Below are 72089 nucleotides of genomic sequence, written 5' to 3'. Positions count from 1 at the left end.
GTCCACTAGTCAAGTCAAGTCATCTTCATTTATATAGCGCTTTTAACAATGTAGATTGTTCCAAAGCAGCTTTACATTGATAATAGGAAATTTAAAGTAAAGTGTTTTGGCTTCACAGTGCGCAGGCATGTAGTCCTTCCCTACAAATCAACCCTCAACATACTACTTGTCTGGCCTTAAAATTAATAATACAGAATTTGTATCGCTTCCATGTAGCCATGCGAACCGGAATCATCCCGACAACGCTTTATCTGTAGAGAGGTAAAGGGAGGGGAAGGAGGCCTTCACAGGGGAGAGCCTAGTTGACATTTCAGGACTGTCAGATACGGCCTGGATCCGGCGGACTGCGGTAAACCTCGGGATAAAAAGAGAGACTAATATTAGCGTAGATACCATTCTTCTTATGATGTAACGATTACATCAGGATTTATGGGAAGTGTTCCCGGTTCCGGATGACCTAATCTATGCAGCCTAACATTGAATTATAGAAGTCTATAATGTGTTATGTGTATGCTAGGTCATAGAGATGTGTTTTTAATCTAGATTTAAACTGACAGCGTGTGTCTGCTTCCCGGACAATGGTAGGAAGACTGTTCCAGAGTTTTGGTGCTAAATAGGAAAAGGATCTACACTATCCAGTGAGACAACCTTTGCTTGGAGAGAGCCTTTCCCTTCAGCTTCCCACTATAACAGACAAAGAGCTGGTCCGAGGTCCTGAAACACTGCGTTCTGTCTATGTAAGCACGGAGGGCGCGTACTGGACAGAGCAGCAGCCACATCACCCTGAAGCCCAAGACTGGTTGCCCACTGAAGCTAAGCAGGGCTGAGCCTGGTTAGTACCTGCATGGGAGACTCCTGGGAAATCCAGGTTGCTGCTGGAAGAGATGTTAGTAAGTCCAGCAGGGGGCGCTCATCCTGTGGTCTGTGTGGGTCCTAATGCCCCAGTGTAGTGACGGGGACACTATACTGTCAAAGAGATGAGACGTAAACCCGAGGTCCTGACTCTCTGTGGTCATTACTTCTCGTAAAGAGTAGGGGTGTAACCCCGGTGTCCTGGCCACATTCCACCCATTGGCCCTTGCCAATCATGGCCTCCTAATAATCCCCATCCACTGAATTGGCTCTATCACTCTCTCTCCTCTCTCCACTATAGCTGGTGTGTGAGCGCACTGGTGCTGTTGTACTGTGGCTGCCGTCTCATCATCCTCACACTGGTAGTGGATGAGGAGACATCCCCTGATATGATTGTAAAGCGCTTTGGGTGTACAGTAGTACATATGAAAGTGCAATATATATGCCACATTCTATTCTTCTAAGAGCAGTGCCAAGGCTGGTCTCGAAAGGGAGTGGTGGGAACCTTGGGCACGTATCCATGCCGGGGTCTCAGGATCACGTGAGTATTAGCCGGCCCGAATTATAGGCACGCTTTGTCATCTGGAAATGCCTGCAGGTCCCCTACCCTCTTGATGGAGGCCAATGCAAACCAGGAGCACTGTCTTCATAGACAGGAACTTAAGCTCAACTGATTGCCAGGGCTCAAAGGGAGCTCTCTGCAGAGCAGATAAGACCAATCAGAAACCAAAGAACCATTTGCATATCTGAATTTCAGCTCTTCCTCAGCACTTGATACACAGTGATACAGTAACGATGGTGTCGGTTTTACCGTATCAATTCCAACACAAACCAAATAATTACATTTGGTCTTTGAAACTCTGCATTCACAAAAACTTACACAATACATGAAAGGTAATATTCAAAAAAAAGCATCATGGTCACTTTAAGAAACACCTGAGGATGGTGAGGAAGACGATGATGATGTCAGTGACACTGGTGTCAACAATTACACTACGAGATGACAGTGAGGATGATCTAATGATCGGTCATATTCCATTTCAGCTCAGTAATTATTCACAGCCTCAGTTGGTCTTAAGTGTCTGTTTATGGAAGAACCACCTCCTTACTTCCCTGCTTATCCTGATTGTTATCACACCAGCAGGAATTTACCCAGAGGATTGGAGAAAGTCCCTCTACACACACACACACACACACACACACACACACACACACACACATTGTGGAAAGAGAATATTGATTAAACACCCTGAGGTACAGAACACACTACCACAAATGCCCTCTTAAAACGGATAGTTCACCTAAAAGTGACAATTCTGCAATCCTTTATTCATCCTCATGTTATTTCGGTCAAAAATGACAGAAATTAATTTTTTTATTTTGATGAAATTAATGTAATATATTTTAGTTCGAAAATGTTTTTTTTTTTATTATTTTATATTTTTAGGGGATTTTATGGTACTAAATTATTTTTACGCTTTATTTATAATCCGTTTATTCACTTTTTGAGCATAGAACTGAAAATTTAATTTCCAACTTAAACTGTTGTAAATCTTGAATGCTTTAGAGCACAGACTTAAGTTTGATCTCTTTTCAAAGACGACACTTGGCAGATTATTGCTGAAGTGACAAAAGTTTTAAAAACTGAACTTAAAAAAAGTTACAGAATTGTACTTTATTGCTATGAAAATTGTGCAAAAATAAAATGAAATATAAGTTTTTGAAAATATATATTTTATATAAAAATTGTGAGAAAATAAAAGCCATACATCTGAAATCTGGAAGTTGTGTCCAAAATTTGAGCCTGCATGATATCTCAAAATTTTTTATTTCAGTAAGATTTTGTTTGGCCGCAGTACCAAAAGTTTTCACTAGATGAAATTCGTCTCCCATTCATTTCTAATGCGTTTGTTTTTGACCGCGAGGAGCACAAGTGTGACAATTATTTTCAGGACCATTTGACCTGTTCGAATCATGGCCATGATTTATTTATTTTTTTTCACATAGCAAGTGCCAAAACCTTTACCAAGTTTCGTATCATTCCAATGAAAATAATAATAATAATAATAAATTGTACAAATTTTTGAAGAGCACCAGAGGGTTATGTTTAATAACCTGTAAAAAGTGTGACAGCTTGCCCCAGTTCTAAAGATTTCTAAAGGGTGAATGATTTGAAAAGAACTAAAAGTGAGGGGAAAAGAGAGAGAGAGAGAGAGAGAGAGAGAGAGAGAGAGAGAGAGAGAGAGAGAGAGAGAGAGAGATAACCGGTCCCCCTCAGTATCTGCTCAGTCATCAGTTTGTCTGCTGCGTCTATAGTCTGGCTCCAAAAGTCTTATCAGTATTCCTCTGTGACTTATACAATAACCACACACACACACACACACACACACAAACACACACACACACACACACACACACACACACACACACACACACAGATTTTGTCTGTTGGTCCAAATGCATTCGACAAGTTTGTTAAATGTGTTGTGTATCTGATTAATGTAGAACTGCAAAGCAATGTACATCAAATGTTAGACCTGAAAAATACTTAATATGCAATGCCTATAGAAGTGCTTGACTAGCTGCAAACTGTACATACTTTGTGCTTGTGTGTGTGTGTGTGTGTGTGTGTGTGTGTGTGTGTGTGTGTGTGTGTGCGTTACTGTGGCTGTAACAAACCTCAGGGAGGTTTAATATCTGTACCAAATTAGATGTGTAATTATTCAGGTAATTAATTCAATGGACTTTAACAGCTTTAAAGGTTACTCCACCATGACAGTATTCACAGAGAAGAAGACAAGGTGGTTTATAATAACTGGGGAAAACTACATTAGCATTCCCAGTCATCGCAATGGCAATTGCTTAGCTAGCGCTTGAACCCTATGCATTTTGAAATCTGCTGCATTTACTCGTGGAAAAATAAGTTTTTAATCCAATCCCTGAGCCAAAAATGCCATGTTACTCTGGAGCTGCAGGAAAATTACATAATGCTAATTGTCTGATACCTTTACAGGAACTCATGAGAAAATGTAAATACATTTTGTGAATTTAAGAACTTTTTTTAATTTTAATGCTTTTGCATTCTCTTGCAAAAAGTTTTGCATTTGCCCCCCAAAACTCCTAAGAAACTTTGCGTTTGCACCAGAAGAAAAGTTGCATTGCCCCGCAAAAGCTTTGTGTTTCCCCCGAGAAACTTTCAGATTCATTTGCAAAGATCTCAAAAGTTTTGTTTCCCTGAGAAATATTGCGTTCACATGAGAAGCTTTACATTCCCTCAAAAAGAAGTCAAATGTTTTGCATTCGCCCGAGAAACTTTGCATTGCCTCACAAAACCTTTTGAGTTCACTTTCAAAATGTTTTGCGTTCTCCTGAGAAACTTTGTGTTCACTTGAGATTTTGTTCACTTTTGCGCCAAAGAAACTTTGCATTCCCTCGCAAAGAATTGTTCACTCGCAAAACCTTTGTGTTCACTCGCAAAACCTTCGTGTTCACTCGTAAAACTTTAGTGTTCACTTGTTCACTCTCAAAACCTTCCCATTCACTCTCAAAACCTTCTTGTTCACTCTCAAAAACTTTGTGTTCACTTGCAAAACCTTCGTGTTCACTCGCAAAACCTTCGTGTTCATTTGCAAAACCTTCGTGTTCACTCGCAAAACCTTCGTGTTCACTCTCAAAACCTCCGTGTTCACTCTCAAAACCTTCGTATTCACTCTCAAAACCTTCGTGTTCACTCTCAAAACCTTCCCATTCACTCTCAAAACCTTCTTGTTCACTCTCAAAAACTTTGTGTTCACTTGCAAAACCTTCGTGTTCACTCGCAAAACCTTCGTGTTCATTTGCAAAACCTTCGTGTTCACTCTCAAAACCTCCGTGTTCACTCTCAAAACCTCCGTGTTCACTCTCAAAACCTTCGTATTCACTCTCAAAACCTTCGTGTTCACTCTCAAAACCTTCCCATTCACTCTCAAAACCTTCTTGTTCACTTTCAAAAACTTCGTGTTCACTCGCAAAACCTTGTTCACTCTCAAAGACTTCGTGTTCACTCGCAAAACCTTCGTGTTCACTTGTTCACTCGCAATACCTTCGTGTTCATTCTCAAAACCTTCATGTTCACTCTCAAAACCTTTGTGTTCACTTGCAAAACCTTCGTGTTCATTCTCATAACCTTCGTGTTCACTCTCAAAACCTTCCCGTTCACTCTCAAAACCTTCCCGTTCACTCTCAAAACCTTCATGTTCACTCTCAAAACCTTTCCATTCACTCTCAAAACCTTCTTGTTCACTCACAAAACCTTCGTGTTCACTCTCAAAACCTTCGTATTCACTCTCAAAACCTTCGTGTTCACTCTCAAAACCTTCCCATTCACTCTCAAAACCTTCTTGTTCACTTTCAAAAACTTCGTGTTCACTCGCAAAACCTTCGTGTTCACTCGCAAAACCTTGTTCACTCTCAAAGACTTCGTGTTCACTCGCAAAACCTTCGTGTTCACTTGTTCACTCGCAATACCTTCGTGTTCATTCTCAAAACCTTCATGTTCACTCACAAAACCTTCGTGTTCACTCGCAAAACCTTTGTGTTCACTTGCAAAACCTTCGTGTTCATTCTCAAAACCTTCGTGTTCACTCTCAAAACCTTCGTGTTCACTCTCAAAACCTTCCCGTTCACTCTCAAAACCTTCCCGTTCACTCTCAAAACCTTCATGTTCACTCTCAAAACCTTCATGTTCACTCTCAAAACCTTTCCATTCACTCTCAAAACCTTTCCATTCACTCTCAAAACCTTCCCATTCACTCTCAAAACCTTCTTGTTCACTCTCAAAAACTTTGTGTTCATTTGCAAAACCTTCGTGTTCACTCGCAAAACCTTCGTGTTAACTCTCAAAACCTTTCCATTCACTCTCAAAACCTTTCCATTCACTCTCAAAACCTTCCCATTCACTCTCAAAACCTTCTTGTTCACTCTCAAAAACTTTGTGTTCATTTGCAAAACCTTCCCGTTCACTCTCAAAACCTTCGTGTTCACTCGCAAAACCTTTCCATTCACTCTCAAAACCTTCCCATTCACTCTCAAAAACTTTGTGTTCACTCTCAAAACCATCGTATTCACTCTCAAAACCTTCCCGTTCACTCTCAAAACCTTCATGTTCACTCTCAAAACCTTTCCATTCACTCTCAAAACCTTCCCATTCACTCTCAAAACCTTCTTGTTCACTCTCAAAAACTTTGTGTTCATTTGCAAAACCTTCGTGTTCACTCGCAAAACCTTCGTGTTCACTCTCAAAACCTTCCCGTTCACTCTCAAAACCTTCATGTTCACTCTCAAAACCTTTCCATTCACTCTCAAAACCTTCCCGTTCACTCTCAAAACCTCCGTGTTCACTCTCAAAACCTTCCCGTTCACTCTCAAAACCTCCGTGTTCACTCTCAAAACCTTTGTGTTCACTCTCAAAACCTTTGTGTTCACTCTCAAAACCTTCGTGTTCACTAGCAAAACCTTTCCATTCACTCTCAAAATCTTCCCACTCACTCTCAAAACCTTCTTGTTCACTCTCAAAACCTTCGTGTTCACTCACAAAACCTTGGTGTTCACTCTCAAAACCTTCCCACTCACTCTCAAAACCTTCCCATTCACTCTCAAAACCTTCTTGTTCACTTTTAAAAACTTTGTGTTCACTCGCAAAACCTTCTTGTTCACTCTCAAAAACTTTGTGTTCACTCGCAAAACCTCTGTGTTCACTTGTTCACTCTCAAAACCTTCGTGTTCACTCTCAAAAACTTTGTGTTCACTCTCAAAACCTTCGTGTTCACTCTCAAAACCTTCGTGTTCACTCTCAAAAACTTTGTGTACACTCACAAAACCTTTGTGTTCACTCTCAAAACCTTCGTGTTCACTCTCAAAACCTTCGTGTTCACTCTCAAAACCTTCGTGTTCACTCTCAAAACCTTCGTGTTCACTCTCAAAACCTTCGTGTTCACTCGCAAAACCTTTCCATTCACTCTCAAAACCTTCCCATTCACTCTCAAAAACTTTGTGTACACTCACAAAACCTTTGTGTTCACTCTCAAAACCTTCGTGTTCACTCTCAAAACCTTCGTGTTCACTCTCAAAACCTTCCCGTTCACTCTCAAAACCTTCGTGTTCACTCGCAAAACCTTTCCATTCACTCTCAAAACCTTCCCATTCACTCTCAAAAACTTTGTGTTCACTCTCAAAACCTTCATGTTCACTCACAAAACCTTGGTGTTCACTCTCAAAACCTTCTTGTTCACTTCTTGTTAAAAACTTTGTGTTCACTCGCAAAACCTTCTTGTTCACTCTCAAAAACTTTGTGTTCACTTGTTCACTCTCAAAACCTTCGTGTTCACTCTTAAAACCTTCTTGTTCACTCTCAAAAACTTTGTGTACACTCACAAAACCTTTGTGTTCACTCTCAAAACCTTCATGTTCACTCTCAAAACCTTCGTGTTCACTCTCAAAACCTTCGTGTTCACTCTCAAAAACTTTGTGTTCACTTGCAAAACCTTCACGTTCACTCGCAAAACCTTCTTGTTCACTCTCAAAAGTTTGTGTTCACTCGCAAAACCTTCGTGTTCACTCTCAAAACCTTCGTGTTCACTCTCAAAAACTTTGTGTTCACTTGCAAAACCTTTGCGCTCACTCTCAAAACTTCTTGTTCACTCTCAAAACCTTCACGTTCACTCGCAAAACCTTCTTGTTCACTCTCAAAAGTTTGTGTTCACTCGCAAAACCTTCTTGTTCACTCTCAAAAGTTTGTGTTCACTCGCAAAACCTTCTTGTTCACTCTCAAAAGTTTGTGTTCACTCTCAAAACCCAACATTTTTCCGCGCGAACACAAAGTTTCTTGAAAGATTGCAAACATTTTGCAAGTAAACGAAAAGTTCCATGGAAAATGCGAAACATTTGCGAGAGAATGCAAAACTATTGAAATATAATTTCCCATGTCCCTTTAGGGGCTTTGTAACATTCACATATTTACACTGTGTGTTTTAGGTTTACAACAGCACTTTTTGAAATAAACGATACAGGCCACACAAACACATTCACAAGCATAATCGCTGAGGTAAGATGCACTACTGAAAGTTGAAAACCAAAAAGATCTCACACAGAGATACTGAAGTGACTGTTTATCAAGATACTCACAGATGTACACACACTCACTGAAGCAACAAACAAACCACGGTTTGACTGTTTAGAAAAGATGAAAGAGCAGACGAGGTCAACGCCTTTATGATGGAGATTCTCCTGACCTTGCTAGGTCTGTTCTTGTTTCCTCTATAAACACACACACACACACACACACACACACACACACACACACACACACACACACACACACACACACACACACACACACACACACACACACACACACACACACACACACACTTACTGCCCCTATTGTCTGTGTGAGCAGGTGTGTGAACGATGATAACGAGAGAGATGAGCTGTGGTTCAGAGAGGTGGGGCTCCCTCAGAGGAGCTGTACTGGCATTTACATATATTACACACACACACACACACACACACACACACACACACACACACACACACACACACACACACACACACACACAACACACCTCACCCCAGCCCTGCCATTTCCAGGTTATAGAGAACATTATTCTGCAGTATCTCTGGTTTATCTAATCTGAGTCTGTCCTCTTTCTCACAGACTCCCGGCTCTCGGGCCACGGGACCCTTCGCTCTCGGCCTTTTACTCCTGTCTGTTTCAGATACACCCCCGTCTGTGTCACACGCACCTGTGAACGCCTCAGCAAGAGTGTGAGTGTGTGAGTGTGTGTGTGTGTGTGACAGAGAGTTCGGAGGCCCCAGGAAGGGCTCGCTCCACTTTTCAACTTTTTGTGAAAGATATCGCTCTCTAAAATGCCAAACCAACTGACATTTAACTACGAGAAACGTCGACAGCAAAACACCTGACAAAATGTGTGTGTGAAAGTGGGAACTACAAAACTACTGAAGCTTTTAAAGGGTTAGTTCACCAAGAAATGTCATCATTTACTCACCCTCATGTCATTCAAAACCTTTCTATCTTTCTTTCTTTCTTCTGTGAAACAAAAGGAGATCATTTAAAGAATGTTCGCACTCCTTTTTTCCATATAATAAAAGCAAGACTCTAAATCACTAAGCACTAAATTGCAAGTAAAAAAATCGTTAAAAAAAATCGAAATAAAATCGTTATTCACTAAAAATCTAATTTCTGCATACTCACTCATTGCGTTCTCCATCAATAGCCGCTTTTCCATTACCCTTCAAACTGCACAAATTGAAATTGAAACGTCAATTTCGCAAAAACTCCCATTTATCGCAAAAAAAGTTTTTACGCTCGCATGAGGTGGTTTTTCAGGCTATTCAAAAAAGGAATATTTCACAAAACTGCAATGGAAGCATTTACAGGTCACCTGACGTATGTAAAAGTTTATCATTCTTTAAAGATGACGCTGTATGTTTATTCAGAAGACGAGGCCGAGTTCTTTATTAAACTCATAAAAGACAAAAGTATTACAGGAATACTGGATTCTAAACAACAAAGAAATGCCACAATTTCTCAAGATCTTCAAGCAGAAGGAGGGAGAAACACTCATATGAGCCGCTCAGTCTTTCCTTGCCATTAATGCTTGTATCACATACGCCTCCTTCCATTAATAATAATGGCTAGTGCGGCGGCTGAGATATATACGTAAACCTACTAACATCTGTTGCCATGATTTTTTATGAATGACTTATATAGAGGAAAAAATTACATTTTAGTCGCATAACATCGGTTCATGTAAACGCTGTCATTTCGCAATAGTTTTTTATCGACATTTAGAAAATATCGCAAATGATATGCGCAAATCTGTAATTGAAACGCGCGCATCTTCACATATTGTATTTTAATGAGATTTGACAGATGTTGACTTTTGAAATGAAATTGCAATTCACGTGTCTTCAGAAGACTTGCATTATAGTGAAAAATTCATATTACCTATTTATATTATATATTATGGTGCTTTTTGTCTCCATTCGCTTTGGTTGTTTGGAAAAGAGCAGCGTGAACATCCTGCATAATATCTCCTTTTGTGTTTCATGGATGAAAGTATATCCTACAGCATGACATTTTGCGTGAACTTCACCTTATAATAATCACAGAACTCAGACAAAGAGTGAGAGAAATACACTAAAATAAAGTCTCTAATTGTGAACTGAATCCTGGTGATATTCAGCGTCTTGAAACTGTAATTGTGTGCTCAGTTACTGATGTCAGCCTGCGTGTGTTTGTGTGAAGGTGTTTCTATCTGCATCTGTTCCTCTTCACAGGGTGCTAATGAACAGTCAAACCCACCTGGGCTGGGGGGGATATAGATAGATGAATAAAGAGAGGGAGAACGAGAGAGAAAAAGTGCATGCAAGAGGACAGAAACTGGAGTCCTTTACAATTATAGTATATGCGCTTTCACATGTCTCAGTTAGATGATGACCTCGCTAATGTCTGATCCATCTTTCATGAATCAAGACAAAGAACTGGAATCTGATTGGATGAGCCGTGTTTGAAGCAAATAAAAATAAAATAATATAGAAATAATATACCTTACTATTTTATTTTAAATAATTTAATTTAGTTATAATAATATAATATTAGAAATATAAAAATATGATATTTATTGAACATATTTGTCTTTTATCAGTGGGGTCTTGCTAGTATCTTTTTATAAAAGCAACTCAGTGGCAAAGCAAAACAGAAATGTTTACCACAGTTAAAGGGTAAAATCACTGTAAAGCATGACTGCTTTAATATACTATATGTGGGAAGTTTGGTGGATTATTTTGTCCCCAATACCGCATATTTTACATGTTAATCAACTTTCATGCCACATGGCTTTTCATGCGTAGATGTACCACAATTAACACACATTTATAATGAGAATAATTAATTTCAAAAAGCACTTGACAGTTAAATTCCCATGTCCCCAATTATGTTTTCTCAACCTTACTCTGAAGAAAAGGCTACATACTAATATTTCTAAATTAGCAATTTCGAGTATTAGGATTTACTTATTCTGGTTGACGTAAAGTAAAAAAATAAATTAAAAAAATGTGTAAAACCATTAAATTAGTTTATGTCCCTCAAACTCCAGTCCACCCTGTTACTTTGGTACTACTTAAAATTTAAAAAGCTTAAGCGTATAAATACCCTAAATCATATGACTTGTTAGAAGTGGCATCATTTCCTTGGAGGGAAAGAACATAGTAAGAATCATGTCTCTCTCTCTCATATGTTCTCTTTTTTCCTCATGTTTAGCACACTTTTCTAACAGAGTAAAACACAATATGTCCATGAAAAAGATTTTTTTGAAATAGATTTTATATATCTATTAACATTTTTTTCAAGAATAAAACATAATCCTTAGTTCAGACTATTGTCCATGATCACATTCACCTGTGTCTCATTACCTTGTTTAACTCACCCTATAATAGCCTGGTTTCCACATTCATGCCCTGTGAAGTCTTGTTTAGTGTTTACTGCAATTCTGAGCGTGAGTGATGGGAAGTTCGGATCATTTTACTGACTCTCTTGTTCGATCTCGTTCATCAGAATGAACGAATCTTTTTTCGAGTCATTTCGTTCATTTAAGGGGCTTTAAATGTTATACTTTTAACAGGCAAATTCCCCGAACACATCCACCTACGCAATCTTGATCATATTCTGAATTAAGAAATCATTATAATGCAGTCCAAAATAATTTACAGGGAACATAAATAATTACTTTACCTTCCGAGTCTTTCGTTCATTTTTCATGTGACAGACGCAAGGAACTAACACAGTCTCACCCCAAAACGTCACATACTGACGGGTCTTGACCATACGGCAACATACGACGAAAAGGGTACCCCTAAAACGTCCATATGTGACGATTCGGGTTATGGGTAGGTTTAGGTATGCGTTAGGGTACCGCTAGGAGGCGCTGCTGGTGCGCTTATGTCTTCGTCTCATATGGACGTTTTAGGGGTACCCTTTTCGTCGTATGTTGCCGTATGGTCAAGACCCGTCAGTACATGACGTTTTGGGGTGAGACCGGGCTGAATGAACGGACGCACTATTACTCCTGTGTTTGTGGTTTTGATCTCTGCCTGTCCTTGGATTTTCCTTTTTGCCTGTGCCCCTGTACCCCCGTGCCCCTGTACCACTGTGCCCCTGTGCCCCCGTTCCCCTTTACCCCCGTGCCCCTGTACCACTGTGCCCCCGTTCCCCTGTATCCCCATGCCCCTGTGCCCCTGTGCCCCCGTGCCCCTGTGCCCCCGTGCCCCTGTGCCCCCGTTCCCCTGTGCCCCCGTGCCCCTGTGCCCCCGTTCCCCTGTACCCCCGTTCCCCTATACCCCTGTACCACTGTGCCCCTGTGCCCCCGTTCCCCTGTACCCCCATGCCCCTGTGCCCCCATTCCCCTGTATATCCCTATGCGCCCCTGTGCCCCCGTTCCCCTGTACCCCCGTGCCCCTGTACCCCTGTGCCCCCATTCCCCTGTCTCCCCATGCCCATGTGCCCCTGTGCCCCCGTTCCCCTGTACCCCTGTTCCCCTGTTCCCCTGTATCCCCATGCCCCCGTTCCCCTGTACCCCTGTTCCCCTGTATCCCCATGCCCCTGTACCCCTGTGCTTCCGTTCCCCTGTACCCCCGTGCCCCTGTACCCCTGTATCCCCATGCCCCTGTACCCCTGTGCCCCCGTTCCCCTGTACCCCCGTGCCCCTGTACCCCTGTGCCCCCGTTCCCCTGTATCCCCATGCCCATGTGCCCCTGTGCCCCCGTTCCCCTGTACCCCTGTTCCCCTGTATCCTCAGCCCCTGTGCCCCTGTGCCCCCGTTCCCCTGTACCCCTGTACCCCCGTTCCCCTGTACCCCCGTGCCCCTGTATCCTCAGCCCCTGTGCCCCCGTTCCCCTGTGCCCCTGTGCCCCCGTTCCCCTGTGCCCCTGTGCCCCCGTTCCCCTGTACCCCCGTTCCCCTGTACCCCCGTGCCCCTGTATCCTCAGCCCCTGTGCCCCTGTGCCCCCGTTCCCCTGTGCCCCCGTTCCCCTGTATCCCCATGCCCATGTGCCCCTGTGCCCCCGTTCCCCTGTACCCGTTCCCCTGTATCCTCAGCCCCTGTGCCCCTGTTCCCCTGTACCCCTGTGCCCCCGTTCCCCTGTATCCCCATGCCCATGTGCCCCCGTTCCCCTGTACCCCTGTTCCCCTGTATCCTCAGCCCCTGTGCCCCTGTGCCCCCGTTCCCCTGTACCCCTGTGCCCCCGTTCCCCTGTACCCCCGTGCCCCTGTGCCCCCGTTCCCCTGTACCCCTGTATCCCCATGCGCCCCTGTGCCCCCGTTCCCCTGTACCCCTGTTCCCCTGTATCCTCAGCCCCTGTGCCCCTGTGCCCCCGTTCCCCTGTACCCCCGTTCCCCTGTACCCCCGTGCCCCTGTGCCCCCGTTCCCCTGTACCCCTGTTCCCCTGTATCCTCAGCCCCTGTGCCCCTGTGCCCCCGTTCCCCTGTACCCCTGTGCCCCCGTTCCCCTGTACCCCTGTTCCCCTGTATCCTCAGCCCCTGTGCCCCTGTGCCCCCGTTCCCCTGTACCCCTGTGCCCCCGTTCCCCTGTACCCCCGTGCCCCTGTGCCCCCGTTCCCCTGTACCCCTGTATCCCCATGCGCCCCTGTGCCCCCGTTCCCCTGTACCCCTGTTCCCCTGTATCCTCAGCCCCTGTGCCCCTGTGCCCCCGTTCCCCTGTACCCCCGTTCCCCTGTACCCCCGTGCCCCTGTGCCCCCGTTCCCCTGTACCCCTGTATCCCCATGCGCCCCTGTGCCCCCGTTCCCCTGTACCCCGTGCCCATTTATCCCTGTGCCCCTGTACCCCCGTTCCCATGTACCCCCGTTCCCCTGTACTCCCGTGCCCATGTGCCCCCGTTCCCCTGTACCCCGTGCCCATTTATCCCTGTGCCCCTGTACCCCCGTTCCCCTGTACCCCGTGCCCATTTATCCCTGTGCCCCTGTACCTCCGTTCCCCTGTACCCCCGTTCCCCTGTACCCCCGTTCCCCTGTACCCCCGTGCCCCTGTACCCCCGTGCCCATGTAACCCATATGCCCCCGTGCCCCCGTGCCCCCGTGCCCCTGTGCCCCTGTACCCCTGTGCCCAGAAGACTTCGCTACCAATGGATCCAGCAGTGCAACTTATTCGTTTGCGGCAAGGTAATCGGTCCCCCGAGGACCACATCCAGGACTTCTTAAACATTGCAAATTTCTCTGGCCTGAGCCCTCAGCCAAGATGGCCACCACCCAGTGCCTGAGTCCTTGGAGGTTGCAGTGTTGACCATATGGGCCACGGCTGTCTTGTGTGTTTGGGCAGCACACACGCCGGTTCCAGCCCCTGACCAACTTCTAGAGATGGCTCCAGCCCCAGAGCTCCGCCCAGTGTCGGTGTGGTGAAGTGTTGAGTCCCAGCGAAGTGATGAGTCCCAGCTTAGGACCCAAGCAATCCAATTGGTTCAAAGCACGCTTTATGGGTAATCGCTTTAGTCCCTGGTTACAAATCAGATATCACTTTATTATATAAGTCGTTTGAACTACGTTATAATGACCATTAATATCTTTTAACTTATATGTTTCATATACTACTATATAACCGAAGCTATAGATTGTGAAATTAAACATTTCTCGTTCTTAGTGTTTTTTTAGTTAGCTTAGATAATAGCATAGCATACAGAGATAATGTTTTTTTCACCATCTACGATATTTTTCGATAAAAAACTTCGAAAACAAATATGATACAAGCATAATTCTATTTAAGAATTAATTATGACATGACATGCTTGTAATAAAAAAAAAATAAATAAAAAAAAATATATATATATATGGCCGCCTCCATTTTTTTATATATATATTGTATATATATTATGCCTTATTGCTTAATAACAATTAACAATGTCGCAAAACATACCTAAAAATGCTATTTCTTTCACTTTAACTATATAAATAATCAGGATAAAATAAAAGATTATTACATGAATTAAAGTTTGATTGATTACAATAAGAATCGCGAGAACAGCTTTAGATCAGGCATAATACTGGGTTCCTAAGCTGGGACTTATCACTTCGCCGGGACTCATCTCTTCACCACACCGGCTCCAGCCCCAGAGCTCCGCCTGACCTCTTGCCTGTTTTCTGGATTACGTCTTTGGATTACCCTCTGTTCAATAAAACTGCATTTGGATCCTCAACCTTCGTGTCTCAGAGCAGTTCAAGACAAAAACGTTTAAATGTGTCATTCTGATGATCAAAGATGAGTTTCAAGGGATAAAATAATTGACTACAGGGGGACTTTAAAACATCCACCCTGTTAAAGGGACAGTTCACCCAAAAATTACAATTCTGTCATCAATTACTCACCCTCAAGTTGTTCTTTCTTCAGCTGAACACAAAATAAGATATTTGGAAGAAATTCTGTAACCAAACAGTTGATGGACCCCATTAACTTCCATAGTATTTATTCTTCCCAGTTCCCACTCTATGGAAGTCAATGGGGTCCAACAACTGTTTGGTTACAGAAATTCTTCAAAATATCATCTTTTGTATTCATTAAAGAAAGAAATTAATTCAGGTTTGGAACAATGTAAATAATTACAAATTTTTCATTTTTGGGGGAACTATTCCTTTAAGGTCCACCCTGTTGCACATTGCATGGAAATATTTAATAAAATGTGTACAAATATTTGGTCAGGATTATTGGTTAACCAATCAGCTTAACCAGTATGTTTTTATGACTGACAGACAGACATTTTCTCCCTCTGACAAGACTGATAAATAATTTAATTGAAATTTGAACAAACTGTAGGAATGACCCATGTACATTAATGTTCAATTAATACCAGTAGGTCTTTATTAATTAGTTGTCTTGTTTACGTCCCTCACAGGGGAGAACGTACAGGATGACGCCCTGTGTCAAACTCTCCTGACAGTCTAGAGACGAATCTGAATCAACAACATCCTAATCGTGACCCGATACTTGGGAGTGCTTAGAAGCAGCCAATCTTTGTTCACTGTAGTCGCTGTTAATGTTTTTTATTTAGCCAGGGTGCTCTGTTACATTGCCGTCTCTGGGGCTCATAGCAGCATCTGGTTCCCCGAGGGGAACGAGACGAGAACAGCGATTCTCCCGGGCCCTCGAACCGACACAACACTGACACTATCACTGTAAACCGTCCTAAATCAAAAGTGGGAAGTGGGAGAAAAAGATGGGCCAAAAATACTGGGATTGATAAGGTGTTGGGAAAATTTGCCATGCTAGGTGAAGAGAGAGATATTTTAATTAATGCATTAGCTAACATGAAGTAACAATGAGCAATATAACTTCACAGCATTGATTAATCTTTGTTAATGTTAGTTAATAAGAACACTCTTCATTGTTAATTCACAGTGCATTAACTGATGTTAATGGATGCAACTTTTAATTTGAAAATGTTTTTGTAAATGTTGAAGATTAACAAATGCTGCAGAAATATTTTTCAGTGTGCATTCATGTGTACTAGTGTTGTAACTCATGCTAACAAATAACACCGATAAACACTTCACAATAAGGTTCATTAGTTAACATTAGTTAATGTATTAACTAACATGACCTAACCATGAGCAATACATTTGTTACTATAATTGTTAATCTTTGTTAATGTTAGTTAATAAAAATAAGCTGTTCATTGTTTGTTCATTTTATAGTTCACAGTGCATTAATGTTTTACTAATGTTGTATTAGTAAATGTTGAAATTAACATGAACAGTGATTAATAAATGCTGTATAAGTGCAGTTCATTATTAGCTCATGCAACATACTGAACTAATGAACCTTATTGTAAAGTGTTACCATAAAACCTTATTGCTACTGAAATTTTCATTGCAATTTTCATTAAAATGTGCAGTTTTGAATTGTCTTCAGCTTTATATTTGGACCTCCTGAATGTTGAATAGGCTAATTGTTTACATCTGTGTGCAAATATATGTATTTTACCCCAAAACCCTAAAAGACATACCCCCTAAGCTCTATACTGAGTTGATATCACATCAGTTTATGCATTTAAATTCATAATTGAGGATGTGTGCACATAAAAGGTACATTCAAAAGTTGTTCCATGGCAGTCTGGGTACACAATTTTCTCTCACCCTCTTTGTAAGCGACTCCTCTGCCAGGCACCATGAAATGTAAGTAGCTGTTAATTTAATATGCAAATCACTTTGTTGTCAGTCTGAATGCATTTTCTAATTAAAAATGTGCCATCAATGTGAGTAAAAAGGATTGGGGGCTGGGGGCACGCAGAAGAAGAGAGGACGTGATCAAGGTCTGGTGTAATGAGATATTACAGGCAAATCAGCCCTTAAAGCGAGAGTTCAGTTCGACATGGTGATCGGACTCTGTTAACAGGGACGGAAACTGGCGAGCAGGGCATCATGGGTAATATAAAGGGCTTATATTGCGTCTGATGTTGTGCCTGTGGAAGCCAACGCCGGTCTCGGACTCGAACTCGAGTAAACAGATATAAAAGCATATAGTGTAGATGAGCAAAGGCATTGGAGATTTGTGTGCCATTTATATTTAGTGTGTTTTTTCTCCAAAATGTTTGGTTTTAGCGAAGAAAAAAAAAAAGATTCAAAATAATATCTGTGAATATCATTCACAAACGTCACTGGGCAAAACTAGTAGTGGGAACGCCCATTAGTGACATAACCGCCAGCCACTTTAAAGTCCTCATGAAATCAAAATGTACGTTTTTTGGCTTTTGGTATGAATATCTTAACATTAAAGTTAGCTATAAGCTAGTTTGCTCCAAAACAATGATAAAAATTAACATTTAGAAGATATAAGCATTCAAAACATACAGTCTCTCACGTCCGCCAATATGGATAAACGATTTTGATATCACTCTGCACTTCAGCTTCTCATCAGATTTTCTGTCCAATCAAATGCTCTCTAGAATCTGAAGCTCCGCCCCCTACATTATAAATAGACGCTGAAGCTGCGGCTGAAATCAGTAACTCATTTAAATTTTTCTACATGGTGAATATCACAAAGTGCACTATATAGGGGATAGGGAACGTAAATATGAAATTCATGCAGTCAAGAGAGGACGTGATCACGGTCTGGTGTAATGAGATATTACAGGCAAATCAGGCCTTAAAGCGAGAGTTCAGTTCGACATGGTGATCGGACTCTGTTAACAGGGACGGAAACTGGCGAGCAGGGCATCATGGGTAATATGGGTAATGTAAAGGGCTTATATTGCGTCTGATGTTGTGCCTGTGGAAGACAGCGCCGGTCTCGGACTCGAACTCGAGTAAACAGAGATAATAGCAGATAGTGTAGATGAGCAAAGGCATTGGAGATTTGTGTGTCATGAAGGTTTAAGCCCCGTTCACACTACCAGCGAAACGCAGCGACAAAACGACATTTCAATAGCCGCGTTTCCATTACCCTTCAAATTGTGTAAATTGAAATTGCTAGTTGAAAATACGACCAATGGAAATACGTCAATTTTGCAAAAAAAAATTTTTACGCTCACATGAGGTGGTTTTTCAGGCAATTCGAAAAAGGAATATTTCGCAAAACTGCAATGGAAACAGGTCACCGGCGTACGTAACAGACGTCGTTCTTTAAAGATGGCGGTGTGTTTGGACAGAAGACGAGACCGAGTTCTTTATTAAACTCATAAAAGACAAGAATTACAGGAATACTGGATTCTAAACAACAGAGAAAAGCCACAATTTCCCAAGATCTTGAAGCAGAACGACAGAGAAACACTCATATGTGCCGCTAACAGTATAAGGGTCTTTCCTTGACATTAATGCTGTGATAACACACATATGTCTCCTTCCATTAATAATAGGTGATTAGTCAGTGAAGCGCACATCCAGTAGTGGATGTTGCCATGCTATTAATGACCACAATTAATTGAAGTAATATATATTTTTTACTATGGTTTTACAGTAGTGACTGTGGTATTTTGACAGAAAGCATGGTTATGGTAACATTTTTAAGGATGTTTATTATATGCAAAATATGCATATAAAATAAAATATAAAATATGCTTCTGTCGGTGGCAAGATGCATAAATTATTTAGTGGTCAGCAACTCTCCTACAATTTTTGATATGTTTTTATATGTCTGGTTCTGGTTCTTTGTGCTGACTCCGAGCCTGAATGGTATCGTGAACCCAGATAGACGTGCTTGCGTAATCCATCGGTTCTACTCGCTCCGAATGTTTTCTGGCATCGGAGGCGGATGGGCTGATTCCATTTATATTTAGTCAGTTTTTCTCCAAAATGTTTGCTTTTAGCGGGGAAAAAAAAAACTGATCTGGAATAACATCTGTGAAGTTTCGGTCCAGCTTCGGTCCAGAGACACGATACACAGAGCGGATCATGTGATCGAGTCGCTCAGACCAGAAAACGTATCCGACCCTTTGAGTTCTGCACATAATGCTGTATTTCAAAGCGATATATAAGAGATTAGGAGGAAACTGCTGGTCAACGGCTCTGGCCGAGCTGTGATATAAACTAAACGCTATTGGCGATTTCTAAAAAAAGGGGAGGAGCTGTTCGATATGCCCCGCCCCATCTTCCTGTTTCAGTGGATATTACCCATAGACAATAAAAGAAATGGACACTGTGACCCCATAGACTTCAACGGAGAAAAGTGAAGCAAATTAGAAGCTCTCACTTCCTGATGGCTGAGATACTGCGCAGACTCAAACTGAGCTTGACGACGTAGATGTGACGTGAGCAACCCGTCTGTCTTCTAGTAGCTGTGCCAAGAGAAATCTAAATCATTCCCTTACGAATCTTGCAGAGACGGAGAGTGTGAGTAGGAGCAACTTTATGACTCTCTATGGGCTTCTCCCTTGACTTTATCGGACTTTATGCCTCCACGTCCCCCTGATTGACTGCGAGCTTCTCCTCCTGTCTATATGGTAATTTCCAGAGAGTCGCGTGGTTATGACGCAGTCGTTAGCCTATTTTTACAAAAACTGCTTCTACGGGGTCATAGTGTAAGATACAAGGTAATGGAGCCTTTTATACATTGTCGTGTTTCTTTAGAAATAAACAATGGACAAATAGAGTATTTAAACGCCTCAGATGTAAAGTTATTCGCTGTCAAAGTGACGCCAAAATGAATGGGAGTCAATGGAATGCTAACAGCAGGTGGGGGCTTGTTAGCCAATGGCGGCGCCCGGGGGTGGTACGCTTTTCGGGTGCTGGATTACCCCCCTGAAATTACCTCAACACACTGAATAATGCTGCACGTTTCAAGGCACTTCAGTGGGTCTTAAAGGCGCTGGTCATTTTAGTGAAAAAAAGTCCATTGTTTATTGTGTAGCAATGTCATTTTCAAAATGCAGTTTTCTGTAGGTCAATTGAACATGAGAAATGTGCATTGTGAACTTTCCCGCCCTCGTGAGAAACTCCTGATTTCACAGATTGACAAAATTTTGCAGAGCAAGATTAAACCTGCCCACACCTGAACACCAGAAAAGTGCATTAAGAAAGCAAACTGGGTCATTTTATTTCATGTTGACAAATGTCCAAAAAACAACAACTAAAAAACACTGAACAATAGTAAAGGTGCGTCACATTTACCGTTCACGGGCATAATCCAGACATTTCAAAAGTAATCCACACGATTGAGAATTGTGTGAGGAAAAATATTTACATTACAAATGTGACCGCACCATTTTTATTTATTTTAAAGACCTGTTTTTTGACACATTTCCTTGCAGAATACTATGTTGTGACATCAAAACCATAACCATACTTTAACCATTATAGTGCATGATTTGTAAACTATATACATTTTGACATTACAAAACCAGCTTTAAATGTACGGCTTTTCTGATGTAGTAAACTTGCACATTCGATGCTGAGCACTTGGATAGACACAAGCTAAAATGACATGGTTGCTTAAGCAAATGCATTTTTATCTCATGTTTGCTTTTGTTAACACTATCGGTTAAGTTTAGTGTCGGGTTTAGTGTAGGGGGTACGGTTTTTTCAAATGTGCTAGAGAATGAACCTTTTAACAGCACTCATCTGGTATTTCATTTCCAAACTGCAAAGATACGTACAACAACCAACCCAATGTTGCCAGATTCGCACTCATCAGTTTCAGATAAAACTGAACACACTTTTAGTGCCTTCCACTGGAAATTTCACTTTAAAGTGTCGCAAAACGTGCAAGAAGCAACATAATAATTAGCAGAAATGTCACCATAGGCACATTGTTCATATAAGGTTTAAATTAGGGGAAATAGAAACAAATATGCTTGAGAAAAGAAACCTTAAATGGTTATGAGGAAAAGGAAAAATACATATTTTGCATATAATAAACATCCTTAAAAATGTACCATAGTAACCATGCTTTCTGTCAAAATACCACAGTCACTACTGTAAAACCATAGTAAATGAATATGGGAAAAAAAAAATTACTTCAATTAATTGTGGTAATTAATAGCAATTTGCGACAGTTTTACTGCAGTAAATGGGTGAATCTAAAGGGGTGAAAACAACAATAGTGTTTTTTAAGTAAAATACACAATGAAAAAAGATTTCACAACCTTCGCAAGCAGTGATTATAGTTTATAGAGTTATAAATATGGATATATTTTTCTTAATGGATATCATATTATGGATATTAACCCCCTGGAGTCATATGGATTACTTTTTTGATGGATGTATGCACTTTTTTAGTATTTAAAATTCAAGTTGCGTCAGTTTTACTGCAGTAAATGGTATGTTGATGGTAAAAACAACAATAGGGGAGTTTTTGAAATAAAACACACAATGCACAAAGATTTCACTGCTTTCGCAAGCAGTGGTTATAGTTTATAGAGTTATAAATATGGATATTTTTCTTACAAAAACGCATCGCTTCCCTTCAAAAGGCCTTTATTAACCCCCTGGTGTCGTATGGATTGCTTTTTTTTTAACTTTTTTAGTATTTAGAATTCAAGTTGCGCCAGTTTTACTGCAGTAAATGGTATGTTGATGGTGAAAACAACAATAGGGGAGTTTTTGAAGTAAAACACACAATGCATAAAGATTTCACAACTTTCGCATGTGATATTTAGGTGGAAACAAATGTGAGGTAGACCTCCGCCCCACCCGCAAGCCATGCAACGGAGATAAAGATAGGAGAGGCGTGTGGGAGAGTGTTTGTGTTGGGGGGGGTGGGGTGTCAACTCAAGCAGGCTTCCATGTAGCTAATTTATTTACAGATTTAATTAGACCGATTGAGCCCTCACAGTTCTGAGAGAGTGACTGAAAAGCAAGAGAGAGAGAGAGAGAAATGTTGCCAGCGCTACACTACTTTAATTACTCTCTCCTGCACCAGATCCCCTCTCACTGACGTCTGGGGAAAAGCTTAATTAAAATCCTCATTATTTTACTTTTAATTAGTTCCCCCCTCTTTTGTTTCCTTTCACCATATGGCCATGTTCCGTGGTCAAATTAACGTAATTGAGCTAATTAAGCCGATTGCCTTAATTATTCAGAGCGCTCTGATTGGACGAGGAGCTGGGTTTTTTTCTCTCCTTCTCTGACATCTTCTGCTCTGGGAAGTTCACAGTTGTCAAGTCTGTCTCTCTGTCGCAGAGGCCCCACTGATTCACTGCACAAGTGGCTCATTACTGGCTAACGCTGAGGAGACATGTTCTAGAAAGCGATCTGATGGAGACCTGAGGGACAACCGACCGCACCCTCCTGTGATGTGACAGTCTAATGAGTTGATATTACATGTAGGATCACCAAGCACGAAGTGTTGTTTTGTCAAAACGTCGAGACTCGTCGAGATAGAGACTGTGAGGGTACGTTTACACGACAAGGAAATGCTTAAAACGGGGAGTTTTCCATTGAGTTTTCCATTGAGTTTTCCATTGAGTTTTCCATTGAGTTTTCCATTGAGTTTTCTGCGCACAGGCGACAACATTGTCAAAACGATCCTCATTCACATGGATCCGCGAAAACGACTAAAAACGCTGCATTCTGCTGCCAGGCCATTACATGACGATGAAACACTATAGACTGAACATGTGATACGCATGTGCTTGACACTCTCTGTAGAAGATGACGCGGTTTTGTTGTTTACACAGAGACCGTTTCGACCTTTGAAACCCGTCTTCAATAGTTCGCGTTTTCAGGCACTCAAAACGCCGTTCTCGTGTAAACGAACGACTGAAACCACTATCGAATGCTCCATCATAAAAATAACATGCGTCGGGTCGGGTCAGAGGTCACTCGTCACGCGTCGGGTCAGAGGTCACTGGTCATGCATCAGGTCAGAGGTCACTTGTTATGCATCGGGTCTGAGGTCACTCGTCACGCGTCGGGTCTGAGGTCACTCGTCACGCGTCGGGTCAGAGGTCACTCGTCATGCATCAGGTCAGAGGTCACTTGTTATGCATCGGGTCTGAGGTCACTCGTCATGCGTCGGGTCAGAGGTCACTCGTCATGCGTCGGGTCAGAGGTCACTTGTTATGCATCGGGTCAGAGGTCACTCGTCACGCGTCGGGTCAGAGGTCACTCGTCATGCGTCGGGTCAGAGGTCACTGGTCATGCATCAGGTCAGAGGTCACTTGTTATGCATCGGGTCTGAGGTCACTCGTCATGCGTCGGGTCAGAGGTCACTCGTCATGCGTCGGGTCAGAGGTCACTTGTTATGCATCGGGTCTGAGGTCACTCGTCACGCGTCGGGTCTGAGGTCACTCGTCATGCATCGGGTCTGAGGTCACTCGTCATGCGTCGGGTCAGAGGTCACTTGTTATGCATCGGGTCAGAGGTCACTCGTCACGCGTCGGGTCAGAGGTCACTCGTCATGCGTCGGGTCAGAGGTCACTCGTCATGCTTCGGGTCTGAGGTCACTTGTTATGCATCGGGTCTGAGGTCACTCGTCATGCGTCGGGTCAGAGGTCACTCGTCATGCGTCAGGTCAGAGATCACTCGTCATGCATCGGGTCAGAGATCACTCGTCATGCATCGGGTCAGAGGTCACTCGTCATGCATCGGGTCAGAGGTCACTCGTCATGCATCGGGTCAGAGGTCACTCGTCACGCGTCGGGTCAGAGGTCACTCGTCATGCGTCGGGTCAGAGGTCACTCGTCATGCGTCGGGTCAGAGGTCACTTGTTATGCATCGGGTCAGAGGTCACTCGTCACGCGTCGGGTCAGAGGTCACTCGTCATGCGTCGGGTCAGAGGTCACTCGTCATGCATCGGGTCTGAGGTCACTTGTTATGCATCGGGTCTGAGGTCACTCGTCATGCGTCAGGTCAGAGATCACTCGTCATGCATCGGGTCAGAGATCACTCGTCATGCATCGGGTCAGAGGTCACTCGTCATGCATCGGGTCAGAGGTCACTCGTCATGCATCGGGTCAGAGGTCACTCGTCACGCGTCGGGTCAGAGGTCACTCGTCATGCGTCGGGTCAGAGGTCACTCGTCATGCATCGGGTCTGAGGTCACTTGTTATGCATCGGGTCTGAGGTCACTCGTCATGCGTCGGGTCAGAGGTCACTCGTCATGCATCGGGTCAGAGGTCACTCGTCATGCATCGGGTCAGAGGTCACTCGTCACGCGTCGGGTCAGAGGTCACTCGTCATGCGTCGGGTCAGAGATCACTCGTCATGCATCGGGTCTGAGGTCACTTGTTATGCATCGGGTCTGAGGTCACTTGTTATGCGTCGGGTCAGAGATCACTCGTCATGCATCGGGTCTGAGGTCACTCGTCACGCGTCGGGTCAGAAGTCACTTGTTATGCATCGGGTCTGAGATCACTCGTCATGCATCGGGTCAGAGGTCACTCGTCATGCATCGGGTCAGAGGTCACTCGTCATGCGTCAGGTCAGAGGTCACTCGTCATGCGTCAGGTCAGAGATCACTCGTCATGCATCGGGTCAGAGGTCACTTGTTATGCATCGGGTCTGAGGTCACTCGTCACGCGTCGGGTCAGAGATCACTCGTCATGCATCGGGTCTGAGGTCACTTGTTATGCATCGGGTCTGAGGTCACTCGTCACGCGTCGGGTCAGAAGTCACTTGTTATGCATCGGGTCAGAGGTCACTTGTTATGCATCGGGTCAGAGGTCACTTGTTATGCATCGGGTCTGAGGTCACTTGTTATGCATCGGGTCTGAGGTCACTCGTCATGCATCGGGTCTGAGGTCACTCGTCACGCGTCGGGTCAGAAGTCACTTGTTATGCATCGGGTCAGAGGTCACACGTCACGCGTCGGGTCAGAGGTCACTTGTTATGCATCGGGTCTGAGGTCACTTGTTATGCATCGGGTCTGAGGTCACTCGTCATGCGTCGGGTCAGAGGTCACTCGTCATGCGTCGGGTCAGAGGTCACTTGTTATGCATCGGGTCAGAGGTCACTTGTTATGCATCGGGTCTGAGGTCACTTGTTATGCATCGGGTCTGAGGTCACTCGTCATGCATCGGGTCTGAGGTCACTCGTCACGCGTCGGGTCAGAAGTCACTTGTTATGCATCGGGTCAGAGGTCACACGTCACGCGTCGGGTCAGAGGTCACTTGTTATGCATCGGGTCTGAGGTCACTTGTTATGCATCGGGTCTGAGGTCACTCGTCATGCGTCGGGTCAGAGGTCACTCGTCATGCGTCGGGTCAGAGGTCACTTGTTATGCATCGGGTCAGAGGTCACTCGTCACGCGTCGGGTCAGAGGTCACTCGTCATGCGTCGGGTCAGAAGTCACTTGTTATGCGTCGGGTCAGAGATCACTCGTCATGCATCGGGTCTGAGGTCACTTGTTATGCATCGGGTCTGAGGTCACTCGTCACGCGTCGGGTCAGAAGTCACTTGTTATGCATCGGGTCAGAGGTCACTTGTTATGCATCGGGTCTGAGGTCACTTGTTATGCATCGGGTCAGAGGTCACTCGTCATGCGTCGGGTCTGAGGTCACTTGTTATGCATCGGGTCAGAGGTCACTCGTCACGCGTCGGGTCAGAAGTCACTTGTTATGCATCGGGTCAGAGGTCACTTGTTATGCATCGGGTCAGAGGTCACTTGTTATGCATCGGGTCTGAGGTCACTTGTTATGCATCGGGTCAGAGGTCACTCGTCATGCGTCGGGTCTGAGGTCACTCGTCATGCATCGGGTCTGAGGTCACTCGTCACGCATCGGGTCTGAGGTCACTCGTCACGCGTCGGGTCAGAAGTCACTTGTTATGCATCGGGTCAGAGGTCACACGTCACGCGTCGGGTCAGAGGTCACTTGTTATGCATCGGGTCTGAGGTCACTTGTTATGCATCGGGTCAGAAGTCACTCGTCATGCGTCGGGTCAGAGATCACTCGTCATGCATCGGGTCTGAGGTCACTTGTTATGCATCGGGTCAGAGGTCACTCGTCACGCGTCGGGTCAGAAGTCACTTGTTATGCATCGGGTCAGAGGTCACTTGTTATGCATCGGGTCAGAGGTCACTTGTTATGCATCGGGTCTGAGGTCACTCGTCATGCATCGGGTCTGAGGTCACTCGTCACGCATCGGGTCTGAGGTCACTCGTCACGCGTCGGGTCAGAGGTCACTCGTCATGCGTCGGGTCAGAGGTCACTTGTTATGCATCGGGTCAGAGGTCACTCGTCACGCGTCGGGTCAGAGGTCACTCGTCATGCGTCGGGTCAGAAGTCACTTGTTATGCGTCGGGTCAGGGATCACTCGTCATGCATCGGGTCTGAGGTCACTTGTTATGCATCGGGTCTGAGGTCACTCGTCACGCGTCGGGTCAGAAGTCACTTGTTATGCATCGGGTCAGAGGTCACTTGTTATGCATCGGGTCTGAGGTCACTTGTTATGCATCGGGTCAGAGGTCACTCGTCATGCGTCGGGTCTGAGGTCACTTGTTATGCATCGGGTCAGAGGTCACTCGTCACGCGTCGGGTCAGAAGTCACTTGTTATGCATCGGGTCAGAGGTCACTTGTTATGCATCGGGTCAGAGGTCACTTGTTATGCATCGGGTCTGAGGTCACTTGTTATGCATCGGGTCAGAGGTCACTCGTCACGCGTCGGGTCAGAAGTCACTTGTTATGCATCGGGTCAGAGGTCACTTGTTATGCATCGGGTCAGAGGTCACTCGTCATGCGTCGGGTCTGAGGTCACTCGTCATGCATCGGGTCTGAGGTCACTCGTCACGCATCGGGTCTGAGGTCACTCGTCACGCGTCGGGTCAGAAGTCACTTGTTATGCATCGGGTCAGAGGTCACACGTCACGCGTCGGGTCAGAGGTCACTTGTTATGCATCGGGTCTGAGGTCACTTGTTATGCATCGGGTCAGAAGTCACTCGTCATGCGTCGGGTCAGAGATCACTCGTCATGCATCGGGTCTGAGGTCACTTGTTATGCATCGGGTCAGAGGTCACTCGTCACGCGTCGGGTCAGAAGTCACTTGTTATGCATCGGGTCAGAGGTCACTTGTTATGCATCGGGTCAGAGGTCACTTGTTATGCATCGGGTCTGAGGTCACTCGTCATGCATCGGGTCTGAGGTCACTCGTCACGCATCGGGTCTGAGGTCACTCGTCACGCGTCGGGTCAGAAGTCACTTGTTATGCATCGGGTCAGAGGTCACACGTCACGCGTCGGGTCAGAGGTCACTTGTTATGCATCGGGTCTGAGGTCACTTGTTATGCATCGGGTCTGAGGTCACTCGTCATGCGTCGGGTCAGAGGTCACTCGTCATGCGTCGGGTCAGAGGTCACTTGTTATGCATCGGGTCAGAGGTCACTCGTCACGCGTCGGGTCAGAGGTCACTCGTCATGCGTCGGGTCAGAAGTCACTTGTTATGCATCGGGTCAGAGGTCACACGTCACGCGTCGGGTCAGAGATCACTCGTCACGCGTCGGGTCAGAGGTCACTCGTCATACATCGGGTCTGAGGTCACTCGTCATGCGTCGGGTCAGAGGTCACTCGTCATGCGTCGGGTCAGAGGTCACTCGTCATGCGTCGGGTCAGAGGTCACTCGTCATGCGTCGGGTCAGAGGTCACTTGTTATGCATCGGGTCAGAGGTCACTCGTCACGCGTCGGGTCAGAGGTCACTCGTCATGCGTCGGGTCAGAAGTCACTTGTTATGCATCGGGTCAGAGGTCACACGTCACGCGTCGGGTCAGAGGTCACTCGTCATACATCGGGTCTGAGGTCACTCGTCATGCGTCAGGTCAGAGATCACTCGTCATGCATCGGGTCTGAGGTCACTTGTTATGCATCGGGTCAGAGGTCACTCGTCATGCGTCAGGTCAGAGGTCACTCGTCATGCGTCGGGTCAGAGGTCACTCGTCATGCGTCGGGTCAGAGGTCACTCTTCCACCGGAACTACTCACATACGGCCATTACCATAAGCCAGTGATTATAAATTGTTTTATATAAAGTCAGAATTTCGAGTTTATAACCTGCAATTCTGACTTTATATCACACAGTTGCGACCTTATATGACGCAATTGTGAGATAAAAAGTCACAGTTACCTTTTTAATTTTTCATTCTGTGGCGGAAACAAGCTTCCATAGCGGATATACAGTATGATGAAATCACAGCAAGCATTAGAAATGTGGATTAAGTGAATGTTTTGAAGCGGAAGACAGCGGCCCTGTGCGAGATACAGAACGGGTGAGAAGAAAAACAAAGTGTTCCTAAATGTTCTTTGTCGGTAGCTGGTAAAAATATCCATACTTTTCTCTCTCCCACTTTTTCACAGCATGAGGCATGGAAACTCTGCCAATTAGACTCATTTGCATGTGTTAATATGATTAATTAGTGAGTATAAACACTTTTTCCATGAGAGAAGCAGCATAGCAATTCATACACCTGCAAACTTTTTCCTGATAGATGATAATGCCTGTTGACTAAGAGGCTTTTTTTCTCAGACCCTCTAATTGGCATGTGAATATGCGTGGTTAATTAGGAATATGCAGATGAAGCTTGATTGGTTTGAATGCAGAGTGTAAGTTGAGGCACGGTGGGATTCAAATTGTGCCGAGGTTTTGATTTCCTTACTTATCAAGATATGAAGATAATTGCAATTGTGATCATTTGCATACGTTAATGAATTTGCCTGATGCTTTTCAATCGAATGTGAAATAAATAATTGATGCAGTATCAGCACCTACACCGACGTCAGGGGACAAAACTAAGCGCATTAAGGTGCCATTTTGGAGCTCACTAATTTACAGAACGTATCGCCGCATCTTTCCTACAAGATTCAGTCTTTATGAATTTCATGGTGCCTTTTGCTGTCATGAGACATTAAAAAGTATTAATGCAAATACAACGCATTTAATTTGACTAATGCAGATTAGTCATTTTCTGTACACACACACACACACACACACACACGCACGCACGCACACACACACACACACATATGCACGCACGCACGCACACACACACATTGTTCAAAAGTTTGGGATCTGTAAGATTTTTTATGTTTTTGAAAGAAGTATCTTCTGCTCAGCAAGACTGCATTTATTTGATTAAAAATACAACAACAACAAAAACAGTAATATTGTGAAATATTATTACAATTTAGAATAGCTGTTTTCTATGTGAATATATAGTAACGTGATTTATTGCTGTGATCAAAGCTGAATTTCCAGCATCATTACTCCAGTCTTCAGTGTCACATGATCCTTCAGAAATCATTCTAATATGATGATTTGATGATCAAGACACATTTATGATTATTATCAATGGTGAAAACAGTTGTGTAAAAATGTTTAAGTTGATAAACTAAGTTCAAAAGAACAGCATTTATCTGAAATAGAAAGCTTTTGTAAAATTATACACTGTCGTTCAAAAGTTTTAGGTCAGTAAGGGGGGGGGGGGGGGGGTAAGAAATATTTCCTTTTTAAATATATATTTTTATTCAGCAAGGATGCATTAAATTGATTAAAAATGTAATAAAGACACACAAAAAGATTCTGTTTCAAATAAATGAAATAGAAATTTCCATTCATCAAAGAATCCAGAAAAAAAATTGTCCACAACTCTTTATGACACAAATTGTCTTTTTTTTTTTTTTATCAAATAAATGCAGCCTTGGTGAGTAGAAGAGACTCCTTTCAAAAACATAAAAAATCTTACTGATCCCAAACTTTTTAACGGCAGTGTAAATATACACATGTATACACTCACACGCAAAATTATATACATAGACACAATATGTATGTATGCATGTATATATAATATAGGCTATGCATATATATATATATGAATGTGTGTATACGCATGTATGCGTGTGTGTATGCATGCATGTGTACATATATACACACAAATACAGTACATACACACATATAGTGTGTGTATACACACTCAATATGTATGTTAGAAAGTCATTTACCCCAATTAAATCTTTCAGCTAGTGTAATAACATTACATGTTTACTAGTCAACTTATTGTCATTTAAAAGGCATTAACCTGCATAAATACAACCGCAAAAAAATTCTGACGTGAGAAACACTTCAAATTCACACTAAAATAACGCACTATTAACATTATTTTTATAACGTCGTTAACGTATATATTAACGGGGTATCAATTCCACAAAAAGTATATTTCTGCAGGCCAATCAAAAGTGAGAAGAGCAATGTCCCGGTGGTTTATAAGCAGCTTCCTCAAGGGCAGGAGGTTGTGAGGAGGAGACGGGGTGAAGAAGTGGGTCTGTACTTTAATTGTGACATGGTAAACATTTAACGCGTGTGATTGTTTGGAGGCAGTGAACGGAGAGCGGCGACTGCCTCTTAATTAACCAGGCGTTAGATTAGGCCTTATTAAACTCAAACACAGGATCAGAGCAGAGTTCAGTCTCCCCAGTGATACACCAGCACAGATACGACACTCACAATGAACTTACACACTCCACGCTCACATTTAATTGCTTCTGTAATGGTCCGAGCTCAAGCCCTTTTCATGCCAAGCCTTTGGGTAATCAAGTCTGCACCACCGAGACCACACTAATAACTACAGCAGAAAGAGCCATAAACAATGAACACTGAAATCTGGAGGGTAAAACGGGACAACAAATTCATTCTTGACGGCTGGGTTTTGTTGCATTTCCCATTTATTGGATAAGTACACCTTAAATAGACATCACATGTTGAGCAGATAATTCAACCGTTACAGAGAGGGTATAAAAACATATTTACAATTCAATTCTACACCCTGAACGATGTCCAAACCCTGTTTTTGATGTCAACATGAAATCAACTGATACTTTCTCAATGCACTTTTTAGGTGTTAAAGTGCGGTCACGTTTATTGTTGCTCGGTGAAATCCAGTTATTTTAATAGCAATCTGTGAGAATTCACCAACAGAAAGCCATTCATGTGTGATCTGTGCTTCACACGTCGCTATTCATAGTTTTCAGTCATGTCATGTGACTTGCGCAGAGACATCTGCAGAACTGCAGCACAGGAATGTTAGTTTTCCATCTCAGAAGAAGAAAAACAATGATATGTGAACAAAATTGTGCCCTTGTGATCCATATCCAGCACCTGCTGCAGTTTTTCAGTCACTAAAAACAGCGGGACGTTCTTAAACGCTTAACGTGAAAAACACTTAAAGTGCCTTAAAACACTGAAATTAAAAGATAAAATTCAATAAACAGCTTATTAATGATGCACACTATACAGGTGCTGGTCATAAAATTAGAATATCACCAAAAAGTTGATTTATTTCAAGAATTCAACTTAACAGGTGAAACTAATATATTATATAGACTCATTACATGCAAAGTGAGATATTTCAAGCCTTTATTTGTTATAATTTTGATGATTATGGCTTACAGCTTATGAAACCCACGAAATCAAAATCCCAGAAAATTAGAATATTACATGAAATCACACAGTAATTACACAGTAACACCATGGTCACTGAAGCAGGTTTTGGTTATTTTGGCAGTGTGGGCAGGTGCAAATCCTGCTGGAAAATGAAGTCAGCATCTCCATAAAGCTTGTCTGCTGAAGGAAGCATGAAGTGCTCTGGACATGTCCTGGTAGACGCTGCGTTGAGTGGACAGCCCAGTGGACCAACACCAGCCGATGACATGGCTCCCCAAACCAACACAGACTGTGGAAACTTCACAATGGACTTCAAGCATCTTGGATTGTGTGCCTCTCCATTCTTTGGTCCACTGTGCTTTATTAAATCCAGAGTCAACGCAGCCGTCTACCACGACATTTTTAGAGCACTTCATGCTCCCTTGATTTCCCAGCAGGATTTGCACCGGCCCACACTGCCAAAAGAACCAAAACCTGGTTCAATGACCATGGTATCACTGTGTAATTACTGTGTGATTTCATGTAATATTCTAATTTTCTGGGATTTTGATTTCGTGGGTTTCATAAGCTGTAAGCCATAATCATCAAAATTATAACAAATAAAGGCTTGAAATATCTCACTTTTCATGTAATGAGTCTATATAATATATTAGTTTCACCTGTTAAGTTGAATTCTTGAAATAAATCAACTTTTTGATGATTTTATGACCAGCACCTGTATACAGGCGATCAGATGAGCCCACAACGTACTCTTAATGGTTAGGCGTTTTCTTCTTTATAATGGTTTTCTATGGGAAACGTTTAACGAGAAATGAATTTATATTCTTGGGTCTATTCTTATCTACTCGCCTGTATATAGTATGCATCATCAATTTTGGCTTTTAAAATCATAAGTACTTAGTAAAAATAACTGCCGGGCCTATAGTTTCAACTCCAGGCGGGTGTTCCTCACGTGAAAACTATGAAGTGACAACGGAGCTTTTTTACCCTTTCAAAGGGAGAAAAAAAAGTGTCATAAAAACGAAAGAAAATGTAATAACCTCTAAAATAACTTTTTTTTTTTTCAGCTGACGTCACCAGCTTTCTTACCTTTCAACCTCTCCATTTTAGATTGTAATAGCATTTCTTTATTTTCTAAAGTCCTGCCCTACATGTTTTCTGGATGAACATCCTGTTTAAATCAGACACATGGAAGAGAAATAGCTTGAGAACGCAGTTTTCATGTTGACTTCATTGCTTTCAGATGAAGTCTTCTCTGTGAGGTTAGATTTGAGACAGACAGGATTTCCTGTGAGTAAATAGACGTGTTACTTCTGTTTTCAGGAGGCGAGAAAGCCACAATATCACCATCAGAGACACAATCCACCACAGTCAGATATGATGTCAGATACACAGAAACGTTTCCATCCCAAACTCGTTCTCGCTCTCAAAGAAACTCTTAAGTCTGTAAATTTAGGCTGTAAAACTGTAAGTGCATCAGTGTCTGAAGGATGGCAGTGATGAAAAGGACACTGGAGGGTAAATAGAGAGAGGAAGAGGCGAAGACGGAGGGGAGTCCTTCAGCAAACCTACAAAACACAAGAATTGGTCAAAATTAATGTTCATCCACAATGACACACTTCAATAGTCATACTCAGGGCTTGAGATTAGCTTTTTCGCTCAGCATCCGCTGTGACTAGTGGTTTTCCAAAGTTATCCAGCATTTTCACTGGCCACAATTTTAACAACGATACGATGGGAAAAGCTGCCATATAGATATTTTTAATATTATCTAATAATTTGGCAGCAGGAATATTAGGCTACTGTCACTTTAAGACCTGACGCACGGATCCATTATACTGTTACACATGCGTTATCCTTCTCAACTGTTTATGTTCACTTAAAACTGACTGTGTTTAAGTGAATATTGGCCAAGACCGGCATTTTGACATTATTTTGTGTGTGTTTGACTGTTTAAGTGCAATAAGCAGCAAAAAATAACTCAGTTTAATACTGAGAGGTGGCTTTATGTGCCGCACTTGAGGTGTTTGTGCCCAAAATCTCCGGGAATGAGTGAAATTATGCACAATCCCACAGCGAATTAAAGCTCTGTAACACCAAAAATATTCATCCGGAGCAAATGAAAAGGAGTGAGTGAGAAGAGGCGGGTTTGTGTGTCACTCGCTGAGATCGTGTGTCTATTCTGTGGGAAATGAGTATTGGAAGCGTTTCAGATATTTCAGTATCGATATGCATGGAAAAATCTATATTATTGACAACACTACATTGATTGCACTTAATTTATTATTTCAGATGCCTTTTTAAAAGACTACAATAAATAATTATATATAAAATTCAACCTGACAAAGTGTCTAGTAGGAGTGACTGCGTTACACACCAAATGCGTTGAAACATGACCTCGAGACTAGATTACTGTAATGCTTTATTAGCTGGTTGTCCTGCATCCTCAATAAACAAGCTACAGTTAGTCCAAAATGCCGCCGCTAGAGTTCTTACTAGATCAAGAAAATATGATCATATAACACCGATTTTATCATCACTACATTGGTTACCTATAAAGTCCCGTATCAATTACAAGGTATTGCTACTGACTTATAAAGCCCTAAACGGTTTAGCTCCAGTCTATTTAACCGATCTTCTATCGCCCTATAATCCATCGCGCTCTTTAAGATCACTAAATTCGAGGCTTTTGGTCATACCTAGGATATCCAGATCCACCAAAGGAGGGAGAGCATTTTCACATTTAGCTCCAAAACTCTGGAATAGTCTTCCTGATACTGTTCGTTGCTCAGACTCGCTCTCCCAGTTTAAAACTAGATTAAAGACGCATCTCTTCAGCCAGGCATTCATATAATACTTTTAATCTTACAGTTAAATCCGACATCTAGTTCATAAACGCCAGAGGAGAACTGGCCCCCGACTGAGCCTGGGTTCTCCCAAGGTTTTTTTTTTCTCCATTAGGTCACCTGATGGAGTTTTAGGTCACCATTAGGTCACCTGATGGAGTTTTTCGGTTCCTTGCCACTGTTGCCTTTGGCTTGCTCAGTTGGGGATACTTAATTTAATTAATTAATCAACAATACTATTGATCAGCATTACCAAACGTGGACGTTTTCCACTAGAAACAAACATTGATGTATTATTTTTATTTAATACTGTGAAGCTGCTTTGATACAATCTGTATTGTGAAAAGCGCTATATAAATAAACTTGACTTGACTTGACTTGAAACACACACATTTGGCGTGTTGGAGGGTGTTAATGTCAAGCCCTGGTTATGGCCTACAGACTGAAAACCATATTGACCTTAAAGAGTAAAATAAAAGCATGCACTCACTTTCTGGTCGGGTAGGACCGGGTTGCTCTGCAGGTGTGTATTAAGGAGTGCAGCTCCTGGCCGGTCGTGTTCGCAAAATATGGTGCCGTTCACGTAGTGGAATCGGTCACCGGGGACCAACTGGTTTCTGCACGTCGCACAGGAGAAGCACTGGAACAGATGAGAGAGGAATGACTACATGTATCCCTTAAACCTTGCTTCAAGTGCTGAATTATTAGCAGTGCATTTTATTAAAGCACGCAGAGCTGCTAGTCAGGGTTAGCCTTCACTGCACAAACTGCCTTGGCTCAGTGCTCAAGATGATTTTTTGATAAGGTGATCAATGTGCAACCAAGGTCAGCTCAATCTTAAACGAATGAGAACACCATTATTATGAGAAGCTGTAATATAGCTAGGCTTTATCCAGAGATGTACTGTAGCATACTATTATGAGACCAAAATAAATAAATAATGATGTTTCACACATTTAATTCAGCTCTAATGAGCATCTGCTATTTAGAAACACACAAAATGTAGTACTGTCATCCCTCATGTCGTCCAAACCTGTTTGACTTTCAACTGTGGAACGTAAAACAACTTTTTAATGTTTTTTTGTCTATACAATTATTGGACCTTATTAGATAATACGTTATTTTACAGTTATACACTTTAAATGGAATTTCTGTAGTAATAACAGTGAATTATGCATAATTACATGCAATTAGGGCTGCATGATATTGAAGAAAAATGCGATATGCAATAACTCAATACAATATGATTTGCGATATGATAATGCTTTAAGTGTGTAAAATGTATTTAAATTACATTTAAAAACTGAACCAATAACCAACATACATGTTTCACATTCTTTGTGTGAGGAGAAAGCATCCCTACAACTTCTGAAAGTAAACAGCAGTTCATTACATAAAAAGTAAGTGTCATTTTAGGCAAGCCTCTATTAGGTGTATTAAACAACAGAAACTGAATAATCAAATGTAAAAATAAAACACTGCTTAGTTTTCACTGCATGAATTAAATATATACTGATTCTTATTAAAGCTACAAATGTTATTCAGTCAAGAGCAGTGAGTGATTTTCTCTCCGTCTTTTGTTGTTTGATTATCATTAATGACAGACAGCATCAGGTTTATTAGGCTCCTGTCACTTTAAGAGCAAATGCACAGATCCAATATACTGATACACACACATTTTCTTTCTCAACTGTTTACTTTCACTTAATATAACTGACTGGGTTTATGTGAAAACTTACCAAGACGGGAATTTTGACATAATTGTGTGTTTCTGGCCAGAAGAACGAAGTTCGGGATCATGTGCCGTCCTGTGCGTGCGAGTCCTTTGCTTATTGCACTTAATAACATTAAGCATGTCACATGTATGTAACGGTCACAAGTCCAGTCTACTCTCTGTGTCAACCTTGGACTGTTTGATTCAAATCATGCGGTTATCACGAGCCTTTGAGATATGCATATCTTGATATGTACATTTGTGATATTTTGATAATTTCGATAAGATTCCAGTGACAAATAATTTGTCTGTCCACACTAGACGCGACGCGAGATGCATCAAAATCAATCAAAACCCACAGCCAATCAGAACAGTGTGTGGGCGGAGTCAGCCAATCAGAACAGTGTGTGGGCGGAGTCAGACAACCAGAACAGCGTGTGGGCGGAGTCAGACAACCAGAACAGCGTGTGGGCGGAGTCAGCCAATCAGAACAGCGTGTGGGCGGAGTCTCACAGCACCAGAGTGTAATCTAGACGGCACTCGCAAGAAAATGGATAAGTAGCTACATATTCAAATACACAAATATTACACCATTTAAACATTATTACAAATACATAGGCTACTGAGTTACTAAAACAATCTTTGTCAAAGAATACACTTGTTTGTTCACAGTTTGAATGTTCTTGTTTCCATTTGTTTAATTTCAAGATCTGAGGTGAATTATATCCATTGTTGCTTTTACAGCCACAAAGCTGGAGCACTAAATGATATTCAAAGTCACATTACACGCTTTTAACATTAAATAAAGCACATAAACAGCACCTGAGATTACCACTGCCACACTTTGTGTTTGTTGTTCCAGCGCGACGTCGCAGAAAAATAGAAACCGTTTCTAAAATTGAATTGTCGCGTGTCGCCGTCGCGGCTGGTTAGGACACTCTGATTAACATGGAAAATACCTTTTATTGTGCATCGCGGAGTGTGTAGTTAGGACACGGTGTAACCCTAAACCAAACCAAACTCTATTCCTAACCCTAAAGTGATATATGTTGCTACTCTGTACTTAAACGTAAAATTAGACTACACTTTGTTTTAAGGTGTCTTTGTTATAATGACTTTATCCTATCGTATGGACAAAAACATCCTTCCAAACGTAATCTTTTGTGTTCCTCAGAAGAAAATAATTCAGGGTGTGGAGGGACATGTGGGTGAGTAAATGACAGAATCTTTATTTTGGGGTGAACTGGCCCTTTACAAGGCTTCACGTAACCGACCTTGAGGTGGTAGACGTTGCCTTGCGCTCGCATGACCATTTCACTGGCGGGAATGGACTGGCCACATGCGCTGCAAGCCCCGGTGTGCCCGAACAACCTGCAACACACGAGGGAGGAGAAAGAAACACACTGAATATCCTTTACAAATGGAGTTTGCTTTATTGCAGGAGTGCAGCTGTGACTTCAGCAGTGTTGACACACACCAGGCTTAACATTAAACGATGGTGTGTGACGCATCTACGCATCTGATGTTGTCTGTGGGAGCATGAGAGAGAGAGCGCATCTGTAGAGATCATCAACACCCGCTGGATGCAAATGAGACCGATGCAAATCAGCAGAAGAACAAAATGCTCGTCAGCATAGCATGACAACTACAGCTTCAGAAAACTTTTGAATTGCAAATGACTGTGGAGACTCTCGTCTCAAACGGTCTCATTATCGACTAACGTCTTTGTTATAATGATTAAGATTTTGAACGTGGTCACTGCTAAATGTGGAGGAGAAAAAAAAAGAAAATACGGGTCTGTGAGTTAAAAGCCTTTTTCACACTCATTATTAGTTGTTAAAACTAAATCACTTCATGGTATTTTAAGAGTGTGAGATGAGTTTTTAAATTATGCAGACTACCTGATGAATTTATGGTTTTCAGAGAGCAATTAAATGACTTCTAAAAATATATAAGCAACTCCAAACAGCATTTTGGTGCTTGATCTGTGAAATAAAAAATAAAAAACCTTTATGTTCAGTTTATTTTATATGTGGTTTTCTATATTTTCAACCCTGTTACTAATATTATGTGCATGTCTAAAGACACAGTTTAACACCCTGGTTTCTGCGATCTTGTGTTTTTAGCAATAAACAAAACAGACAAAACAATTCATCAGACTTACACAATTTAAAAAATAATAATAATTTATTAATAATAATAAAATGTCAACATGGTTACAAGTAACAGGTCAGTAATCATGGTATAACGCCACAGGACCAGATGGTACAGGACCAAATGCTGGTTTGCAATAAGTGATAGACTTATTTAAAAGATCCAAAATAAAAGAAAAACGGGTAACACTTTATTTTACTGTGTCATTGTTACACATTTTACATGTAGTTACTAGAGTAATAACTATAGATTGTGCATAATTACATGCAACTTATACCTTAAAACCAAACCCTAATTCTATAGTAAGTTCATGTCGTTACTTAAAGGAGAACTCCGGTCAATTTTAACATTGAGCTCATTTTTTTGTACATTTGGAGTGCTGTCAATACAGAGAACAACGACAAAAATCGGTGTTGCCTACACCGAGTTATTCTATTTTTAAAATTTGCACCCTGTTGACTTCAATGGGGCAAGTACTAAACCTGCTTTTAGCCTCTTAACATCCTTGATGTGTCATTACAAGTGCACAGCCATGTGAGTGATTCCTTCAGAGTGAACACGAGTGAATCTGACTGCAGTAGATGTGAAAGAAATGTATAAAAATTATGTTATTTAAGCCAGCGCAAATACCTTTGTTTACATCCTGTTTTTCGGTTGAAGTCCAAAGTAGTCGATTGCCGAGTTCACACGCATAGGTTTAATACCTATGATCACGCGCGTGAACTCGACAATCGACTGCTTTGGACTTCAACCGAAAAACAGGATGTAAACAAAGGTATTTGCGCTGGCTTAAATAACATCATTTTTATACATTTCTTTCACATCTACTGCAGTCAGATTCACTCGTGTTCACTCTGAAGGAATCACTCACATTTTCTGTGCACTTGTAATGACACATCAAGGATGTTAAGAGGCTAAAAGCAGGTTTAGTACTTGCCCCATTGAAGTCAACAGGGTGCAAATTTTAAAAAGAGGATAACACGGTGTAGGCAACACCGATTTTTGTCGTTGTTCTCTGTATTGACAGCACTCCAAATGTACAAAAAAATGAGCTCAATGTTAAAATTGACCGGAGTTCTCCTTTAATATTAATCAGTACTTAAATGTATAATTACACAGTAACAAATACACATTAAAATAAAGTGTAACTGAAAAATGTGTTTATACACCAAAACTTGAGTAACAGGGTGGAATGGTTGGTTACAAGAACCAAGTCTACACCAAATATTTTGACTAAATTTTTTTTTAGTGATTAAAAGTAGTTAATAATTAAAAGAGATTTACGGTAACACTTTACTTAAAGCCTTTATGTATAATGCATTATAAAAAGTATGTTATAAATAATGCATTGTATCTTTTCATAAATAACTGTAACAAAAGTTAAAATGCATTAAAATATTTGCAGATTCCTTGTTACACTTGAAATTAGTTGACTGAAATACATTTTAATGCATTATACTCTCTAAAGGTGTAAGAATAAGTATTATAACTGTGGTTATAATTATTCATGAGACCATACAATGCATTTTTATAATATGTAAATTACAAGGCATAATTTAAAACATTAAAAATGCATTATTAAAGCGTTGTGTTTCCAGATTTACTAAAATAATTGACCATTCGATTATGTCAATAATGTCAATTAACGATGTGTATTGTGAAAATCGCTATATAAATAATTGTGAATTGAATTGAATATGATGAATTGCTGGATGGAGTTGAAAAGGTCATGACCTCTGAGCTAGGATCCCAGCTTGGGCCATACGGATCTTTTGGGCATGTGTGAATACAGCAATTGCTCGTGCGCACCAAACAACCGTACCGAGACTAGTGTTGTCAAAAGTACAGATTTCGGTACCAAGTCGATACTGAAATGTTATGCTTTGAGCGCTGTTGAGCGGAGATGTAAACACCTCTGATTGGCTATTGCGTTCACGAGCTCATCAAATATGTCCGTGATTGCCTACAATGATCAGCGCTTCAGAAACATGTTGTAAATATACATCACTGACGCTCTTCAGCGAGCGTTTGCACAGACACACGCGAGCGTTTGAAATCAGGCGTCTATCAGTGGATCGGTGTGCTACAAAACACTTTCAAACGCCTCCGTGCGTCGATCATTGTAGGCCATCACAGACATATCCCATGAGCTCGTGAACACAATGGCCAATCAGAGGTGTTTATGATTCCGCTCAACAGCGCTCAAAGTAGGGGTGGAACGGTACATGTATTCGTATTGAACCGAAACGGTACAGGCGTCACGGTTCGGTGCATGAATACACACGGAGAATACACGGTATACAAATAAATAAAATTCGCGTGCAAATTAATTAATGTAATGCGGAACTACTGTTAGATACGCGGGTGCTTTAGGGACACAAAGGCTGCGTTCCAGTCCAAAATTGTCATGCCCTTCACTCGCTAACTTCCCTCCGTCTCGTTCACTCGGATGTACGTCATTGCTTACGATGCATGAGTGCCCACTACTGGCGGAAACTGCAATGGGCTGAACTGGAACGCCCTAAGCCCTTGATCACTTGGAATCAGCTATGGAGCTGATTTATTATTTACATTTTTTCCCTTTAAGCATTTGTTTAATGCAGCATCCAAATGTATATAGGTGTGTGTGGGTTGTTTTAAATTAAATATATATATAATTAATATATCATACAGTTGTTTGTTGTGGTGGTGATTTGACGAGATTTGTGGTGACGTCACAATCGTACTGAATTGTGGAACATATAGGTGTCTGAAGTGTACATCTAGTAGGCTCACTATTGGCCGACGCTGGTCATGTGTGATACGTGGTGACGTACAACACAGACGCGCTACGCTTAAACACTACGTGAAAAGACCCGAGGCTCAGAGAGAAGGAAATGAAAAGTGGAATAAAGTCGTTATTTTTGTTTGTTTTTGCGCACAAAAAGTATTCTCGTCGCTTTATAAACTTAAGATTGAGCCACTGGAGTCACTTGGACTATATTAACGATGTCTTTAATACATTTTCTGGGCCAGCAAGTTTCAGCCCCTTAGAAGCCTATGGAGGAGTGAGACAACTCTCAGATTTAATCAAAAATATCTTAATTTGTGTTCCGAAGATGAACGAAAGTCTTACGGGGTTGGAACAACATGAGGGTGAGTAATTACTGACAGAATTTTCATTTTTGGGTGAACCATCCCTTTAACATTGATTGGTTTGTGAACGGACGTGTGTCTGACGTCAGCGTGTTGTCAATTCGGCGGTTAACTTTGACAAGGATGAATGAACAGACGCATATCATTACCACTTTACTGATATTATTACAGCATTACGACCTGCAGCTCCAGCTGTACTCGAGGTGAGTTCAAATTCGCCAAATGAACGTCCTCGTTGTGCGAACACTTAATCATTGTCGGCAGGAAAGGAGGAGAAGAGCAAGCAATCCTGCGGGAACCACCAGGACTTCCTGTAAACTGTCTGAAAGTCCGAAACATACAGAAAATGCGTTCACACTAGAAACGAACAAAACCTTTGTTCAATTTGATCCGGACCGAGACTACCACTTTTCGTCTGACCAAATTTGGTCTGTTTGCATGGGCGTCAGTTTGGTTTGAAATGTGCTGGGGACAGAGACGCATTCGGAAGTGCATTTTCAGAAGTGCTGGGTACAATGACGCATTCATTTGTTTTCTCTCTTTCGCACAGGTTATGTTTTGAAAGACGATGTCCTGTAGCTCAGGCACGGCCCCACTTTTCAACAGGCCCACCCAAAACTTAAAAAAAAAAACAAAAAAAAAACTTTTACTATATTCTAATTTTGTCAATAATTATAAAAAAAAATCACCAATAAGCTCATAATTTGTGCTAAAATAGTGTTTAGTTTTAAAAACCATTTTAAAAAGCTGGTTATATTTTGATGTTTCTGCGCAAGTTCAGCAGACAGTGAGGTTCGGGTTTGTTCCGATCAGAGCTCGTGAGTGGAGAACGCATTTCTGAATATATTCCGCTCCGCTCGTTCATTCCGCAGGGTCGCTCGCTCAACACAGATGTCCTGTTGCCTAGTTAGAAAATATGTGGAATAAGGGCTGCTTCCGACTAAAAGTTTTTTTCCTAGTCGAGTAGTAGGCTAGTTGTTCATTTAAGTCATTCGTGGACAAATCGCCCCTTTATATTCATTTAATTACTTATATAGCCTACAGGATAATGAGCTTACGTAATATAGCTTGCATAAAGCATAAAGCTTGCCACAAAGAACCGGTAAAAGTAATGATTATGAATGCGTCTAAATACGCTGTGAATGTGAATGTGCATTATACGCTGAGTTTCGGTTCATTTATGAGACGAACTCCAGTTCACTCGCCGGCGCCTCCATGTCGTGATTCTGCTATATTTCTTCTTATTTATTAAATCCAGGCAATTGGTTCATGAAACATTGATTAAAATTAAAATATAATTAATACAAAACGAAATTCACTTTAAAGAAAGGCAGCTGTTCTGTTTGAGGTCTCTGTGAAAGTTTTAAAGCAGTCTTTTAGTGCCACTTTCAGAGCGCTCACGTCCGTAACCGAGAACTGACACGTTGTCCCTCATAAATGCGAACACGGAAAATAAAATAAAATGAATATTATAATGTTTTTTTGTTGGGTCAGACAATGATTACCACATTTCTCTCTCATATTGCTCCTCACAACCACTGAAAACGGTAAAAAAATCGAACCAAAAGTCAAATTAATATGGACGGAAGTTAAAAGTGGTGGGTACAAAATGACTCATGACGAAATCTGGTGGGTACACGTACAAATCGACGCCTATGTCTGTTTGGTACGAAACGTAGTCCGGGGGAGGTTTCACACATGTCATTTTGATTCGGATCAAACTGAAAAGTCCGAAAATCCGGACCAAACAAGGCAGGTGTGAAAGGGCCCCAACTCTGGTACGTTTCAAAAATCTGTCCAAAGACTGGATGACCTCAGCACACGTGTGGTTTTGGTTCACTTGCAAAAAGGGCAGTGTGAAAGCGAACCACACACGCATAAAAAAATTAAAATAAATTAAATAAAAAAAAATCAACATTGTATTTGGCCCAGACCAAACCAAAGCAGGTGAACTGGCGGACTTTCCCAGTGTGAAAGCACCCTAAATGAAGCCCTCATGTTGGGTTGTACCTGATGTAGTCGGTCCTGCAGAGGATCATTCCTCCTTTGCTGTAGCAGGAGGACCCGATGTCTCCCAGCTGAGCCTGACAGCACGAGCACTTCAGGCAGTGTGTGTGCCAGTAGCGCTCCATGGAGAAGAGCAGGAACCGGTCCGCGATCCGACCCCCGCAGCCCGCGCACGACCTGGACACACACACACCGCCCGCAGCCTGGCTGTTCACCATAGCAGAGGCTGAGGAGGCAAGGCACGTTTGTTCATCATACAGCACACTTCACACACACGGCCATTCAAAGTGCTTTACACAGAGAGGATTTAAAATAATCACAAAATAAAAGCAGGGGAAATTAAAACAGTTAGCCTATAAAAGGAATTAAAGGAGACCACATGGTCACATGTCGAACGGGTTTATTTGTGGCAATAGCCAACAATACATTGTATGGGTCAAAATTATCGATTTTTCTTTTATGTCAAAAAAGTGAAGATCATGTTCCATGAAGATATTTTGTCAATTTCCTATCGTAAATATATAAAACATGTGTTTTTGTGAGTGAATGCAGCACAATCGCGAACATGGACGACTTTAAAGGAGATTTTCTCAATGTTTCGATTTTTTTGCTCCCTCAGATTCCAGATAATAGCTGTATCTCGACCAAATATTGTCCTATCCTAACAAATATGATAGATCTGCATTTTATAACTGTATCATATATGTGACCCTGGACCACAAAACCAGTCACATGGGTTAATGTTTGGAAATTGAGATTTATAGATCATCTGAAAGCATCATCAGTGCAAAGCTTATTTATTCAGCTTTCAGATGATCTATAAATCTCAATTTCTAAAAATTAACCCATGTGACTGGTTTTGTGGTCCAGGGTCACATATATGATCCAGTTATAAAATTAATTAAAAGATGATACATGGATAAACCTCTCATCTGGCCAAACACCAGTGTATCATTTTTCACAACTCCCAGTTTTACTCTGGGATTTTCCCACTGTGTGTCACTGAGACTTTTACGAGTCTCTGACTTCAATCCAGAACAATCGTAAAGCTGTAAAGACATCTCCGCTGTGGAAGAGGATACTTGATGTATTAGATGTATGATTCATTTTTTAATACAAAATACAGAATTGTGATCTTTTTATAGATTAAAGTGTGTTGTATGACTCTGTATTCCCCTATTGTTATTGCAATAAAAACGTATTTTTTATGCTTTAACTGTATGGAGTGCAAATCAGTTGTTTTGATGATGGATTTTACAATAAGGTTTCATCAGTTAACATTAGTTTACTACATTAGTTAACATGAATTAATAATCAACTGCTCTTCTACAGCATTTAATAATCTTTGTTAATGTTAATTTAAACATTTACTAATATAAACATTAGTTAATGCACTGTGAACTAACATGAACAAACAATGAACAGCTGTATTTTTATTAATTACTGTTAACAAACATGAACAAATACAGTAACAAATGTATTGCTCATTGTTAGTTCATGTTAGTCAATACATTACCTAAGGTTAACTAATGCGATTTGAATCGAATATCTCCACCTTTATATACTTTAAGTCGTAAGTAAAGAATATAATTGAATGCAACGATACATGTCTTGATGAATCCAGTCTATTTTAAACTTTAAATTCTCAGCTCATTCATTGCAACTTCGTCAACTTGAATGTATAGTGCAAATCGATGTGAACATAAAGACTGCGACTCACCTCGAAGAGTTTCCAGAGTCCAGTGAGCTCTACCACTTTATAAATGTGAAGTTATGATCCTCCTCTAGACCTCGCGCTCTTCTGAGTGTCCTCCTGCTGCTCACGCGCGCATCGCGCTCTAATTAACGGCGCTTTGTTAATGAATGAACAGCGCGTGCGAAAGTTACTGGTCCCGTTGCATCGTGCAGCAAACAAACAGGTATCACAGTCACAGTCATCCAAAACAAGACCTTATTCCGTGAGCGACTTCATCATCCAGGACCCGCGTCGCGTCAAGCTCAACGAGCGACGGACGCGTCGCGGGTCTTTTTTATCGTTGGCGTGACGTAACAGAGCAGCACTTCACCTTGATAGGTTGATAATTTAGGGGCGTGGCATAGCCTACTCCAGCTATTTGTCTGTCACGTGCCTATTAAAACTCTTTAAAAAAATATATTTCAAAAAAATTATCGCTTAAAACTGATAGTATTATTCTCAAATGAAACATATTTATCAAGTAACCCTAATGAAAGTTCACAGTAATTAAGAAACCACTTAATGTTCAACAATATTATCTGACTGATGCTGTTGTTGTATGAGAACTGAACTGAGCTGGATGATGACATCATATTTATTTATTTATTTATTTGCAGAACTGCTTTATAGAGAAAATTAACTCATTTAAATACAGCTCAAGTTGAAAACCTCATTCTGAGTTCTCTCACATGTTCCTCAGATTAATATTTTAAAACACTGGTTCCCCATCAGTCCAACACATGGTCCAACACAATTGTTTCAAGACATTAATATAGATTGTTTTAATATATTATTATTAAGATTTTTAATTATTTATTATTTATATTTTAAGTCATCCAGCAGCCTTGGATGTTTGCAGAGGTGTCCCTCCTAGTGGCCCCCCCGGCACCCCCCCCCCCCCCCCCCCCTCAGTCCTAAAATCGATTATATTTGATTAATAACAGCCACATAACCTCTGTTCTGAATTCATAACCTTCACTAAAGATAAGGAGAGAGGGTCATATTTTTACACTGTTTATTAATGCTTTTGCACTGGTGTGTTCTTATGTGTACCACTAGAGGTCAGTGTTGTCTAAGTTTGAATTCCTGTGCTGCGTCTTTTACTTACTATGCCCTAAAAGTATGTAGGCCTACTGTTTATGTGAAGATATATATATATATATTAGTGTTGGAAGTAGTGTGTCCCCCAAGTTGTGGGACACACTACTTCATCATCTTTAACGGACAGCTCTGTCGTTTTAGTTACATTCATCCACTCACCGTTTAAACTGCCCTGTCAATCATCTTTCACAGTAAAAATAATCCAAATTTGACTTAATTTAAATTCTTACCGTTTCAGAGAGAGATTTAGTAGCACGTTGATCCAGTCGTGGGTGGGTCTTTCATTCGGAGACTCTCCGCGTGTGTTTACAGTTTGCAATTGCAAATTAATAATGCATTTAAAAGTTAATGACCAAACGTAGGCTATATTTTAAAAAAGCCCACAATGCTGTTTTAGATTAAATATGAGGCGGATAACACTGAATAAATGTCTTTTCGTCAGGTTATTTGCACTTCACCGTCGGACTCGCACATCCGCCATGTTTGTAGTTTTTTTTTTTTTATTCGTGTTTGTAGTTCTAATCGAATCCTAGTCCAAGTTGTGGGCAATATTAGCGATAGATTATTATTGTTATTATAAGTGCTCACGGATCTGTACTTCAGATTTTAAAAAAGTAGACCATCCGGGCATCTTTTGAGTAAGCTACTCAACATACTACGATTTGGGACACAATCTCATTTTTGAATAGGCCTACTATTTAGGACAGATAGTATGCGAATGTTGACGTAGTGGTTTTGAAACCACACGAATTAAAATTAAAACGCAGACTGTAGATGTAGACTTCATCTGCTAGTTGATTTTTAATGTTAACATTATTTGACCAAACATTTATTTTTTTATTTTTAATTGTAGTTTTTTTAAAAGTATTTTTACTGTTCCACCAAGTCTTAATTTATCCTGTGAGATTATACTGGCTAATAGCCTATGTTTTTCCTGTTTAAGTATCAATATGCTCATTGTAGCTAACTAACCTGAGATTCATGTTATTTATTGTGGTGAAAGTTAAATGTGTGTGTGCTATAGCCTTTAACCCTGTGGCTCTGTTCTGGTTTCCGACATACTTCCAGTTCCTCTGTCAGATCTGTGCTGAAACTCACGATCTTCCTCTTTCACTCTCTGTGCTGCACACAAAGCCAGCTTGACCTGATTGATTTTAGTACTTCAACATTAACTTATTTTACTTCAGTTAGTTAGGCAGGATTTCTAATTTTGTAAGTTTAAAGTGCCCTAAGGTTTTAGAATATTCCCTTTCATGCAGTGTGTAACATAGGCTAACTGTTTGTGAATGTAAACGTTAATAAAGATAAATAAAGTTTGTCTCCCAAAAGAAAGAACTGAATCTGGACCGCCAATACGAGTCGTTTGTGTTTCGAATCGCGTGATGGTTCTACATCACTAGAAAAGACAAACGCTTGCTCATGAAATATGGGTCAGTGGCCTAGTTTATTTGGACCAGCTTAATTGCTTTGCTCCTCAGAATCACAACCTGTAAGTTTGATTAATCATTGATGTATTTTCTACCGGGTGTTCAAAATACGTAGTTTTGTGTTTTGTGAAGGTCTTCTGCTAACCGGCTAACTCACGCTAATTACTGTCTTAATGAAATACTTCTGCTTATCAGCTTTGGGCCACTGTTACCTAAAACTGTGTCTATTGATGTAGATTGTCTGTCATTCTCACTACTTTGAGTAAACATAAAGGATGGAGTAAGATTTGTTTTGTAAACTTTAATGTTACATCAGTCACTCAAGTTATGCACGAGGCGAACATATGCACTATTATTAATACAGTTCCCGCATGTGCATCGCAATAAATTAGAAATATACATCAGGTATGTTGATGGATGTCCTCTTGTTAATGCTGATGGTGAGGAGTTACAGTTGAAACTAATTCAGGTTCAATAACTAGATCTTCTAATGTTTCATCATGGGACTCGCTCTCGGATTGATCGACAAAAAACTATTGCGCAATGACGGCGTTTCCATTAACCCGATGTTATGCAACTAAAACTTCATTTTTTCCTCTCGCGAGTCATTCCAAAAATCATGGCGACGGATGTTGGGAGGTTTACGTATATCCCAGCCACTGCACTAGCCATTATTATTGATAAACTTTTTTGAATTTAAAAACTTTTTTGCGAAATTGACGTGTTTCTATTGGGCGTATTTTCAATTCGCAATTTCAATTTGCGCAATTTGAAGGGTAATGGAAACACGGCTAGTGTGTTCAATCGCTGAGGACTGAGGACACCTTGTGAGCTTAAGAACAGTTATGGTAATGGGCGTTAGCTTTCGAAACGCGCTGTAAGCCAATCACAACAGACTGGGCCGTCTGGCCAATCAGAGCAGAGTAGCTCACAGAAAGGAGGGATTTAGAGAGACTGATTCATCCATGGAGTCGTTTGAGAATGAACACTGAACAATGTGGTGATGTGCAATGTATATTATGAGACCTTTGACCTTTGATGCATGTAAACCTGCTGTAGGAGACTCCAACACAAAATTAGGAAACGTTAAAGCGGCGCTATGCAGTTTTGGCAATTTCGTCGCTGTTTTCTCGCTTTTTGCTCGCGGGTTTCTCTATAGAGCTCCCCCTACAGCTTCAGAATAGATATTTGACAACACTGTCGTCAAAACTCGTTGGCGACTCTCCCCACTCCCATCTTCTCCCTCTGGTCATGTGCATTTGTTGTCGACAAAGCCGGCCCAAAGTTACAAGGGTGGTTTTTCCACTCACAGGCGCTAGGGGGAAGCGAGAAGACCACCATTCAACCCGGACAAAGTCATATAACCATTGCTAGCTGTTGAGTTAAGGTAAATTAAGCTAAAAAAACTGCATAGTTCTCCTTCAAAATAGCATAATAGTGGTAGCATAAAAGTCTTTCATGTAGATAATATTTATGTTAATACAGCTTTCCCTGCGTCCAAAATCGTAACTGTCTGAGTAGGTACTACATTACTGTTAAACAAGTCCTATATAGTATGAATATGGGTGGTATGAATGAAATTCGCCATGTTGTTGTTATCATGTGACCTACCAGCGTCAGTTGCGCTTCACTGCTATTCATAAATCCTCTCCCGTGGCCTCATGGGATAGTAAAGTGTCCATCATATGCACACGCGTAGGCTAGTGTTTTTTTGTTTTTTTTGTTTTTGCATACTAGGCCTATATAGTAGGGAAGTATTCGATTTTGGACGCAGCATTTATTTAAATTAACAAAAACAATTTTCATGATAGTAACACTGGTCCTAAGTTGTATGTGTCCCATTTCGCCATAAACCCTTTGTAATTTTTAAATGGAATATTCTTTTAAAACTGTGACACCTTGTAGTAAACATAAAAAAAAAAAAAACTTGACTAGAAAATAAAACGGCTCATAAAACATTTAGTTTGACCACCTGAGGTGGATAAACAACATTTTCTGAACGTTTTATTGAGGGAAAAAGACCTTTCAGGAGTTTCAAGCACTATGTGAACCATTCATGAAAAGCGCTGCTATGGATCCTTCACTGTGTCACATGACACTAAAACCCAAAGGTCCATGTCATGAATTGTGCTGCTATGGCGTCTTTTCTCTTTGTTTGGAGATTGTTGTTGTCAAGGTACATATCTTAAAGTTTACAGTGGCTTCTAAGAGCTGTCTCTAGATCAGTTACTCCGACTTGGCAAACAAGTTCCTTTAGGGATATGTGAGGCCCTTAAAGCAAACAGGCACATTTTACATCAGCGATGACGTCGGCGATCCACACTGGCTTGTGTCCATGGCGATGGTGATGAACCTTCTTTAACTTTATTCAATAAAAACCATCCTGTTATAACATGCTTAGAATTCCTGTCCATATCCTGAATAGCAGGTTGTAATATGTTGTAGCAGCTTTAAATGTTAAGAAGAACATTGATACTTTACATTTGTTTCAACTGTTTTTCATGACTGATGCGGCAACCGCAACATAGTCCCCATGAAATTACGTTTTTTTGGCTTTTAGTATGAATATGTTAGCCTTACTGTTATCTATAAGCTAGTGTGCTCCAAAACAATGACAAAATTCACATTTTGAAGATATAAGCGTTCAAAACTTACAGTCTCTCACTTCCACCAATAAGGATCAATGATTTTGATGACATCATTCTGCACTTCAGTTTCTCATCAGATTTTCTGTCCAATCAAATGCTCTCTAGAATCTGAAGCTCCGCCCCCTACATTATAAACTGGCACAAAGTACAGTATATAGGGGATAGGGAACGTAAATATGCTTTCCATTGGGGTGAATGAAGTCTGGTTTCACGTTTGTGTCACTCGAACCGCCGAAACTGCTGGTCAACTTAATTTAACTCATCGGGTAACTTAATTTAAATAATTTTAAGTCATCCTGAAGTTTGTTGAGGTGCCCTAGTTGAGAAGCACAGAAACAATCAGTTACAGACAAGCTGAAAATGTTTTATTTTTTGTGACACAGACTGATCAGCAAAGTCATTTATATTCAACATCTTAATACATATAGTCGTTCACTCCTATACAAGAGAGCGTCTAGGATTTAAAGTATGCCCCGAAAAATGAAGCAGTCTCAAAGTGTCACTCCACCGGTAGTGAAGCCTGTACACTGTACAAAAGACCAACGCAAGTCTCCGTCACACACAAACTCGTTAAAGACATCTGTATACAGAGTAAAAACTCTGCAGTATAAAGAATGCACAGAAAATATATTAGTTTAAAAGCAAAAAATTATATATAAAAAAGTCTTATCTTCATTTTACCCCTTAATCGGGTAACTATGGAAGCTTGTTTTCCGCCACGGAATAAAACAATTTAAAAGATAATTGCGGCTTTTTCTCTCAAAATTCTGACTTTTTCTCTCACAATTGCGAAAAAAGTCAGAATTGCATTAGATAAAGTCAGAGTTGTGAGTTATAAAGTCGCAAATTGCGAGAAATAAAGTCAGAATTGCGAGAAATGAAGTCAGAGTTGTGTGTTATAATGTCAGAATTGCGAGTTATAATGTCAGAATTGCGAGTTATAATGTCAGAATTACGAGTTATAATGTCAGAATTACGAGTTATAAAGTCAGAATTACAAGTTGTAAAGTCAGAATTGCGTGTTATAATGTCAGAATTACGAGTTATAATGTCAGAATTACGAGTTATAATGTCAGAATTAGGAGTTGTAAAGTCAGAATTACGAGTTATAATGTCAGAATTACGAGTTGTAAAGTCAGAATTACAAGTTATAATGTCAGAATTACGAGTTATAATGTCAGAATTACGAGTTATAAATTCAGAATTACGAGTTATAATGTCAGAATTACGAGTTGTAAAGTCAGAATTACGAGTTATAAATTCAGAATTACGAGTTGTAAAGTCAGAATTACGAGTTGTAAAGTCAGAATTACAAGTTATAATGTCAGAATTACGAGTTATAATGTCAGAATTGCGTGTTATAATGTCAGAATTACGAGTTATAAAGTCAGAATTGTGTGTTATAATGTCAGAATTACGAGTTATAAAGTCAGAATTACGAGTTTTAAATTCAGAATTACGAGTTGTAAAGTCAGAATTGTGTGTTATAATGTCAGAATTACGAGTTATAATGTCAGAATTACGAGTTATAAAGTCAGAATTACGAGTTGTAAAGTCAGAATTGTGTGTTATAATGTCAGAATTACGAGTTAAAATGTCAGAATTACGAGTTGTAAAGTCAGAATTGCGAGTTATAAAGTCAGAATTACAAGTTGTAAAGTCAGAATTGCGTGTTATAATGTCAGAATTACGAGTTATAATGTCAGAATTACGAGTTATAAAGTCAGAATTAGGAGTTGTAAAGTCAGAATTACAAGTTATAATGTCAGAATTACGAGTTATAATGTCAGAATTACGAGTTATAAAGTCAGAATTACGAGTTGTAAAGTCAGAATTGTGTGTTATAATGTCAGAATTACGAGTTATAATGTCAGAATTAGGAGTTGTAAAGTCAGAATTACGAGTTATAATGTCAGAATTACGAGTTGTAAAGTCAGAATTACAAGTTATAATGTCAGAATTACGAGTTATAATGTCAGAATTACGAGTTATAATGTCAGAATTACGAGTTATAAAGTCAGAATTACGAGTTGTAAAGTCAGAATTGCGAGTTATAATGTCAGAATTGTGTGTTATAATGTCAGAATTGCGAGTTATAAAGTCAGAATTGCGAGTTATAATGTCAGAATTACGAGTTGTAAAGTCAGAATTACAAGTTATGTCAGAATTACGAGTTATAATGTCAGAATTACAAGTTATGTCAGAATTACGAGTTATAATGTCAGAATTGCGTGATATAAAGTCAGAATTACAAGTTATAATGTCAGAATTGCGAGTTATAAATTCAGAATTACGAGTTATAATGTCAGAATTACGAGTTATAATGTCAGAATTACGAGTTATGTCAGAATTGCGTGATATAAAGTCAGAATTACGAGTTATAATGTCAGAATTACGAGTTATAATGTCAGAATTACGAGTTATAATGTCAGAATTACGAGTTATGTCAGAATTGCGTGATATAAAGTCAGAATTACAAGTTGTAAAGTCAGAATTGCGAGTTATAATGTCAGAATTACGAGTTATAATGTCAGAATTGCGAGTTATAAATTCAGAATTACGAGTTATAATGTCAGAATTGCGAGTTATAAATTCAGAATTACGAGTTATAAAGTCAGAATTACAAGTTGTAAAGTCAGAATTGCGAGTTATAATGTCAGAATTGTGTGTTATAATGTCAGAATTGTGAATTATGTCAGAATTGCAAGTTTTAATGTCAGAATTATGAGTTGTAAAGTCAGAATTGCGAGTTTTAATCGCAAATCTGATGTTATAACTTGCAATTGCGAATATATCTCGCAATTTTAGGAAAAAAGTCGACCTTTTTAGCCTATTTTTTATTCTGTGTCGGATACAGTTTCCATTGGTAACTCACTCGATGATGTACATAATATCTGTAACACAATCTCACCACCCTCATTACTAGTGCATTTTCTTAACATTCGAGTGCCAGGAAGTCATTCATCTGAAGCCAAATAAATTCACTTATCCTTCGAGATACAATAAAACACTTCAAAGCCAAAGACAGCAGAATAAATAAAAGCAGAAATATGTGGAAACAACAATATATCCAGGTGCCTATGAGGACAGTATTGGGCAAATCTCACGAAACCTGTCAAGAAATGTGACCTGGGCATGTTTCAATGTTTCGATCACACTGGAACAGGCCAAAGCAAACGAGAAATACATAAAGTGCAATAACTGTATACAAATCTAGAGCAGAAATGCTTCAGCTGAGAGGGGAAATTTACTATTCTATAGTTCAGGAAACATCCCTGAGAACGGGAGACGTCCATTGAGTGTTAAAGGGATAGTTCACCCAAAAATTAAAATTAGCCCATAATTTACTCACCCTCAAGTCGTCCAGGTGTATATGACTTTCTTCTTTCAGACGAATACAGTCGGAGTTATATTAAAAAATGTCCTGGCTCTTCCAAGCTTTATAATGGCAGTGAAAGGCCATTTCTGTTTTGAAGTCCACCAAAGCTCATCCATCCATCATAAAAGTGCATCTATCCATCATAAAAGTGCATCTATCCATGATTAAAGTGCATCTATCCATGATTAAAGTGCATCTATGCATGATTAAAGTGCATCTATGCATGATTAAAGTGCTCCACAGGCTCTGGGAGGTTAATAAAGGCCTTCTGAAGAGAAGCGGTGCGTTCGTGTAAGAAAAATATCCATATTTATGACGTCGGATGTAGGAGTAGCGTAAGCTTTGACGTGATGGATCGTTTTATGATGGATAGATGCACTTTTATGATGGATAGATGCACTTTTATGATGCACTTCTATGACAGATAGATGCACTTTTATGATCTATAGATGCACTTTTATGATGGATAGATGCACTTTTATGATGCACTTCTATGACGGATAGATGCACTTTTATGATGCACTTCTATGACGGATAGATGCACTTTTATGATCTATAGATGCACTTTTATGATGCACTTCTATGACGGATAGATGCACTTTTATGATGGATAGATGCACTTTTATGATGGATAGATGCACTTTTATGATGGATAGATGCACTTTTATGATGGATAGATGCACTTTTATGATGCACTTCTATGACGGATAGATGCACTTTTATGGACTTCAAAACAAAAACTAGCTATTCACTCCCATTATAAAGCTTGGAAGAGCAAGGACATTTTTTAATATAACTCCGATTGTAATCGTCTGAAAGAAGAATGTCATATACACCTAGGATGACTTGAGGGCGAGTAAATCATGGGGTAATTGAATTTTTTGTAACTAACCCCTAAAAAGTGAGTTTTAGCCATCATGCAACGATGGCGCGTTGTGTGTGTTCAGCGAGAGAAGGTGTGTGTGTCGTTGTGAAGGCTGACGGTGGGCGAGGAACGCTCTCTCTGAGCCCTGCAGGAGCTTCTGCTGCACCGGCAGCGCTGGATCCACATGACGTTACGTGTGATGCTCTCTCCGTCCGGGCAGAGGAACCGCAGACGCACCGTTCGGGAAGCGGACGGCTGACAGCATCTGCCATCCACACACACACCACACACACGAGGCCGGAGGCGGCGGGCCGTGGAGCAGCCGGCAAACGTGATCCGCTCAGGTTCCCGAGACCTCACTGTCCGTCGACACTTCTTTCCTCTCTGAATGACATTACAAAGCAACAGGAAACCATTAATGAGAGTCATAATACCTCCATATGAAGACATTAATTTAATATTCAACCATATTATTGATCGGACTGCATTGACACCATTATATTTACAAGGCAGGGCTTATTGCGTGTTGCATTAGGCTTGAACCGATCACTGCACAGACCGACCGGTTTATGACATCAAAGTACCGCGAGAACAATTCAAAAGCAAAGGAGCCGTCTACTTTCTATTCGCTCTCGCGGTACTTTGATGGCATTCACCGATCGGTCTGTGCAGCGCCGGATCAAGCCGAACAAGCCTATTTTCTCACATTCATAGTCATATGAGTCAGTGCACCATCTTGGGCTGCGTTCCTGTCCACTTTTAGACACCCACTTGCAAACTTCCCTAAGCACTTCTCCTCGGGGTAATCCCGTTGAATATGATTTCACCAAGTACCACAACAACTTTTCAATCAACCAATCAGATTTGAGGGACAAGTTTACAATTTATGTCAAGTTTAGGCTTAGAACCAGGGTGAGGTGCTTCAACATAATTTCCCTCTGATTTTAGGGAAAAGTTATGGGTAGGGTTAGGTTTAGGGTAGGGATAAGGTAGGGACTTAATTTTGGGACAGGAATGTTATTCCAGGATCAACAAAATATGTTGATCCAGGAACATGTCTTACTTGGCAAAATCATGGTGACCGGGGAATCCCTGCCGCCATTTTGAAGTGCGTTCCACTTCTTGAAGTGGACGAGGGGAGTTTATATGGACAGACCCTCGCTCCCTCGATTTTGACAGAGGGAGCGAGTCTACTTCATATGTACACTTCAGACAGCTCCATATACCATAATGCAACACGATTGTGACGTCAACGCATATTGCGTTTATTTTACCCCACCACAAACAACTCTATGATATATTAATTATTGAAAAAAGAAATACACTATATACATATAGAATGGTGCATTAAACAATATCGTAAGGGAAGAAAATAAATAATGCATCAACCCCATAGTGGATTCTAAGTGATCAAGGGCTTATACTGTACGTTCCAGTTCAACCTATTGCAGTTTCCGCCAGTAGTGGGCACTCATGCAACGTAAGCAATGACGTACATCCGAGTGAACGAGACGGAGGGAAGTTAGCGAGTGAAGGGCATGACAATTTTGGACTGGAACGCAGCCCGGGTATATCTAAAGTCTTTGGTTTCTCTGACCAGTGATGGGAAATGGAAAACCCGGAGTGAATCCGGATTACAGTGTGATTTTTGTGGAACTTGCTTTCACTCCACTCTCAGCTCGGATCCAGTCCGTGTGTTGCCTTGTGATGTGCAAACTGATATATTTTTAATTTTAACATTAAATATGTGAACTAACTGGACGAATTTTGTCAGAAACGTAAGCTGCTCAATATTTAAAGTAAGGCAGGCAATGTTTTTCATAAGCACTTTAACCCTCTGGGGTCTAAGGTGTTTTTGGGGTCCTTGAGATGTTCTGACATGCCCTGACATTTTTGCTTTTTTCAGTTGCTTATAAACATATTAATGGCAAAGGTGTAAATTCACTCTATATAGCACAAACAGGGCTACCATCATATGTGAGCACCATGCATGTACATGTTTGTATTTTTGAGAGAATAATGTTTATGCATGGTTATTGAAAAAACTAAAAACTAAAGTTTCTGAAATAAGGCCATAAAACACATTCTAAATATGTGTCAATAAGACTTTTGACTAATGGATGTCATCGCCTTTTTTCTTCAAAATGATGTGAAAATGATCCTGCCTAATCATTCACATAACACAATGCATTGATTTAAATTTTGCAAAACACTTTCTGTCTGGAAAGGCAATATGCGGAGTGGGCGTCAACAATCATGCATATTTAGTGGTTCGCACCTGGAGACAATGGGGCCCACATACTTAATGAGCCATTCATTCAGGTGTGTCACAAGAAAGAATGCAAGAGCAACAGTTGGAAGCATCTCGTGTTTTTTTTATTTTTCCACAAATTGTGCTTGCAAATTGGCCTATAATATCAAAAGGAAAACATGTCTAGTAATTGTGCAGTTAATTCTCATACTGTATTTTCAGTTTTGGAATATTTATTCTCTCCCCAAATTTGTCACTAATAAAACACAATAAAAAATTATTTTAAAGAAAAGGCTTATATTTACCTTTAATTAGTTTGTTTACATCTACCTTGTATTTTATTTTTTTTATTAAAACACTTGAATTGTTGTTGTAATTGTAACCTTTTTAATAATAAAAAAAAAATACAAGGTAGATGTAAACAAACTAATTTGTATGATAAAATGTATTCTTTGTAAAAACTAAAGTATACATTTTATCATACATATTTCAAAGTTAAGGATTCATTACTTGAATATAGCCTAGGCTACATTGGAATAAACACTATAACATATTATTTAATTATTTTTGACAAAACATACTATATTTAACATATGAGCAAAAATTGGCAAACAAAAGCTTATTTGAGGTGGCAGATATTTTACAGTAAAAATGTATAATCTATCCAAAACTAATCAATGAAATTTTGTCTTTCATATGTCTGTAACATAGTAACTTTCGTTTTTATTATAAAAAGTATAAATGTTAATTTGCAGTTTAATACGTTGCTTATACAAATACATTTTATTTCAACATATTTCACTCAATTTTTACTCAGTAGCCTATAGCAATACAGTTTGCTAAAAGCGAAACATTCACAGACAGAAACGATTCAAATTTAAACCGTCTTTTGCCAGTTGTTGTAAACAGCGGCATCTCTGCCGTTCATTCATTCATGCACAGAAACGCGCCGCACTTGAGAATGAAAAAAAAACGTACTACATTATTCCATAGCCTCGGATCTGTTGCTCCTCGTAATTCTGAGGTAAATTTTCCATTATAGTATTATTCCTCACAGCGCTGCGAGACTGTGTAAACAAGTACAATGATCTGATGTGTTTTCTCGAGCTGATGTGGGCGTTCACAGTTTGCGTGGATTGCCTCAGACATTTGCGTTTGAATAGCGCGCGCTCTCCGTGGGTGGGGTCACATTACATTTGAATGAGCTCTAATTAGCTCGACTGGAATCGCTCTCTTTTAATGCAGATTTCACAAGATGAGAATATTTGTTTTTTATATAAATTACTTCATTTAAAAGAAGAGAATTCAAGCTTCATGCCTGTGTGTCTGTATGTCTGTTTGACTGAGTATTCGCTGAGTTATGGTTCATTTTCGGACGCGTTTCAGAATGGACTACACTGACAGAGAGAAGGCAGAACTCGCATCATGTTTATTTTTCTTTATTTGGCGAAAAGCACAACACTTTGTTTTTATTGTGAGTATACACAAAAATAATACAGCCGACCTCAGGGGGTTAAGTTATATTGGCTGAAACTCTCTTCAAATCCTGATTGCAATCAATAATAGAAGGGGATAAGAATAATAAGAAAAAAAGTACATAAATCTTCTGTGGAAGTCTTAGGAAAAAAGTGTATGGGTATATAGATGATTGAATGTACATTATGTATGTCTACTCATTTCACTATATCTCACCTTCATAGCTGGAGTGATGTCACATTCTCGGATCTGGCAAAGGCGAGTCTCTCGAACCAGCTTGCACTGTGCATTACTATTGCTCACACGACTTGAGATGCCAAACCCGCAGGAAGCAGAACATTCGGACCAGTCGGTGGTCTGTGGGAAACATTCGGATGTTGGGAAGGGGACCAGAGACACCGGCACAGACGCCCACTCTGCAGGGTTAATGAGAAAACAAAGCCATAAAGAACACATTTCACCTTTGTGGTTGCTAAGGTACTTTAACTGTTGCTAAAGTGTTCAGAGTGGTTGCTAGGGCATTATGGGTAGTTACTAGGGGGTTCTGGGTGGCTGCTAGGCAGTTGCATACTGATAATGTCCCCCTGTAGTCAATTTTATCCCTTAAAACTCATCTTTGATCACCAAAATGACATATTTAAACGTAATGTAACTCTACACCCTTGCCTAATTTAGAATACGCGGTTCTATGAATATGCAAATTAGCCCCGCCTCCACTCACTCAGAGCAGCTCAGAGATCCAATGGTATCGCTTTTTACAGTGTTTTTTACAGTTTTAAGGAGAAAATACTCAGCAATGGTGTTGACTTATGAATTTACACATGGTTTGTCTTTTAAAAACATTTTAAATACACCACATAGACATATAAAAAACATTAAAAACTTGATTTTCACCACAGGGGGACTTTAAGGTCACGTTTCAAGTCAGGTCTTTGTTTATTTTTTATTTTGTTACATGGGTTCTCACTTCAACTTGCTTTCATTGGACATTCATTAAATTTTTCGGTAACACTTTACAATAACAGGGCATGAATAATCATGTACTAAAACCTGAATTAATTGTTACTTCAACATGAACTCATGATTAGTGAAGATATGAACTAATCATCAACCAATGAAGAGTGATCCTTAACTATGACAGGAGTCATAATGATTCATGCATGAATAACAGCAGCTTTAAACATGTTAGTACATTAATGCATTAATTAACATTTAGGGTCAAATAAATCAATCAGGCTCTGTAAGAATAAATATGAAATATTTTGACTTTGAAACACATTTAAACTATTTATTAGTCATAATTTAAACTATTAACATCAGCAGCTTCATCATAGACATTACTGAAAGGCACAGGATTAGTTTGTCATTAATTTCAATGATCCTCCTTATCAAACATTATACACTAATAATTTATCTTAAAATGTCCTAATCTATTTTGCGATATTCTCTTTCCCATCAAACTAAACCTACTGTCACTTACAACAAAAAAATTGCCAAACAGGAAACATGAGCTAAGGTCAGGGGAACGTTTGTTGGGATCAGTACAGTCACTCTCCATCCAGACACAGGCGTGATGAGACTGTACCTCCATTCTCTGACTTTTTGAAAAGCCACACAACATCACTTAACTGGGCTGAATACTAGTTGTAGTACATGTGTATGTGATTGTAAGTTTATGATAAATCATGAGCTGAAATTGGTAAGTAGTTAACAGTGAATTAATTATGATGTGTCCCCTCAAGTAAAGTCATGACACAGTCATGCATTAACAAGCCATTACTTTATGTTAGTGTATGGTTAGTTAATCATGATTTAGTAATGATGTGCCCCCTCAAGTAAAGTCATGACACAGTCATATGACATAATGATGCATTAACAAGCCATTAGTTGATGTTAATGTATGGTTAGTTAACAATTAATTTATTATGATGTGTCAGTTAAGTCATGACACAATTATGCACTTACAAACATTAACTAAAATATGAATAAACATATACAATAAGAGTGCCATCCTTATTCCTTTACACCCATGGTACAAAAAAACAAAGATAAAAATGATGTGTAGGTCTTGTATTATTATTTATACAATTAAACATATATGGACTTAAAAGAAAGCCCAAACATACCTGTAAAGACACACATATGGCACTTTACATGTAAAATATGGCATAAGCTATAGGCTAATGCTAATCGAACCATATACATGTAAACAACAAAAGAAACATTTAATTATTGTACATAACCTCATGAAAACTCCCAAATACAACATACATGCAAACATGTCTTTAATTATTAATTCTGTTTACCAAAGCAGTCAACATTTATGAGATTGAAATGCCAGTATTGCCTTATGAACTCAACTAACGTGCCAAGCGAGCACCGAGTGCGTCACTAATGAGAAACACTTTTCCCACCAGAAACAAACCCAACATACTGTAGATCCAGGAAGAAAAGTAGCTATTACTAAACATAGGCCTAAATGAACAATAAAAATCAGAAAACGGTTTAGATCAAATTACATTTTTTAGTGGTAGTTATTAGTCTATTTTCCACCTTTATTTAGACGGCTAAATGGCTAAATAACCATGTGCCATTCCAATTATTTGTCACAAAGCTGCAAATGGCAGATTATGATATTACAGTTTAAATTATGGCAGTATTAAATCATATGTTTAATTAAAATTTAGATTACTTCTTATTATTCTTACAGAGACTGATTGATTTAACTTACCCCAAAACGTTAATTAATGAATTAACTATCAAACAGGTACTAACATGTTAATTTCATAATTTAACAATTTAATTTCATTAATAACAATTAATTAAGGTATTAGTACATGATTATTCATGCCCTGTTATTGTAAAGTGTTACCCATTTTTCATCTATGCCAAGGCCGCATTTCTCATTTTTGTTTAATTTAACTCGGTGCACTAAAATAACTAGAACTGAAACTGAAATAAAAAGGTATAAAAACTATATATACATATTTTCATAAGTCGACAGCATTGCTGAGTATTTCCTCCTTAAAACTGCAGTGAACCAAAGACAGTCTCAAAAACACGCTTTGAAATCGCTGGTGTTTCTGACGTCACAAACTACCTTGTAACCAATCAGATCAACGTGTGATCGTCAACCAGTGGATCTCTGAGCTGAGTGAGTGAGTGGAGGCAGGGCTCATTTGCATATCCAAAATTGGCAGATTTTGGTGTCATTTTGGTGATGAAAGATGAGTTTTAAGGGATAAAATGATTGACTACAGGGGGACTTTAACTAATTTAAATATAGAAGTGCAATACCTTGGAAGGAGCCCCTGGTGGACTGTGAGCTGTCAGGGCTCTGTAAGAGTCTGCTGATGTGGTTGTACGGGGTGTGTTGAGGACGAGGGTCCGACGGCTCTTCCCTGATGCTGTTCTGATGGTCACACACCCACTCCTCACAGCAGCGGCCCGGTGGCGTCTCCAGGCGAGGGTGTGTGCAGTGTGTGTCGGGAACAGGGATGTGCTGTGGACACACAGGCATGCAGCCCAACACACCATCCATACAACTGCACTGGTGTCTGCAGTCGGGCTGGAAGTCCTCGCCGTGCTGATACACACGTCCTCCAAACTCACACGGGCGGCCCTGGGCATCAGCTGACACACACACACACACACACACATATTATATATATAACACACACAACACACACACTTTATATATATAAAGTTTTTCTCTGCATTGACAGTAATAACATTGTATTTGGGGATGATTCTTTACTATCGGTCTGTCTGTCTGTCTATCTATCTATCTATCTATCTATCTATCTATCTATCTATCTGTCTGTCTGTCTGTCTGTCTGTCTGTCTGTCTATCTATCTATCTATCTATCTATCTATCTATCTATCTATCTGTCTATCTGTCTGTCTGTCTGTCTGTCTGTCAGTCTATCTATCTATCTATCTATCTGTCTGTCTGTCTGTCTGTCTGTCTGCATATCTATCTATCTATCTATCTATCTATCTATCTATCTGACTGTCTGTCTGTCTGTCTGCATATCTATCTATCTATCTATCTATCTGTCTGTCTGTCTGTCTGTCTGCATATCTATCTATCTGTCTGTCTGTCTGTCTGTCTGTCTGTCTGCATATCTATCTATCTATCTATCTATCTATCTATCTATCTATCTATCTATCTATCTATCTATCTATCTATCTATCTATCTGTCTGTCTGTCTGTCTGTCTGCATATCTATCTATCTATCTATCTATCTATCTATCTATCTGTCTGTCTGTCTGTCTGTCTGTCTGTCTGTCTGTCTGTCTGTCTGTCTATCTATCTATCTATCTGTCTGTCTGTCTGCATATCTATCTATCTATCTATCTGTCTGTCTGTCTGTCTGTCTGTCTGCATATCTATCTATCTATCTATCTATCTATCTGTCTGTCTGTCTGTCTGTCTGTCTGTCTATCTATCTATCTATCTGTCTGTCTGTCTGCATATCTATCTATCTATCTATCTATCTATCTATCTATCTATCTATCTATCTGTCTATCTATCTGTCTGTCTGTCTGTCTATCTATCTGTCTTGTCTGTCTGTCTATCTATCTACATCTAAAATTTTACAAACAAACACCAACATATTTTTTTTATCTTCTTAGTTCAAATTGAAATGAAAATGAAAATGCCGTGAATGTATAGAGCTTACTATATTACATTTTCTACATTATTATTTTACATTTCAAAAATGAGGAAGAATTACAGTTTTTCTCAGTCGCTTTGGTGCATTTCTCACATCACTATTTACATTTGCACAACAGTTAGTTCAACCTCCACAACATTTAGTCATTTGTGCACATCATAGTAGCAGTTTCTCATTCCTTCCAACAAATTGCAAATGTTTTTGGACATGCATCAATTGCTTTCATACAACTCTCTGCTGTTTTATAACATTATCATTTGCTTATGTCATGTCAGTCAAAATTAACTATGCTTGTGAATGCTGAATAGTCATTCCATATAAAACTAATAGTCCTCATTTCATTGCTTGAGTCATTACATACAAAAATGTTGAACTAGTTGTCAAAATCTGTCAAGCAAATTTTACACATTTTTTTAAATCTTTTTTTTTTCCTGAAAATGTCTCCTAAATTGAACAATTTCTCTCAGGTGAATCTCAGCTTTCACTGATGAGGAACGTCTGGATATGCATGAATGATTACAGTACTATGTATGTTGTATGTTCAGTACCAATATGTACTGCAATATTGTTTACAGTTGTGCACAGCTCTACCCAAAGAGAGTTTATGTTTGTTGTAAATAAGGGTGTATTTTTTCTTTTGCACAATGCTGTGAACAAATTAGAATATTGCAAAGAGCATATGCAGTAAAAATGTGAAACATACATATTCAGTGTCTTGTACTCAGTTACCTCACTAAATACAGTAATGTGTAACTTTACTGTATTTTTCAAATGGCTGTGGAAGTAGTATATAGTGCTGTCTTGAGCATTTTCAGGTAGTGTCACCAAGATCTGACTTTTTTGCATTGGAAAGCATTTACAGAGTAAACTGTCATAATGAAAACATGACAAAGCCATTTGACTATCTTGTTCATAGACAATGGTGTCAGGACTTTTCATCTTGATGACACTGACACTTTCATTGACATGAATACTTGCTTTTGAGGAATGAGCTATCCATTTTGAGCAAGTGACACACTTTTGAAGGTTATCAGCTAGGTTTTGCAGTTTGTACTAATTGTTTTGAGAACTGCATTAACTGTTGTGCAAATGTAAATAGTGATGTGAGAAATGCACCAAAGCGACTGAGAAAAACTGTAAATAATAAGAGAGAGAAAAAACTTTAAAGTTATGATAATTTTTCCTTTAAAATATATATTTTTTTATTAAAAGTAATCTTTCGGGAACTGAAAAATCACCCATTATTTTTTAAAGCAGTCAGTCCCAGAATGCCATGTGTTTCTCGCACCTCTACAGAGTCCCCGGCGCGGGTCCCCTCCGGCCCCCAGGTGGCAGCGCAGGCCCTTGATGTGGTCGCAGGGTCGGTCAGGGCCACATTGCTGGTTAAACTGTTGAGCACAAACCTTACAGCATCCGCACTCGTCCAACACCCGACTGACCCCGAGCGGACAGGAGGGAGGATCCCGAGGGCACGAGCACGGGCGGGAACAGCCACGGGATCCCTAGGGAACATACAACACTTTATTTCGATAGTCCACTTTAGACAGTCTACTCACTATAAGTAACTTTGCAGCTACATGTCAACTAACTCTCATTAGAGTATTAGACTGTCTGCTTAATATCTGCTAACACTTTATTTTGTTGCTTCCCATTCCCAACAGACATTCTACTGACTATAAGTAACTTAGCAACTACAAGTCAACTTATTCTCCTAACCCGAACCCTAACACCTAACCATAACCTAACAGTCTACTGACAGTCTACTAATACTCTAATGAGAATTAGTTGACATGTAGTTGCAAAGTTACTTATAGTGAGTAGACTGTCTAAAGTGGACTATTGAATTAAAGAGTAACCTACTCTCACTTCATGACATGAAGATCAGGGGCCTGTTGCATAAACATAGCCATTATGTTAAGACAGTGTCTGAAGATCTAGCAGGCATCAGATTAGGCCAATCTACATTTTTTGTAAATTATTTTAAAGCTGGAGTCCGCAGTTTTTCCTCTTTGTCGCCATCTCTGTTCGAAATCTGCAATTGCAGTTATTCGCGGAATAATCAACTTTACGTGGGTTGTGCCTCGGCACGGCACAGCGCGGATGAATCCAATGTTTTGAGGAGAATGTGCGGCTGTCAGTCGCTGCCGGTGTGGATACTGGCATTCGCAATCACAGATTATACTTTTTGAAGTATGACCAATATAAGAATTATACTTTTTGAAGTATGACCAATATAAGAATTTTCGCCGGAAAATGTCGTCTGAATAAGTGAGTAACATCCACTTTTGTTCTGACCAACTAAAGGCGGGCGTACACGGTGCGAGTTCGGACACTCAGGAGTCGGGAGGTCGTGAGATATTGCACACGTTGCGAGTCAGTTTAACTGATAATCGCGTCAAAGCAGCTGGCCTGGTACACGGCACGACTGTTCTGCACGAATTTTATCCCGAGCCAGCAGCAATCACGTGAGCTTTCGCGCTAAACACAGAGACCGTCAATTTGCATGCAGGCAAAGCTTCAGATAGAAAAATGACAGAAATATATGTGCAAATGATTTGTTGAAAAGCAGAGAAAGCCATTCCTTTCAACATAACTTGATTGAGTGTGTGTGTGTGTGTTTGTGTGTGAGACAGTGTATGCGCACGCTGTATGGTTTCTGCCACTGAGGTATAGCCCCATCGACGTGGTTGTGTATGATTTGGCAATAGGGGACAGCTGGTGAAAATCGGGCCGACTCCCCGAATTTTTTAAACATGTTTAAAAATGATCGGGAGGTCGGGGAGGTGCTCGTAACGTGATCGGCTCGGCTCGTAATTCCTCTCACACGCTGCGAGCCGCGACCATGCGAGCATCACCGATTCCACTCGATTTCTCCCGAGTGAAAAAAATCATCTGCGAGCTCGTAAAAACAGCAAAAATCGCACCCTGTACGCCCGCCTTAAAAGGAAAAAAGCATTGCAGTAAATCGCACTGATTAAATCTAACGATCACTTATCATCACATCAAACCATGCAAATTATACTTTGTTCTCAAATTGTTAATGTTAACAACATCAGCATTGCATTAATGCCCTTCTGATATTTGTCCTTGTTTTCGCGTGGGCCGGTTGCAGTCTCTTTTTTTCTGTAGCCACTACGAAGTCTTTCGCGTTTTACAGCTGGTGAATCTCCTGCTGGTGATTGTCGTTTGAACCTTTCTGGATCCGCCATCAAATTGATAAGTTTAATCATATCAAGTGCTTTGAGAAAAAGCTATAAATCTCCACCTCCAAAATCCTCACACTCATCGCCGACTAGCCGAGACTCTTCTTTATGTGGACAGATGTGACGTAATGACGCAAAGACATGCTCGAATTTCCCATGGAAATCCACCAGTACCGCATTATTACAAGCTTACCGTTCTGAATCGAGCTAAGGCAAGCAGAGAGTTTTGAACACTGGCTGGTTATGTACTTGCTCAAAAATTTATTTGTGGATCATTTTTAACCCAAAAAAGCTACGGACTGCAGCTTTAAAAAGTTATGAACAGTCTTAAAGATAAAAAAACTGATGTCTAACTTGGAAGTCTATGGGAACAGCGTGAGAGATGAGCGAGCAGAAGAAATCAAAGGCTTTCACTGTGATGTGTTGTCAGGCCAATGTTTTGTAAGTTTGTATGAGTGGGTCAGGCTGTGTTTATATAAAACACTCTCTTAAGTGTCTGTGTTTGAAATGGGACTGTAATTGAATCATAAATATACACTGTAAGATAAACTGCGCCGCTGTTACCATTAGGAGCTGTTTGTACCTGATCTCCATAGAAATATTTTCCTGAACTAATCTCAAAATGCTGTGCTTATAGTTAAAATTTTCTATAAATCCTCAATAAAATTTTATAGAAAAACGTCTCTTCTGCTCACCAAGACTACATTTATTTGATCAAAAATTCAGCAAAAACAGTAATCTTGTGAAATATTATTGCAATATATATATATATATATATATATATATATATATATATATATATATATAAAACTTAATAAATAAATGTAATTAATAATAAATTAATAATAAATGTAATTTATTGCTGTGATCAAAGCTGAATTTTCAGCATCATTACTCCAGTCTTCAGTGTCACATGATCCTTCAGAAATCACTCTAATATGATGATTTGATGCTCAAGAAACATTTATGATTATTATCAATGTTGAAAACAATTGTGCTGCTTCATATTTTTGTGAAACTGATACATTTATTCAGAATTCTGTGATGAATAAAACGTTTTTGTAGATCAGTATTTTTTTAAATAAAATATGTTATATCATTATAAATGTCTTTACTGTCACTTTTCATCAATTTAATGCATCCTTGCCAAATAAAAGCATTCATTTCTTGGCTTTCTGACCCCAAACTTTTGAACAGAAGTGTATATTTTTACTTTAAAAAAAATCTAAATAAATGCAATCATAAAAAATACATTTTTAGAATCTTCATATGTCAAGGAAACCGCATCAGTTTGCTTCATCACAAACTATTAGTTTTGAGAATGAGAATAAAATAGATTCAAACAAATATTAGGTTCACTTTCGTTCAATAAAGAGAAATTGAGCATTAGTACGTATCAAAGTACAACAACAATAATAGACTGTTTGTAATTTCCCAAAAGATCATTTTTTTGGGATCACACAGCTATCAAAGACTAACAGATTTCTTATGCAATGTCTGTGAACTGACATGTGTGCAGGATCAGATCTACTCACCTCTCCGTCAGATGAGCATAAAACAAACAAAAACACAAGGCATATAACGGCCTGGGTCCACTGATTCCTCCCAGAACACATTTCCAAGCTTCCCCCAAGAAATGAATACCAAAATAAATAAAAAATGTAACAAATCCCCAATGCAAAAAGCAGGTTTATCCACTTTCTAACGGACTCCGAAGATCTCAGAGGGTGTCTTCCAGCTCGTCTACTTTTTTAAGTAAGCGATTCAAAAATAATGCAGATACAGAGCGCATCAGTCAAACTAGAGTCTAAAAGTACAGACTCTAACTCAGATGCCTTGTCAGTTTCACAGAGCATTTCCAGAGGGGCAGGACACCTTATAGAGGAGAGAGAGAGAGAGAGAGAGAGAGAGAGAGAGAGAGAGAGAGAGAGAGAGAGAGAGAGAGAGAGAGAGAGAGAGAGAGAGAGAGCAGTGGGAGTGTGTCTTCATAATGAGGGATCCCTTATTTGTGTTGCTGGACCTCTAGGGAACAGGGTGTGAATGCAAAACTGCAAAACGAGACTGCAGGTCTCAGTAGTGTGGATTACACACGACAATGAAATGACACAAAACCACCAAGACACTTAATACAGGCTTAACAAACACTTAAATATAGGGTGTTCACCTGACCACACAATTTAATTGGCCATTTGTAATGTGTTACGAAAGCCGCACTGGAGTGCATAAGAAACATTGTTATGATAGTGGAACAATTGGGAAGGGAACTCCAACTGTTTTCCGTTCGGATGGGAAGTCCTGATGCAGATGCGAAGGAAAATCCCCATAAACAACTCAGCACACACACGCACACGCACACACACACACACACACACACACGTAACATTCTCATTGTCGTCCTGTAAGGACATGAAAAGTGTTTTCTATTCATTCGCAGGAAGAGCTCTCCACTGGGCCTCAGGTTTGTGTTGTGAAACTCAGGAAGAGAAACATGGGAAAGCAGGGAGATCTCCAGAGATTGCTTTCATAGAATTCATATATCAGCCCTGACTGTCCCTTTGAGACTTTTCTTTTCACCTTATACAAATCTGAATCAGCATGGTTTGTTTATAAGAATATATACTGTTAAAAAATGAATCAAAGTAAAAAGCCATCAGCTGTAGTTGCCAGAACTTTACCGTAAAAAAATATGGTAGCAATATTAAACCCTAATGCTCAAAACAATTAATTGGTTTTAGTAGGGCAAAGTTAAATTAAACAAACTAGTTCAATCAAATCAACTTTTTTGAGTATAAAGCGCTTTCTTTGTCTTTTGAGTTCACAAAACTGACCCATTTTAAGTCGTCTGAACTTGTTTTGAGTTTTATGAACTTGTTTCTTTTAATTGAGACAAAATTTAACTGAAACTGGTCTGGGATTTCCATTTACCAGCATGCTTTGCCATGGCACTCGAAAGGGAGCGTAAATGCTAAAATTAAGTGTTATATAATGTTTTTTTTGTGAATGTCTGTTGAGGAGCATCAAAAGGATGTGGCGGATCTGGTGAAGAAGCTGTCAGCAATCAAAATATTGATTGAAAATTGGTTGAAAATGATCAAATATGGTTGAGATTGCGAATATTAGCCAGATGCTAATAATGTACTGGAGATATGAGCTCTGACGATGACAGAGATGATGTTAAAAAGCATCTGAACCCTTCTAGATCAAAAAGATAATGAAATGTGGTTTATTTTATTCTTTTAGTTGTTATTAAAATATCAGGAGAGTTTTAAACCCCTGAGGCAGAGATCCATCCGTGATAGATATAGATCCGGGTCGCTGAAGACCTGAATATGTAATAATGATTGGCGAAGCATTCATGCATTTAAGGGTTAATCTGGTAAACTGAGGCTAATAGTTGGGCTCTACTGTGGGGTGCAGTGATACACATTAACTGAACAGGTGCTTTGCATCATAGCTGGCATTACCATATTTTAAAACTGAATAAATGACACACTAATCTCCACCTAATTCAGTGTGGTGGGGCTTTAACACTGAGGAATGAATCATATGAGAGGGTGAGAAATGTGAGCGAGTAACTTTGAGAGACAGGCGAGGAGTGAAGCCAAACATGGTTTGCTGGGAGGAGGGGAACAGGTGTGTGTGTGTGTGTGTGTGTGTGTGTGTGTGTGTGTGTGTGTGTGTGTGTGTGTGTGTGTGTGTGAATGCATAAAGACATCACAGTCAAGATTTTAGTACTGATTGTGCATCTGTCAGCTTGAGTGTGTATGTGTGTGTGTGTGTGTGTGTGTGTGTGTGTGTGTGTGTGTGTGTGTGTGTGTGCTCGCGTGTGTGTGTGAATGCATAAAGACATCACAGTCAGGATTTTAGTACTGATTGTGCATCTGTCAGCTTGAGTGTGTGTGTGTGTGTGTGTGTGTGTGTGTGTGTGTGTGTGTGTGTGTGTGTGTGTGTGTGTGTGTGTGTGTGAATGCATAAAGACATCACAGTCAGGATTTTAGTACTGATTGTGCATCTGTCAGCTTGAGTGTGTGTGTGTGTGTGTGTGTGTGTGTGTGTGTGAATGCATAAAGACATCACAGTCAAGATTTTAGTACTGATTGTGCATCTGTCAGCTTGAGTGTGTGTGTGTGTGTGTGTGTGTTTGTGCGTGTGTGTGTGTGTGTGTGTGTTTGTGTGTGTGTGTGTGTGTGTGTGTGTGTGTGTGTGTGTGTGTGCATAAAGACATCACAGAGCAGGCATTGGAGGATTTTAGAACTGATTGTGGATCTGTCAGCTTGAGTGTGTGTGTGTGTGTGTGTGTGTGTGTGTGTGTGTGTGTGTGTGTGTTTGTGCGTGTGTGTGTGTGAGAGAGTGTACGTTTGTGCGTGTGTGTGTGTGTGTGTGTGTGTGTGTGTGTGTGTGTGTGTGTGTGTGTGTGTGCGCGTGTTTGCATGTGTGGTATGCGCACACACACAGCTCTTTACACAAATACCCAGACATAGCAATCACAAGAAAGGAGGGTCAGCTCAGTAGTAATTCTTGCACTATTTGGGGGAGCCGTGTGTCGGCCTGAAGAGAAGAAGAAGAAGGGAAAAAAAAGAAGAAGAAGAAGAGAAGGAGGTGGTCAGAATTCCAGAGATTCCTGTCCCACAAAAGCAGGATATGTGCACTGGCTCTCTCACGCTGGATGATGGAGAGAAGAGGTCATTAACACCAGGAGAGAGAGAGCGAGGGTGTTGTGAACATTTGCTATTAGACAGTCTGGCCAAATCCCAGCCATTGTTATCGGACCAGACAAACATTTCCAAGGAAGAGGTCAAGTGGACAAGGTTATATTCTGCACACCTCCACAGGTTAAATAATATGCTTTTTTTTGTCTAGGTCGTATGAAAATATCGATGTACTGGTGCAGTACAGAGAGCCCAGAAACCAAGATAATGATCTGAGAAACCAAATATAGCCAATTCAGTTCAACTAGACTATTCTGTGGTAAACCTAAGAACCATTGAGGGATCTTTATTTTGAGGACAACCTTTATGTGTACAGAGATCCCTTGTGCATAAATGGTTGTCGGTACAGTCAGCAGCAAACTTTAACCATATTTCAGACAATAGATCTATCTATTATTATAAAACACTCTGTAGTCAATAATTTATCCCTTAAAACTCATCTTTGATCACCGAAATGACATATTTAAATGTTTTTTCCTTGAAAAAAATTATTCATGCCTTAAAATATCTTGAATGTAACTCGACACCCTTGCCTCATTTAGTATACGTGGTTCTATGAATATGCAAATGAGCCCCGCCTCCACTCACTCAGCTCAGAGATCCACTGGTTGACGATCACACGTTGATCTGATTGGTTACAAGGTAGTTTGTGACGTCAGAAACACCAGCGATTTCAAAGCGTGTTTTTGAGACTGTCTTTGGTTCACTGCAGTTTTAAGGAGGAAATACTCAGCAATGCTGTCGACTTATGAATTTACACATGGTTTGTCTTAAAGCATATTAAAAAACCACATAGACACATAAACAACATTAAAAGCTGGATTTTAACCACAGGATGACTTTAAATCTTGTAGCAACATGTTAATTCTTGCTAGCAGCGTGTTAAATCATGCTAGCAACATGCTAATATGTTAGCAATATGTTCAATCATGCTAGCACTAAACCTTATCCTCAAGTTGGATTTAAAATGCAACATTTTCATTTAATCACAATTAACATGTAATTAAGTGTCCAAAAACATTACATTCAGTTCACACTCAAATCAAGTATA

At 40.2% G+C, this 72089-nt stretch overlaps 2 protein-coding genes across 5 annotated transcripts; both read right to left on the bottom strand.

Annotated features, from left to right (window-relative positions):
* Positions 1-30973: 30973 nt before the first annotated feature.
* LOC307173293 (LIM domain transcription factor LMO4) lies at positions 30974-45590 on the bottom strand. Of its 3 annotated transcripts, none has more exons than XM_079896301.1 (6): positions 45286-45590; positions 43569-43791; positions 37544-37640; positions 35046-35195; positions 32219-33277; positions 30974-31848 (listed from the first exon to the last, which is right to left on the bottom strand). In XM_079896301.1, exons 2-5 carry the CDS (start codon positions 43781-43783, stop codon positions 33269-33271), a joined length of 471 nt encoding a protein of 156 aa, XP_079752427.1. In that variant the 5' UTR covers positions 43784-43791; positions 45286-45590; the 3' UTR covers positions 30974-31848; positions 32219-33268. The 3 variants fall into 3 exon arrangements, with proteins under 3 accessions (XP_079752427.1, XP_079752428.1, XP_079752429.1); XM_079896302.1 differs by having other exon boundaries at positions 30974-31554; positions 32425-33277; XM_079896303.1 differs by having other exon boundaries at positions 30974-31565; positions 32433-33277.
* An 8479-nt stretch (positions 45591-54069) lies between these two features.
* On the bottom strand, positions 54070-68183 carry ccn1l2 (cellular communication network factor 1, like 2). Of its 2 annotated transcripts, XR_013823819.1 has the most exons (6): positions 67865-68183; positions 64415-64628; positions 61745-62080; positions 58664-58863; positions 54443-55104; positions 54372-54408 (listed from the first exon to the last, which is right to left on the bottom strand). XR_013823819.1 is itself a non-coding variant. In XM_079896282.1 (5 exons), the coding sequence occupies exons 1-5, from the start codon at positions 67943-67945 to the stop codon at positions 54799-54801; spliced, it is 1137 nt and encodes a 378-aa protein (XP_079752408.1). In that variant the 5' UTR covers positions 67946-68183; the 3' UTR covers positions 54070-54798. The 2 variants fall into 2 exon arrangements, 1 of the variants encoding a protein (XP_079752408.1); XM_079896282.1 differs by having other exon boundaries at positions 54070-55104.
* Positions 68184-72089: the final 3906 nt, after the last annotated feature.

This window comes from Squalius cephalus (assembly GCF_949319135.1).
Source record: "Squalius cephalus genome assembly, chromosome: 16".
Classification (NCBI taxonomy): domain Eukaryota; kingdom Metazoa; phylum Chordata; class Actinopteri; order Cypriniformes; family Leuciscidae; genus Squalius; species Squalius cephalus.
Note: the sequence above shows the minus strand (reverse complement) of the source record. Positions and strands in the feature narration are given on the sequence as shown.

Bases quoted from the DNA above. Each gene is read 5' to 3' on its own strand.
- LOC307173293 (XM_079896301.1), bottom strand. From the start codon at position 43,783: ATGGTGAACAGCCAGGCTGCGGGCGGTGTGTGTGTGTCCAGGTCGTGC. The intron at 37,641-43,568 runs GTACAACCCAAC...CGTGTGTTGCAG, and splicing joins TGCAGGACCGACTACATCAG to GTTGTTCGGGCACACCGGGG. The intron at 35,196-37,543 runs GTCGGTTACGTG...CATCTGTTCCAG, and splicing joins GCAACGTCTACCACCTCAAG to TGCTTCTCCTGTGCGACGTG.
- ccn1l2 (XM_079896282.1), bottom strand. From the start codon at position 67,945: ATGTGTTCTGGGAGGAATCAGTGGACCCAGGCCGTTATATGCCTTGTG. The intron at 64,629-67,864 runs GTGAGTAGATCT...TATGTTCCCTAG, and splicing joins TATGCTCATCTGACGGAGAG to GGATCCCGTGGCTGTTCCCG. The intron at 55,105-58,663 runs GTGAGATATAGT...AATGTCATTCAG, and splicing joins ACATCACTCCAGCTATGAAG to AGAGGAAAGAAGTGTCGACG.